At 42.4% G+C, this 72,089-nt stretch overlaps 4 protein-coding genes across 6 annotated transcripts in view; all 4 read left to right on the top strand.

Moving 5' to 3' along the window:
- The first annotated feature begins 4,891 nt into the window (after positions 1-4,891).
- On the top strand, positions 4,892-8,242 carry LOC118384363 (dynein axonemal light chain 4). Of its 2 annotated transcripts, none has more exons than XM_035770830.2 (4): positions 4,892-5,092; positions 5,656-5,755; positions 5,872-5,955; positions 6,557-8,242. In XM_035770830.2, the coding sequence occupies exons 2-4, from the start codon at positions 5,684-5,686 to the stop codon at positions 6,719-6,721; spliced, it is 321 nt and encodes a 106-aa protein (XP_035626723.1). In that variant the 5' UTR covers positions 4,892-5,092; positions 5,656-5,683; the 3' UTR covers positions 6,722-8,242. The 2 variants fall into 2 exon arrangements, with proteins under 2 accessions (XP_035626723.1, XP_035626722.1); XM_035770829.2 differs by having other exon boundaries at positions 4,899-5,092; positions 5,672-5,755.
- Positions 8,243-28,576: 20,334 nt separating this feature from the next.
- Positions 28,577-37,543, top strand: LOC118384360 (membrane-spanning 4-domains subfamily A member 4A-like). Of its 2 annotated transcripts, XR_008136437.1 has the most exons (8): positions 28,577-28,796; positions 28,894-29,010; positions 29,455-29,511; positions 29,811-29,945; positions 30,231-30,353; positions 31,915-32,004; positions 33,283-34,110; positions 37,086-37,543. XR_008136437.1 is itself a non-coding variant. In XM_035770825.1 (7 exons), the coding sequence occupies exons 1-7, from the start codon at positions 28,626-28,628 to the stop codon at positions 37,179-37,181; spliced, it is 789 nt and encodes a 262-aa protein (XP_035626718.1). In that variant the 5' UTR covers positions 28,579-28,625; the 3' UTR covers positions 37,182-37,543. The 2 variants fall into 2 exon arrangements, 1 of the variants encoding a protein (XP_035626718.1); XM_035770825.1 differs by lacking the exon at positions 33,283-34,110 and having other exon boundaries at positions 28,579-28,796.
- An 8,883-nt stretch (positions 37,544-46,426) lies between these two features.
- Positions 46,427-59,245, top strand: LOC118384361 (membrane-spanning 4-domains subfamily A member 4A-like). Its single transcript, XM_052518562.1, has 7 exons — positions 46,427-46,708; positions 46,813-46,929; positions 47,365-47,421; positions 47,717-47,878; positions 48,178-48,300; positions 54,550-54,639; positions 58,760-59,245. Exons 1-7 carry the CDS (start codon positions 46,538-46,540, stop codon positions 58,853-58,855), a joined length of 816 nt encoding a protein of 271 aa, XP_052374522.1. The 5' UTR covers positions 46,427-46,537; the 3' UTR covers positions 58,856-59,245.
- Positions 59,246-66,296: 7,051 nt separating this feature from the next.
- LOC118384362 (membrane-spanning 4-domains subfamily A member 4A-like) overlaps positions 66,297-72,089 on the top strand; it is an 11,901-nt gene continuing 6,108 nt past the window's right edge. Inside the window, exons 1-5 of the mRNA XM_052518560.1 lie at positions 66,297-66,613; positions 66,713-66,829; positions 67,237-67,293; positions 67,589-67,771; positions 68,088-68,210. Coding sequence (XP_052374520.1) covers positions 66,365-66,613; positions 66,713-66,829; positions 67,237-67,293; positions 67,589-67,771; positions 68,088-68,210 — 729 coding nt within the window. The 5' untranslated portion in view covers positions 66,297-66,364. The remainder of the gene's footprint in view (positions 66,614-66,712; positions 66,830-67,236; positions 67,294-67,588; positions 67,772-68,087; positions 68,211-72,089) is intronic.

The following is a 72,089-nucleotide window of genomic DNA, read 5'->3' as shown; positions in this document are numbered from 1 at the left end:
TGTCAATTAATAACCTTCTACATCTCCCCCAGTTTCAAAATTATTGATCATAATGTCAGCCTTAGATGGTGGCTATAACAAATGAATAGGAAATTATATGAAATGATTTTCACTGTGCATGTTCTACATGTGATTGCATGTATTTGGACTTTGTGTGCAGATTAGCTACTATGTGTGTGTTAGGCTATTTAGTGACCATCCTGTTACTCACTGACACACAAACCCTCACGCTGCTGCCAATCACATCCTGTTCTGTCCAGGACACACGCCACAGGCTCAATTTAAAACATCACTGCTCTAAACACACTGAATTGTAAACACACACACGCACACACACACACACACACACACACACACACACACACACACACACACACACACACACACACACACACACACACACACACACACACACACACACACACACACACACACACACACACACACACACACACACACTTGTATCTATACACCATACCACTAACCTACCACCCCATCCCACTACCATGTAACCCTGCACCTACAGTATACACCATACCACTAAACTACCACCCCATCCCACTACCATGTAACCCTGCACCTACAGTATACACCATACCACTAAACTACCACCCCATCCCACTACCATGTAACCCTGCACCTACAGTATACACCATACCACTAACCTACCACCCCATCCCACTACCATGTAACCCTGCACCTACAGTATACACCATACCACTAACCTACCACCCCATCCCACTACCATGTAACCCTGCACCTACAGTATACACCATACCACTAAACTACCACCCCATCCCACTACCATGTAACCCTGCACCTACAGTATACACCATACCACTAACCTACCACCCCATCCCACTACCATGTAACCCTGTACCTATACACTAGACCACTAAACTACCACCCCATCCCACAACCATGTAACCCTGCACATAATATACACCATACCAACACCCTACCACCCCAACCCACTACCATGTAACCCTGCACCTATACACCATACCACTAACCTACCACCCCATCCCATCCCATCCCACTACCATGTAACCCTGCACCTATACAGAATACCAAAACCCCAGCACCCCACTACTTTGGCCCTAAACGATCCTACACCAGATTGTCAGCCATAATATTTCTCTGCTGCTGCAACTACCACATCTATCTTCTGTGATTTCCGCTCCATCAGTGCAGTTGATCACCATGGCTATAAATTCAAAAAATCCAACCTCACTATAATTAATCTTCTCTGGCGTTCTCTCTTCAGTCCTACGCACTTGGGGGCTACCAGTCGACTCACTCACCCTCACTGCTTCAGCATAGAAAACTTTCTTCCCCACTCAAATTCTAACAAATCTCAACCTGTCTCTCTCTCACAGGGCAATTCGGACGCCCACAGTTGACACGCAGTGCAGTCCCTACCACCAAATGTACACTCCCTCTGACTATGCTCTCCTGCACATTTCTCCAGGCGTGAGATCTCACAGATCTACACGCTACTGCAACATGTCCGAATCCTTGGCACCTAAAGCACAGTAACGGGTTCGGAACATAGCTCCTCACAGAATAGCAAATATAACCTAACCTGAACTTATCAGGTAGAAACTCTGTGTCATAGCTCAACAAGGAAGACAGGGTATTCTTAGTCTCATCATTACCACCGGGTCTACATCACATTTAAAGGTGGGTGTCACAAACACTAGGAATATTCCTTTTCACTTGATCCACCTCTACACTCCACATTGCCCCACTGAGCACCCTGTTTAGCGGCACCCTGCTCTGGAGCTGCTCCGGAGAGCAAAGCAGGCCACAGTTTGAGCCCCGAGCTGTGTGACTCGAAGCACCCTCTTCCACTGGGAGGCAGATACACAAAAATCTCAACAATTCCACTTCTCAAAACTTTCACAGATGTAACCATTTCCAGTTTGTCTTTTACCCAACTTGACACAACATACGAGTCGGACAAAAAGTAGGAATCCACTCTTTCCAAAAATCTACCGGTCCAAAATCAACTTTGGTAAGACTCTCAGGGCAAAACGCTGGAAGTCTTTAAAACACCTGTTGCTGCAGGTAGACCCACTACATCCTGAACTGGCTCAACTTCAGAGCGCTCACCACTGCCGACTGACTCCATTACTAGATCATCAAGGTTCTCAAGAGAGCATGAAGACTTGTAATACTACTAGCCACCTAGCAATTTTATGACGTTGGCTTTAGCTAGCCCAGATAGGTTCTCAATCTCCCAACCTCATAACTAGCTACCAAGAAGCCATTTTTAGGCTATCAATCAAATTAGAGTAGCTGGCTTGACTAACTATTTTAGCTGGCATGCCTGCTGGAAAGGTTAGTTGACTTTAGAAAAGTAAGAAATTACTAAATCTACTGAATAAGATTTACATTCCTTCAGTATTTTACCAAGATTTTGGCAGAGATGCAGCTAAGCATATTTAGTTTCTTGAAATAAATAACCACCAGTCAGGAGGATACAGACACCTCCAAAGGTATGCTTAAATATGCAGAAAAATAAACATGTTTTTTTGACATAGAATTAAGCATAATGGAAATGTTTTAAAGTTTGGTTACTAGCTAGCTTCCTGTCACGCTGTTGGCATTAGTTGCTGGGACAGCTAATATCTGTCCAGTTATCCTGCTGACCAAGGCAGGGTCTGAGGAGCTGCTTGGTGTAGCAGCTAGCCTAGCCTCAAGTTCCTGAGGTTCAACGACAAGGTAGCTGCTATGGAAACAGCCAAGAAACTTGAGAGGAACATACAGTGCAGTGCGTCTTTATCAACAATGACTATCCTGAAGCTGTGTGCCAGAAGAGGGATGAACTGATCCCAGCCATGAAAGCTGCCAGAGCACATGGGGACATTGCTTACATACACTATCAATCAATCAAATGTATTTATAAAGACCTTTTTACATCAGCAGATGTCACAAAGTGCTATACAGAAACCCAGCCTAAAACCCCAAACAGCAAGCAAGGCAGATGTAGAAGCACGGTGGCTAGGAAAAACTCCCTAAAAAGGCAGGAACCTAGGAAGAAGCCAAGAGAGGAACCAGGCCCTGAGGGGTTGGTTGCCAGTCCTCTTCTGGCTGTGTCGGATGGAGACTTTAGGAGTACATGGCCATTTAAGGACAGATTGTTCTTCAAGATGTTCAAACATTCATAGATGACCAGCAGGATCAAATAATAATCTGTGGTTTTAGAGGGAGCAACAGGGCTGTATCTCAGGAGTAAATTGCAGTTGGCTTTTCATAGTTGAGCATTCAGAGGTCGAGACAGCAGGTGTGGCAGAGAGAGATTTGAAAACAGCCGGTCCGGGATAATGTAGCGCATCCGGTGAACAGGTCAGGGTTCCCTAGCCGCAGGCAGAACAGTTGAAACTGAAGCATACTATACTAAAAATCACACAGGACACCAGATAAGACAAGATAATTACATTAGATATAAGAGACTGACCCTAGCCCCCCAGCACATAGACTATTGCAGCATAGATACGGGAGACTGAGACAGGGGTTGGTTCGGGGGACACTGTGGCCTCGTCCCACGATACCCCCCCCCCCCCAAAAGAAATTGTGCTTGAACAAATACAATGGTATTTCTCTGTAAAAAACAACAACAACAGACTTTCAGCATGCTTAATGAGAAGGGCACTCAACATGTACTGCACTGACACAAATGACTGAGGATTGGTTGAAAGAAATTGATAATAAGAAGATTGTGGAAGCTGTCCAGTTAGACTTCAGTGCAGCCTTTGATATATATATTTTTAATGTGTTATGGCTTTTCAACCTCGGCCATATTGTGGATTCATACAGTGGGGCAAAAAAGTATTTAGTCAGCCACCAATTGTGCAAGTTCTCCCACTTAAAAAGATGAGAGAGGCCTGTAATTTTAATCATAAGTACACTTCAACTATGACAGACAAAATGAGAAAGAAAAATCCAGAAAATCACATTGTAGGATTTTTTATGAATTTATTTGCAAATTATTGTGAGACGCAACAACTGCATGAACTTTACAAAAAGCATGTGACCAAAGATCATGAAGTTATGACTGCAGTCGACTGCAAATGTCTTCAGTTGCTCTTCACCAACTTCATCCTGCAGCCCTCGCATGCATTGGGCAAAGCTCTATTGTCAACCAATCATTAGGGTGTTTTTGTTTGACCCACGAGAACATGACCAAAGATGTGATTGAAACAGGAACCAACTTTGCTGCGATTCATGTATGCAGTGAATATGTACAATTGAATGTGATATTTGAGGCTCTCTCTCACCAATTGCTAGTACAACATACGCACATATATTTACAGTTTGTGAGTGATATGGGTGTTGAAGACATGTCTATTTCGACATTACAAAGAAAAACGTTTGTAACCAATGGCAACACTGCCATGTTACACTGAGCCTTTGTTGCAAATAAGGTAACGAAGGCAGCTCTGAAGAAGGAGGAGGTAGATGTGGTGGTCCTGTTAGGGGGGGGTGGAATGTAGGAGCATCATTAGTGGAGGGGTTGACCCAGGAGTGGCAACATGAGTGGGAGAGAGTGCAGCAGGGAAAGTATTTTTTTCTCTATCCAGAATTCTGTGAGGAGGGTCATAGGTATACCTGGGGAGTGAAAGGAGGGATGGGGTTCTGTTGACAAGGCTATGTTTGGGTCATTGTTAGTGGGTAAACCCCCAGATTGGAAGTGTGAGTTCTGGGGAGGTAGAGACAGTGAAGCATGTCCTGTTGCAGGCGGTATGCTGAGGATAGGATCACTTTTTCTCTGTTAGTTGGCTGAGTTATAAACACATTTTCGCGTGTAACGATTTTGGGCTCAAATGAGAGGTAGAGCGAAATAGCAAGGAAGCTTCTGTCGTTTCTCCATTCCACCGGCCTGCTACGGGTGTGAGGCTATTACATATTTGAATATGTAATTCGCACTCCGACCTGAGAATGGTAGCAATACGCAAGACAGAGTCTAGTCTGCCGGAAACGCACAAGGAGAAGAAGGAGAGCGGGACGAAAGAAGCGGTTGCTATGGCCGACATGTTTCCATGTCAACAATAAATGGACCAAGCTTCTCCTGATAAACTAGCCAGAGGTAAGTAGCTAGCTAGGTTATCTAGCTAGCTATTTAGTTAACTTGCTAGGCATAATCAAGTACATTTCAAAGACGAATGGCTCATAACGGCGTGCAATGGTTGCAACTAAGAGAACGTTAGTGAGAGGGCAAGACAACAACCCACACAAGATAACTAGCTAACGTTACAGTTTGCTAGTTTGGCAGAATACTTTAGTAAGGCAGATACTTTAGTAAGATGTCTAGTTAGGTAGCTACCTGTTAAAGTTGGCTGTCATAGCTAACGTTACACGTATAAAGACTACCATTACTAGCTAGCTAGCTAACGTTAGCTAGTCAACCCTGTGGACACCTTTCACCCATTTTTGATAATTGCCTAAATATGCTTGACAATGTCATGCACGTCACTTTCCTGGCCATAAGTGAACTACCCTGCAGTCACTACATTCCTTGGTTGTGCTGTCATGGATAGAAGAAGACGAAGTGAGGAGGACTAGGAGTGTCTCTTAAGTTCAGCCTTTTCTCATAGCTAGTACTTGACAAACATTGTGGCCCGAAGGCTAATGCTTCCATTCAAATGTGAGTGTGTTTTCTCTGTAGAAGGAGAGGGGAATGGCAGAGACAACAGAGAGCAAGAAGGAGGAGGCTGATTACAAGAGGCTCCACAGCTTCCCACTCATCAGGGTGAGACAGAGTCTTGCTGCTGTGACACATATGTGGATCACAAGTACAGACTTTGTGACTGGGTTTCGTGGAGCAAATGGTGAGTGTTGTAATGTATTGTTCTGATTTATTCACAGCACACAGACATGCCAGAGGAGATGAGAGTGGAAACGATGGAACTGTGTGTCACAGCCTGTGAGAAGTTTGCCACCAACAATGAGGTCAGGACTCTGTCTGTCTGTCTGTCCGTCCGTCCGTCCACACACTGTTCAACAAGATTATTACAGCACACTCACTATTGCTTTAATCCACCCACTCAGCCCGTCAGGCATTGTGTCAGCCTGCCTCACCACTCATGCCAGCAACCCTGTGTGTCCATCTGGACACTGGTTGTCTCTCTCTCCTCCTCCCCTCTGTATTTTACCCCCTCCATCACTTCCTCTCCTCCCTCAAAGGCCCGATTCCAAACGGATCCCTCGTTCCTGTCCTCAGGTGCTTGTTATGGATAAGTGTTCTACCCCCAGTGGGCTGGATGGAGTTTCAGCCATATTGCTAACTCCTTTCATTTACTCTCAAATTCACACGGGTGTTTTGACAAGGGCTTAGGGATAGGAGCCAGGGATTTGGTTTGGAATCAGACCAGACGGTCCAGTTATTATTGGCCGGATCCCATAACTTTAAACATCTGTGCGTTTAACTCTGAATTTTCGCTAACATCGTGAATTGATGAAAAATAGTATATTTGCATGAAAATGTACATTTACAGCTTCAGATTTGGTTTCTGTATGTTCTCTAACCTCTCTCTCGCTCTCTCCATTTCAGAATGCGGCGAAGATGATCAAGGAGTCGATGGATAAAAAGTTTGGCAGCTCGTGGCACGTGGTGATCGGGGAGGGCTTTGGCTTCGAGGTGACACACGAGGTGAAGAACCTGCTCTACATGTTCTTTGGAGGCAGCCTGGCCGTGTGTGTGTGGAAGTGCGCTTAGCACACACACAGGCGCTCACACAAAGCACACACAGGCTACACACACACACCCCTCCCATCCAGTCTGTCTCTACCTAACGAGTGTGTGTATATATTTATATACACATCCTGGATGATTCACCCATCTCTGAGCTATGCAGTCATTTTTTTTGTCATTTACTGATCGTGTATGTGTGGTGGTAATGGAGGGTGTGTGTGTGTGTGTGTGTGTGTGTGTGTGTGTGTGTGTGTGTGTGTGTGTGTGTACACGTGTTTGCGAGCGTGTGTGATGTCCCTTACGTCATTGATTGATTAGGCTAAGTCACTCTTTATATATTGTATTCAATATCAGCATGTCACACTCTTGACTTGTGTGTGCACATACAGTATGAAAATGACCAAGTCTTATCTGTATACAGATGTGATAGTTTCTACAGAACAGTGAGTTCACTGCATGAAGGAGTCTGGTGTCTCTCCTACTATCCTACTGATGGAATTCAGTGGGGCTGAAACACTTGCACTCTCTTTCCCTATTACTTTCTGCTCAACTTCTTTAACTCGAGGCAGCATGCGTGTTATCATCATCTCCTCATGCTCACCTTTGGAGAAGAAAAAAAAAATGCATTCAGCTCCATGTCTTTCCTCCACACCGCCTGTACGTTGGCACACTGTCGTCTCGGTGGGCTGCCATGCCATCTGCTGAAAAACATCCTTACACAAGCACACACCCTCTCTCAGTCGCTCTTATTGCTCTCAATTCACACACTCTGTTTCTCTAATCCTCTCTCTAGATTCTTGTTGCTCTCAATTCACACTCTCTGTTCTCCAATCCTCTCTCTAGATTCTTGTAGCTCTCAATTCACACTCTCTGTTCTCCAATCCTCTCTCTAGATTCTTGTTGCTCTCAATTCACACTCTCTGTTCTCCAATCCTCTCTCTAGATTGTTGTTGCTCTCAATTCACACAATCTCTGTTCTCCAATCCTCTCTAGATATATTATATATTTTATCTCCGTCTTTAGTAGTATAGCTTTAGTCTTCACCTTTCAGACATGAGTCCCCTAAGCCACCCTTGTCTGTGTTTCTACTCCTCCTATAACTGATAAGATAGCACAGGGACTTTTATATCCTCTCAATGTACAGTAAATACTTGAATTTGAATGTGAAGATGGAATCTGATTTTGTATAGGATCGTCATGGGCTTTTTATGAAAGAACTTATTGTTGAAATAGTCATTTTCTGTCACACCACTGTCATAAGAATGTCATGGATAGGTGTCGTTGTTCTGAATTTGTATCACAACTGATGATATTACATGAGCTATTCTGCCTCTCTAGGCCTAGGCATTGCATTTCAATGAATATCAACCTAGGCATGCAGTCTCATTGCCACATAGAAACCTTTATGTTGCCAACTGTGGATGTCACCAGGTACCATAACACTGATGCGTTGTATTGTTGTTTTCACTTCAACACTGTGTGTTTGCATAAATTCATTGAACATGAAATTATTCCTGAAAGTGATTAAAAAAATTGAGTTTTTTTCAAATCTTCCGATTTTGGGTGTTGTTTGTTGAAAGTGAATGACAGTATGTTGACCGGGGATTTATATATACAGTATGTATCTAGTGTCTAATGGGACGAATGGGACGCAATGGGACGAAATGGGGAGGGACCTAACTGAATTTGTCCAGTAAGAAACACTTGTTTTGTTTTTCCGTTGCAAAACGTTTGGTTATGCTATGCGCTGTTGAATACACCCCTTTGTGGACTAGGGAAAAGGGAGGCAGCAGGAAGTCTAGGAAAGGCAAAAACCCTGCAGAGATCCCTTGTAATTAGCCACCATGCTAACACTACAACCAAGGGGCAACCCCCCACCCCCCTTTCAAATGCAACAACCAACAAAGTAATCTGCCCTTTGATGTAGTAGTTTCATATTAGAGAAGTCAATTTACTGCTAGGCCCTTGGTGGTCCTTATTGTCTATAGGACAAGCTCTAAAGTAAATGCATCTATATAGCAAGGCACTTAACCCTAATTGCTCCTGTAAGTCCCTCTGGATTAAAGCATCTGCTAAATCACTCCCTTAGTGTGAGTGAACCTAAGAGCGTCCTATCTCCCTGGGGGTGAGTGAACCTAAGAGCGTCCTATCTCCCCGGGGGTGAGTGAACCTAAGAGCGTCCTATCTCCCCGGGGGTGAGTGAACCTAAGAGCGTCCTATCTCCCCGGGGGTGAGTGAACCTAAGAGCGTCCTATCTCCCCGGGGGTGAGTGAACCTAAGAGCGTCCTATCTCCCCGGGGGTGAGTGAACCTAAGAGCGTCCTATCTCCCCGGGGGTGAGTGAACCTAAGAGCGTCCTATCTCCCTGGGGGTGAGTGAACCTAAGAGCGTCCTATCTCCCTGGGGGTGAGTGAACCTAAGAGCGTCCTATCTCCCTGGGGGTGAGTGAACCTAAGAGCGTCCTATCTCCCTGGGGGTGAGTGAACCTAAGAGCGTCCTATCTCCCCGGGGGTGAGTGAACCTAAGAGCGTCCTATCTCCCCGGGGGTGAGTGAACCTAAGAGCGTCCTATCTCTCCGGGGGTGAGTGAACCTAAGAGCGTCCTATCTCCCCGGGGGTGAGTGAACCTAAGAGCGTCCTATCTCCCCGGGGGTGAGTGAACCTAAGAGCGTCCTATCTCCCCGGGGGTGAGTGAACCTAAGAGCGTCCTATTTCCAAGACTAGAGAATGAATGATATACTGCTCCATATTCCGCCTCACACTGTTATTGAGTGCAAGCAGTAAGAGTGGTTTTAAATCTTAGCTTTCTTTTCCTCTTCTAAATCATCCCAAATTCCCAGAACCCTCTCGTCTCTCCCTGAGTCATCCTTTTCCCTCATGTATTCCTTTTTATTTGTTGCTCTGTCTGCCTTAGTCTCATTTCTCTCTCCATTTTTTCAGCTGGAGCAAAATAATATTGCTTTTCCTTCTACTTCTCTCTTTTCTGTTCAGGTCTTCTCTCTGCTTCCTCTAATTTGCTCCCTTGCCTCTCTCCATCTCTATCCCCCCACATGAAAAAAAATACCATAGTATACTATGGCATAAATATTACAGTATTCACTATAGTGTTTTTGTGGACATTTTGTGGACATTACTACAGTGTTTTTTTTGCAGATAATATTGTTATATGTACTATAGTATTCTCTGCAGAACTATAGTATACTACAGAATTCTATAGTAAGCACTACACATGATTGAGGGATACTACATGATTGAGGGATACTACATTTTGTATATAGTATTCTAAAGTATACAGTTTACTACACTGAACAAAAATATAACTGCAAAATATAAAATGTTGGTCCCATGTTTTATGAGCTGAAATAAAAGATTCCAGAAATGTTCCATATGCACAAAAACGTATTTCTCTTGAATTTTGTGAACAAATTTGTTTACATCCCTATTAGTAAACATTTATCATTTGCCAAGATAATCCATCCACCTGACAGGTGTGGTATATCAAGAAGCTGATTAAACAGCATGATCATTACACAGGTGCACCTTGTGCTGGGGACAATAAAGGCAACTCTAAAATGTGCAGTTTTGTAACACAACGCAATGCCACAGATGTCTTAAGTTTTACAATTGGCATGCTGACTGCAGGAATGTCCACCAGAGCTGTTGCCAGAGAATGCAATGTTAGTTTCTCTACCATAAGCTGCCTTCAACGTTGTTTTAGAGATTTTGGCAGTACGTCCAACTGGCCTCACAACTGAAGACCACGTGTAACCACGCCTGTCCAGGACCTCCACATCCGGCTTCTTCACCTGCGGGATCGTCTGAAGGGGGGTGTGGGGGGTGCTGAGGAGTATTTATGTCTGTAATAAAACCTTTTTGTGTGGAAAAACTCATTTTGATTGGCTGGGCCTGGTCCCCTGTGGGTGGGCCTGGCTACCAAGTGGGTGGGCCCATTGCCCTCCCAGGCCCACCAATGACTTCACCACTGCTCAGTCATGTGAAATCCATAGATTAGGGCCTAATGGATTTATTTCAATTGATTTATCTCCTTATATGAACTGTAACTCAGTAATATATTTGAAGTTGTTGCATGTTGCGTTTATATTTTTGTTCAGTATACAGTTGAAGTCGGAAGTATACAAGGTTGGAGTCATTAAAACTCGTTTTTAAACCACTCCACAAATTTATTGTTAACAAACTATAGTTTTGTCAAGTCGTTTAGGACATCTACTGTGTGCAAGACAAGTAATTTTTCCAACAATTGTTTGCAGACAGATTATTTCACAGAATATTGACTGTATCACAATTCCAGTGGGTCACAGAAGTTTTCATACACTAAGTTGACTGTGCCTTTAAACAGCTTGGAAATTTTCAGAAAATGACATCATGGCTTTAGAAACTTCTGATAGGCTAATTGACATCATTTGAGTCAATTGGAGGTGTACCTGTGGATGTATTTCAAGGCCTACCTTCAAACTCAGTGCCTCTTTGCTTGACATCATGGGAAAATCCAATGAAATCAGCCAAGACCTCAGAAAAAATTGTAGACCTCCACAAGTCTGGTTCATCGATAGTAGCAATTTCCAAACGGCTGAAGGTACCAAGTTCATCTGTACAAACAACAGTACGCAAGTCTAAACACCATGGGACCACGCAGCTGTCATACCGCTCAGGAAGGAGACGCGTTCTGTCTCCTAGAGATGAACATACTTTGGTGCAAAAAAGTGCAAGTCAATCCCAGAACAACAGCAAAGGACCTTGTGAAGATGCTGGAGGAAACAGGTACAAAAGTATCTATATCCACACTGAAAGGCCGCTAAGCAAGGAAGATGCCACTGCTCCAAAACCGCCATAAGAAAGACTACGGTTTGCAACTGCACATGGGGACAAAGACTGTACTTTTTGGAGAAATGTCCTGTGGTCTGATGAAACAAAAATAGAACTGTTTGGCCATAATGGCCATCGTTATATTTGGAGGAAAAAGGGGGTTGCTTGCAAGCCGAAGAACACCATCCCAACCCTGAAGCACAGGGGTGGCAGCATCATGTTGTGGGGATGCTTTGCTGCAGGAGGGACTGGTGCACTTCACAAAATAGATGGCATCATGAGGGAGAAAAGTTATGCGGATGTATTGAAGCAATATCTCAAGACATCAGTCAGGAAGTTAAAGCTTGGTCGCAAATGGGTCTTCCAAATGGACAATAACCCCCAAGCATACTTCCAAAGTTGTGGCAAAATGGCTTAAGGGCAAAAAGTCAAGGTATTGGAGTGGCCATCACAAGGCCCTGACCTCAATCTTATAGAGAATTTGTGGGCAGAACTGAAAAAGTGTGTGCGAGCAAGGAGGTCTACAAACCTGACTCAGTTCTACTCAGTTTTCACCAGCTCTGTCAGGGCCAAAATTCACCCAACTTATTGTGGGAAGCTTGTGGGGGGCTACCTTAAATGTTTGACCCAAGTTAAACAATTTGAAGGCAATGCCACCAAATACTAATTTACTGTATGTTAACTTCTGACCCACTGGGAATGTGATGAAATAAATATAAACTGAAATAAATCATTCTCTCTACTATTATTATGATATTTCACTTTCTTAAAATAAAGTGGTGATCCTAACTGACAGGGAATTTTTACTAGGATTAAAATTCAGGAATTGTAAATAAGAGTTTAAATGTATTTGGCTATGGTGTATGTAAACTTCCGACTTCAACTGTATATAATTATATTGTAAGTACTGTAGTATTATATAATAAACTATCGTTTTTTTCATGTTGGGGCCTCCCCCTCCTATTTTCCCTCTACTTCCTCCATGCTCTCCCTCTCACCACCAACACACACACAGTCTGACACACACACTCTCTCTCTTTCTCTATAGCCAGTGACAGATTGTCCCAGTGGGAGACAGGGAGGATGAGCACTATCCTACAAGCTGTTGCCTTGGAACAGAGAGGGAGAGAGGGATGGATTTGTAGAGAAAATGAGTCAGGGAGTTAAAGAAAAAAGGAATTATGAGGGTGGGATAAGGATGACAGTCCTTTTGGAATGCCGTTATGCAGGATTACACAAGGATTATTTAACTGTGTGGCTATGTGTATGGAATCTCTGGATCCGTCATGTCAATACAAATGAACACGTTTCCAGCACTATGTCTTGGTATTCCACATGTCCCCTCTTGCTGTTCATCTCGCTGTTCATCTCGCTGTTCATCTCTCTCTCTCTCTCTCTCTCTCTCTCTCTCTCTCTCTCTCTCTCTCTCTCTCTCTCTCTCTCTCTCTCTCTCTCTCTCTCTCTCTCTCTCTCTCTCTCTCTCTCTCTCTCTATATATATATATATATATATATATATATTAAATATTCATTGGTAGCCAGTGAGTGACTGAACCACCAGCGCAACCCACAGTGACTGCCATCAAAGAGCTCTACCCTCATCTCTCTGCTGGCCCCGCCATCACTTCACCCACCATCTGTAACATGAAACACTCTTCCTTCCTCTCTCTGTCTCAACACTGTATAAGTAAGTCTGCCTAGTCTCTGAGGTACAACACATTAGTAGATCAGGTCAACGTTGTTCTTGTACCATGCCTTTCTTTCTAGTCCAAATTTACACCTTACAGATTAATCTTCTGGTTGGTTTGAAGTAACAGACTCTCCAATTATGGTGAGAGTTCTGGATCGTTTCCAAGCAACCTACATTAAGCTTTAACTGCTCTGAGGGAAACAGGACGGGCTTTGAAGCTTTGATCTGTGTGTCTGTCTTTCTCTCTGTGTGTGTGTCTGTCTTTCTGTGTGTGTGTGTGTGTGTGTGCATGTATGTGCATGTGAGTTAGTGCGTGTGTGTATGCGCGCACGTTTTTGCATGTGTGTCAGAGAGAGAGAGAGTGTGAGAGAGAGAGAGAGAGACACAGAGAATACAGACAACGTTATTTTAACATATCATCATTATAAGTGCATTTTACAAGTACCCACACCAATACATAAACAATAAAGCAACACATTTATGCTGGCCCTTTTTGTTTCAACACTTTCCGTACAAAATGCCTCAGGTTAAAAATAATCTATGAACATCTATAGGGAGCAGCCTATAAGTACCATGATATGCATTATTCATGTCATTTCTCTCACAGCTATGGTGTTTCACTATCAATGACTTTGTACAGCATACTGGGGAATACATTGGACCCACCAGGAAATAATCAGGGACGGAGGGAAGGAATTAAAGGGATAGATGTAGATAAAGAATGCATTTATCAGCAGGTAAGAGTGCTGGAGGGAGGGTAAAAGGAAAGGGGGAGTGTGGACATTGAGGAGAGATGGATGAAGCTGAGAGGAGAGGGGGAGTTCAAATATTTGATCTGGTCTGTGCTCATGGGTGCTTTGTAAAGCCAGAAGAGACGCACCACTACACTATGTGCGCGTGCCTGTGTCTGGAGGGAGGGCCCTGGTGGTCAAAAGGAGTGCACTAAATAGGGAATAGGGTGCCACTTGGCACGCACACTAAGTAGACGGAGGGCTGGGGGCTGTAGACTAATGAGGCTGCAAATAGAGAATGGGAGCCAGTCAATAGAGAATGAGAGCCAGTGGGTGAGAGTGTGTGTCATGTGTAATAAATCATCTACAATTCAATCCAATTGCACATTAAAATATGTATTTCTATTGCAAGTGTCTGGTGTTCTTAAAAAAAAAAAGGGGTAAAGTGTATGAATGTCCCTTCCTCACTGTAACATCCATCCAGGGCACTCTAACCTGGCTCCTTCCTCTGTTATGTTTGAACTCGTCACGTCCGTCGTAACGAGGAGCAGCAGCGTGAGATGAATACGTTCTTCTTTGTTTAAATGAAGAACACTGAACGAACTAACAAAATGACCGTGAAGCTATACACACACACACACACACACACACACACACACACACACACACACACACACACACACACACACACACACACACACACACACACACACACACACACACACACACACACACACACACACACACACACACACACACACACACACACACACACACACACACACGCTGCCGTGCTACTACACATAGACAATAACCCACAAAACCAAAATGGAAATGGCAACCTAAATAGGATCCCCAATCAGAGACAACGATAAACAGCCGTCTCTGATTGGGAACCAATTCAGGCCACCATAGACCTACATTTACCTAGACAATACCAAAACCCCATAGATATACAAAAAACCCTAGACAAGCCAAAAACACACATCACACCCTGACCTAACCAAAATAATAAAGAAAACAAAGATAGCGTAGGTCAGGGCGTGACAGAACTAGCGTGACCACAGATAACAGGATCAATATCAGCAGTCTGTCAGGGAGAGAAAGGGAAAAATGGACAAAATGAAAATATACTACAAATGTCATTTTGAGGAGCCAGAGAGAGGGGGAGGAGAGAGTCTTCCAACTTCTTGGCACATTGTGAAAAAACAAAGTTAGTAATGCATTAGCCAGCTGCTGCTTCATACTGTGAATGTTGGAGCGGTGGGCCTTGAATAAAACATTGATTATCTTTAGCGGTGCTTTGATGGAGAGAAGAGATTAGTAGAGGTGTTTTTGGAGCACCAGGAATCACTGTGGCTGGATAGCTGGATGGCGCCAGGTCACTGTCTGTCTGTCTCTTTCTGAAGCACCAAGAATACTGTCTGGCTGTTTCTGTCTGGCTGGTCTGCTGCATACTTGTCTGTCTCTTTTTTTTACCCCTTTTTTCTCCCCAATTGGTAGTAGTTACAGTCTTGTCTCATCGCTGCAACTCCCGCACAGACTCGGGAGCCAGCCACACCAATGTGTCAGAGGAAACACCGTACACCTGGCGACCTGGTCAGCGAGCATTGTGCCCAGCCCGCCACAGGAGTCACTAGTGCGCGATGAGACAAGGATATCCCTGCCAGCCAAACCCTCCCTAATGACGCGTAGCCAATTGTGCGTCGCCCCATGGGCCTCCCGGTCACGGACGGCTGCGACAGAGCCTGGGCCCGAACCCAGAATCTCTGGTGGCACAGCTAGCACTGCGATGCAGTGCCTTAGACCACTGCGCCACCCGGGAGGCCTTGTCTGCCTCTTTCTGAAGCACCAGGAATCCTGGCTGGCTGTCTTGATAGCTGGCTGGCTGGCTGGCTGGCTGTCTTTTCTGTCTGTGTGTCCACCTGCTTGCCAGGCTATGTCTCTGTTATATTTCCCCTGGTTTCCTTTATGCCTGTTAATCTGTCATGACTCTTGACTCAACAACTGCCTTCTTCAGAGATTCTTTACCAAAATGGCCACCCACATAGACCACAAGGCGGAGGCCTCATTCAACATGGTCAAGGAGAAGAAGAAGGACAAAAAGCTGATTGGAAGCAAAATGGCCATCAAAGTGAGCCAACAGGTCCACAGTCGCCCCAAGCTCGAGGCCCTCTTCAACCACCCGTTGTACAACCTGCCACACCCACATCTGCTGGAAGACGATTGGCTGCTGAAGTTGAAGCCAAAGAATAAGGGGGAGGACAGCGAGGAGGAAGATGAGGAGGATGACAGTGACAAAAGTAGTGACGATAGTGAGTGGTAAGTGAGAGAAAGAGGAGTGGAAAACCACTGATAACAACAAAGTATATAATTCTGTCCTGACATAGTACTTTTCTCATACATTTGTGATACTCATTGCTTAATTGGCCAGTTTTCCCATCCATCTTCCCCTGCTCTTTACTGATAGACAGAGTGACAGCGAGGAGGATGGCTATGACCGAGCTAATTGGACGTGAAGTGCGTAGACCCAATCCGCCTGGCTAAGGTACCACCTTGGGATCTCTCGCTGGGAGCTGTATGACAGGAATCACCCTAGTGTTGCCGAGGTGACTCAACAGATGGCCACACAACGCATCCTCAGCGCAGGTGAAAGGGTTGAGCAGGGGTGTGAACATGTAGCTAAGATTAGGATTAAGACTAAGGTTAGGGTGTGGACATGGTGAAGCGAAGGTTAGGGTTCGGGTTATGGCTAGGGTTTAATGTTGAGCTGGGGTGTGGACAGGAAGCTAGGGTTAGGGCTGTGCTGGGTGAGGCTAGCGTTAGCGCAATGACTGGAAGTCTATGGGTATCTGCTAGGATACTAGCAAGCAAGTTAGTATTAGCTCATAAAATTACCTCCTAACTTCGTTGATTTGGACACAGAGACTTAAAAATGGTATCCAGGAGTTCACCTGACTCTGGGAAAGTCCATAAAGGGCCTCATTCCCAAAATCCTGAAGTAGCCCTTTTGCTTATACTGCTTTTTTTTGTGTAAACTCAGTCACAAATATTGTAATTCAAACATGACTGTCTGCAGTACAGTAGCCTGTGGCACCACTGTAGCTTGTTTTTAAACAAACTACTGTAGCTGCTCCAAGTCAGTTGGGTTAAATGAATGAGCCTTAAAATGGTGGTGGTACTCTTATCTTTCAACCCCAAGAGGAAGCCCTAAATCCACAAACAAGATGACTGTGTTACTAAGCAGAGTTGAGATCAACTGTATCAATCAAACATGAACTGGACATGAAGTAACATAAACGCATCTTGCAACAATTTCAAAGATTTTACAGAGTTACAGTTCATATAAGGAAATCAGTCCCTTTAAATAAATACATTTGGCCCTAATCTATGGATTTCACTAGACTGGGAGTACAGATATGCGTCTGTTCAAAAAAGGTAGGGGCTTGGATCAGAAAACCAGTCAGTATCTGGTATGATCACCCTTTGCCTCATGCAGCGTGACACACCTCCTTCGGATAGAGTTAATCAGTATGTTGATTGTGGCTTGTGGCATGTTGTCCCACTCCTCTTCAATGGCTGCGCGAAGTTGCTGGATATTGGGCTGGAACTGGAACACGCTGTCGTACATGTCGATCCTAAGCATCCCCAAACATGCTCAATGGTGAGTATGCAGGCCATGGAAGAACTGTGACATTTTCAACTTCGAGGAATTGTGTACAGATCCTTCTGACATGGTGCATTATCATGCTGAAACATGAGGTGATGGTGGCGGATGAATGGCACGACAATGGGCCACAGGATCTCGTCACGGTATGTCTGTGCATTCGAATTGCCATCAATAAAATGCTGTTGTTTCTGTTGTCCATAGCGTATGCCTGCCCATACCATAACCCCACCACCATGATAACATCAGCAAACTGCTCACCCACACAACGCCATACAATGCCATCTTGTCCGGTACATTTGAAACCGGGATTAATCTGTGAAGAGCACACTTGTCCAGCGTGCCAGTGGCCATTGAGGGTCACCATTTGCCCAATTAAGTTTGTTACGACGCTGAACTGAATGGCCTTATATTGTCCCCAGCACAAGGTGCAGCTGTGTAATGATCATGCTGTTTAATCAGCTTCTTGATATGCCACACCTGCCACAGGGATGTACACAGGGATGTAAACAAATGTGTGCGTAACATTTGAGCTAAATAAGCTTTTTTTTCTGTATGTAACATTTCTGGGATCTTTTATTACAGCTCATGAAACATGGGACCAACACTTTACATGTTGCATTTATATTTTTGTTCAATGTACATTGCCGTCCCTGAATTATACAGACCACTAACCATAACTTCATGTCCACACCCCGGCTCAACCCTAAGCCTGGCCATAACACCAATCCTAAACCCAGCTTCGTGTCCGCGGACCCATTCAACCCTAACACTAGTTAGCATTGGCTCGCGAAACTACCTCTAACTTCCTTCAGGAGTGCTAACTTCCATGAGGAGCACTAGCGAGACGTCTCACGCACACACACACACACACACACACACACACACACACACACACACACACACACACACACACACACACACACACACACAAAGATACACAAAAGAGTTGGCATTACAGTGAATGAAGAGATTACCCTGGGAGGCTGTAAAACATTTTCTGATGGCCCTCAAATCCTGTCTGTTATGAGAATGTTCAGAAGCCTTAGTTGGGATCTATTTGTTTATCTTTCACATGTAAACAGGGAAGTAGCATGCACTCTAAAAAATGCTAGGTTGTTTGGTTGAACTAAGTGCTGTGTTGAAGGCGTTGGGTTGTTTTCTTTAAAAACGGCTGGGGTATTGATGCTGGGTGATGAGTTATTGATGTTGAGTTATCGAGATATGACTCAGTAGGTGAGCTCAGAAGACTAGAGGCGTGGCTTAGCAGGGGCATGGCTTTCAGATACATTTACTGTTACAGGTGGCCAAAAATAATTGCCTGAAACCCACGTCTCTAGTAGGCCACTACTCCTGAAAATAACCTATGGAACTGCTATGTCATTCCAACGAATGGTAAAAAACAAAACAATTGATGGTAAAATAAACCCACGTTTGTATAATCCATATTCACACAACCCACCCCAACTGGGTCAAAATAACCCACAGTGTGTGTGTGTGTGTGTGTGTGTGTGTCTTCTCTCGGGGTGTATAATAATTAAACACACAATCTGAAGAAACAAACAAAAGCCAAAAGCAATTCTTAAACACTAACCATTCAAGACTGTTAGGATCAAATCTAAAACCACTGAAAAAGATTCTAAGTCATAAACTTTAAAATTCACAAAGTTATTATACCAAACCAGAATGCCAGAAAATTAATGAGAGGGAAGAAACAATCTGAGTAGAGACTTGAAAGCCAGATAATCGAACGTCATAAATAAATCTCCAGCTCCTCTGATCTCTTGTTCTGAGGTCAGTCAATATAATCCTGCACTGATCATAAAAAATCCCACTCACACACCCACGCAAATACACACACCCACGCAAATACACACACGCAAATACACACACACGCAAATACACACACACACACACACACACACACACACACACACACACACACGCAAATACACACACACACACACACACACACACACACACACACACACACACACACACACACACACACACACACACACACACACACACACACACACACACACACACACACACACACACACACACACTTTGAATACTATATGGAGATTGTGTTGAGCATAAAAGTTTACTCAATAATCAGCTTGTGTGTGGGCTGGCCCATAGCCACGTTTCATATACTCCTCCTCATCTTCCTCTTACTTCTCCTATCTAAAGTCCCCGAGATTCTAGAATCACCACCACTGATACCAGACAGTTTTTGATGTTCAGCCACATTCTGTACTTTACAAAATGGTGACCCCCTGTGGAGAACTGGGGTAGCTGCATTTATTTAAAATCCACTGGAAATACTCCACTATTACCAAAATAGCACCATCAGTGCAGTCAATGACAAGTAATTATGGTGTATTTTCCTTTGAACATTGTGGAGACCCTGTGACTTTCCTGTGTTTTAAAATATGTGTTGTGTCTGTGTGTTCTAAGGGTCTGCATGCTGGTGTGTGATTATTATGGTGATGTTGGTGCGTTGTCTGTTATGTGTGTTTCAGTGCAGAGTGGGGGCCCCCAGCTCAAGCTGATCATGTCATTCCCCACCTACGGACAGGCCATGAGGTAAAAATCCACGAAAATCCATATGATATATGATACAATATATGAGATGTATTTATTTGACCAGGTGAGTCTCATTGAGATTAAACATCTATTTTGCAAGAGAGACCTGGCCGTAAAAAGCAGCACACAAAGTTTCCACATTTACAACATAAAACACAAAGCACTACAGTTTAAAAAACGTAATCACATTTAACAGGCACATTGGTTTTAGGAGGAGTGTTTCAACTAGGGGTCAAAATGTTGACATCACCCTAAATAATTGTCCGCCATAGTTTTCCCCCCGAGCTTTAAAATCGCTTAAGGAGACGAGCTCCTGTAGATTCACGTCGTTCTGTAGCTCATTCCAAGTAGAGGGGGCAGAGTCCTGGACTGCTTTTATACCTACTGTAGCTCTCTAACAGGCAATAGGCACCGTCAAGGAGATACTGTCCTGTGAGCATAGGCAATAATTGTCATTCATCTGTTGGACAATTTAGGTACACAGGTTAAATGAGTGCTATCTTTGCATGGCCTTGTAAAAAAAAAAAAAAAAAACGTACCAATGACTTAGTCCCTGAAGAGCTGAGGACGGTGCAGCCCGTGTAGCTCCATTGGTAGACGATGGCGCTTGCATCGCGCGGGGTTGTGGATTCAATTCCCACGCCAGACTAGCATGAAAAGGTATGCACTCGCTGATTACTGCAAGTCGCTCTGGACAAGAGTGTCTGAGAAATGACCAAAAAAAAAGTTCAACATTTCAGGGATGAGTGAGGGATTTGAGGAAGTTTGTCAACAAACCTCCGCTGTGTCCAGCATACGCAATGACGCCACAGGGGCAAACATGTACACGGTATCACCATAGTCGATCACAGGCAAGAACGTGGCGGAAACAAGCCTCTTTCTCGCTTCAGAACATGACTTATTTTGAAAATGAAACCCCAACTTGAGCTTGAGCTTTTTCACAAGACCCTCTGTGTTGGGGTTTAAATGTGAGACACTCATCTCACAAGAAACAAGTACTTGTAAGTTGATACCCTTTCTATTTGCTTGTGCCTGTATAGTGACTATACATGGAAGAGTCTAACAGGCTATGCATGGTCAATCCGACATCTGCAGTGACCATACAGCATTTACTGCGATACGGCCTCTGCAGAAGTGAAGGCATTTGTACTTCTTGTGCTTCGTTGAGCTGTTGTCAAGGCAGTTGTCAAGGAAGTGAGTTTGTGTTTATACTGGACCTCCCACCCCCACCTACCATCAACCAATCATGTTTATGCGGAGCTATATGTAGCCCTCCGCATTGTTAGAAAATGTGGGCATGGAGATGCCGTACGGAACTCAATTTGGCCTCTGCATGTCTCCGGAGGCTCCGCAATTGCATCACGCCCTTCATACGGTGCCTCCAACTACATTTTGGATCAAGCATAAAATGGCTTTAAGAGTTTCATCTTAGATTTCGTGAAAACCATCAACTGTCTTATCAGCATTTAAGGGCGACCTGGACAATAGTAATGGCACATTGCAGTTCATAAAATAACATTATCATATACAATACAATATGATATACAATACGATATACTATGGTATGATATGATTTTCAATGCGATATGATACTATACAACAATACATGTTTATTGTGTCAGTCACAGTAATCTTATTTTGGAGGGGGGATAAAATCACATTGTCCTGTGTTTGTTCTATGCAGGCAGGAGGGAGATGCAGAGACAGACTTCAACCTGTTCTACTTCTCTCACTTTGAGAGACACAATGCAGAGATTGCTGTAATGAACACGATGGGAGACAGAGTGCTGGTTTCAAGCGCAGGGCACAGCAGGTGTTAAATTGGAAAGGACCACAGGAGGAGGCTGGTAGCTGGGTCCAGGGGCAGGCAGAAGGTCATGCACTGGGGGTCCAAAAGGTCAACAGTACAGGCAGAGAAAAGGCTAGTAACGTCATTCGGGAGATCAGGCAATAGGTTGATAACCGGAAATCCGAGCTGAAGTACAGGCAGGGAATCGGCAAAAGGCGTCGTTAGCAAGGCAGTCAAAAAACGATCATAGACAGGAGGATTACATTACAGGAAACCCAGCACTTCGAATAGAAGTGTGTCCCAAAACAAACAATACCTCACAATGATGGGGTGCACAGAACTGAACGAAATAGTGTGTGATAATGACATACGGGTGTGTGAACAGATGATAAGGATTCAGGTGATTGGGATCTGGAGAGTGAGCTGCGTTTAGGGGATCTATGTGTTTGAGAGTGTGAGTTGGAAGCAGACGCTACAATGGCTGCCTTCCAGCTTGACAGGGGAAAACAATAAAATATAGACCTGTGTGTCAAAAGAAAGAGAAGGAAATAACTATTATTAAAGGCTTCCCACTGATTTCTCTCTCTCTTTCTCTATCTCTGTGTTTGTGTGTGTGTCTTCTCTCTGGGTTTCTGTCGAATCCCTCCAGTGGTAGGTAGACTCATCAACGTAACCATGGAGATCAGAGATATCACCACAAACCACAAACTCTCCAGAACCTTCTTCACCTCTCCTGGTGTGTGGCGGTTGGTCCAATCAGCTTTCATAATTCAATCTAACTCTCTCTGGTGTGTCCAATCAGCACAGATAGCAACTAAATGTCCCTCCTTATTATGCTTGTGTGTGGATAGTGGCATGCACTATGTACTAGTCCAACGTTTCCTAAATGGTTGGTTGGGTTGCACTGGTGGGCTACAGTTTACTTTACGTTTCGTTCTGGGTTTATGACTGGTCACAAGAAAAAGCTCCAAATGCTTTGAGATGGGTTTACGACCCCAAATGTTTGGCAACAACTGTCCACTGTAGGCGTATTACTTGCATTTTGTCAGTTTACAGTACTATTGACCCCTCGTCAACCCCTTGTCTCTTTCAGCCGCGTCCTCAGAACATGCGCAGACCAGCTGGCTGATGTGTTTACGGACAAATTCAATCAATCCTTATCCCAGTCTGCTGTTCCCACATGCTTCAAGAGGGCCGCCATTGTTCCTGTTCTCAAGAAAGCTAAGGTAACTGAGCTAAACGACTACAGCCCCGTAGCACTCACTTCCGTCATCATGAAGTGCTTTGAGAGACTAGTCAAGGACCATATCACCTCCGCCCTGCCTGACACCCTAGACCCACTCCAATTTGCTTACCACCCCAATAGGTCCACAGACGACGCAATCGCAATCACACTGCCCTAACCCATCTGGACAAGAGGAATACCTATGTGAGAATGCTGTTCATCGACTACACCTCAGCATTTAACACCATAGTACCCTCCAAACTCTGGGTCTCGACCCCACGCTGGTGAGGGTAGGTAACAACATTTCCACCCCGCTGATCCTCAACACTGGGGCCCCACAAGGGTGCGTTCTGAGCCCTCTCCTGTACTCCCTGTTCACCCACGACTGCGTGGCCATGCACGCCTCCAACTCAATCATCAAGTTTGCAGACGACACTACAGTGGTAGGCTTGATTACCAACAACGACAAGATGGCCTACAGGGAGGAGGTGAGGGCCCTCGGAGTGTGGTGTCAGGAAAATAACCTCACACTCAACGTCAACAAAACAAAGGAGATGATCGTGGACTTCAGGAAACAGCAGAGGGAGCACCCCCTATCCACATCGACGGGACAGTAGTTGAGAGGGTAAAAGTTTAAGTTCCTCGGCGTACACATCACGGACAAACTGAATTGGTTCACCCACACAGACAGCGTGGTGAAGAAGGCTGAAGAAATTGGGTTAGTCACCAAAAGCACTCACAAACTTTTACTGATGCACAATCGAAAGCATCCTGTCGTGCTGAATCCCCGCCTGGTACAGCAACTGCTCCGCCCACAACCGTAAGGCTCTCCAGAGGGTAGTGAGTTCTGCACAACGCATCACCGGGGGCAAACTACCTGCCCTCCAGGACACCTACACCACCCGATGTCACAGGAAGGCCATAAAGATCATCAAGGACAACAACCACCCTAGCCACTGCCTGTTCACCCCGCTATCATCCAGAAGGCAAGGTCAGTACAGGTGCATCAAAGCAGGGACCAAGAGACTGAAAAACAGCTTCTATCTCAAGGCCATCAGACTGTTAAACAGCCACCACTAACATTGAGTGGCTGCTGCCATACATGTAAAAAATGTATCACTAGCCACTTTAAACAATGCCACTTAATAATGTTTACATACCCTACATTACTTATCTCATATGTATATACTGTACTCGATACCATCTACTGTATCTTGCCTATGCCGTTCTGTACCATCACTCATTCATATATCTTTATGTACATATTCTTCATCCCTTTACAGTTGTGTGTATAAGGTAGTTGTTGTTAGATTACTTGTTGGTTATTACTGCATTGTCGGAACTAGAAGCACAAGCATTTCGCTACACTCGCATTAACATCTGCTAACCATGTGTATGTGACAAATAAAATTTGATTTGATTGGATTTGATTTTGAGCTTCGACTACTATTACTACTTCAGTAATTCCTGTATACTTGAATCGGTAACGATTCAACACACTATCTTGATTTTTCTCTTATTCTTTTGTGAACAAAAAATAAATAAATGTGAATCACTGAAGCAATACATACCATAAGAATGACAAAACATTTCCCCACACAACCATATTAGAAATGTGCCAAGGTTTAAATCCATTGATGATGTGGAACAGGTTTTGAATAGACAGAAAGCAATAAAGGATTATTTTGCTTTAATTCCTACTAAGGTAATATGGACAGACATCACTACGAGACTTTTGGTAATTTTAAGAATGACACTTTACTGCTGCACCAAGTCAACGGGAGGACGTGAGTACCATATGTCACGCCCTGGTCGAAGTATTTTGTGTTTATCTTCATGTATTGGGTCAGGCCAGGGTGTGGCATGGGGTTTTTGTAATTGTGGTGTGTTTTGTCTTGGGGTTTTGGTGTTGGTATTGGGATTGTAGCTTAGTGGGGTATCTAGCAAAGTCTATGGCTGTCTGGAGTGGTTCTCAATCAGAGGCAGGTGTTTATCGTTGTCTCTGATTGGGAACCATATTTAGGCAGCCATATTCTTTGAGTTTGTCGTGGGTGATTGTCCTTATTGTCTTTGTTCCTGTCGCTGTGTTAGTTGACACAAGTATAGGCTGTTTCGGTTTTCGTTACGTTTATTGTTTTGTAGTGTTTGTATTGATTCGTGTTTACGGTGTTCATTAAACATGGATCGCAATCTACACGCTGCATTTTGGTCCGACTCTCCTTCACCACAAGAGAACCGTTACACCATTACCTTCCATCTATACTTTATAATGTGACACACACTGTAACATTCAAATATTGATTGTGCAAACTTAATAACAAAAAAGCTCATATGGATCGAAACCACCACAAACATTATAACATTCGGTTATGATCCGTTTACTTCCCATAGTCAAATTCAGCATGGGTCTACAATATTGCTACATTATTCAAGTGTTGGAACCCAGAGAAAATACAATTCTGAGTGTATCTTTTACTAAGATGCTCTGTTTAAGAATAAAGCAACAAAGTTTATAAAGTTACTCCCTCGCTTCATCTATTGCATAGTTACAGTTCCATGGGTATAACAGTGGCATCAAACATTAACAAGCCGCGTCGTATAACTATCTCAGAACAGATGTTAGCCGCTGCTTCCATCCACCACCAACCACAGTCTAATCTTCTTTTCTAGCTTGCTTTATTTTTAATGGGTGGTCTTATTTTAATGTTTATAGTGGCTGATGAGCACCGAGACATTTTATCTCTTCATTTTCTTCATAGTTTGAAAATGATTTGCTCGGAGATAGTCAACATGATTCATAATAACTTTTCGGCTGGCGAGAAGATGTGGTAAACAATGAAGTTAACGCACATCAGTCCCAATCACTGGAGAAAAGACTTTGACTTATCTGTGGCCAATGACCTTGAGCCTTCTTAGACGGGCACTGCCAATTTAACTCTATGGCATCACCCAAGGGGCAGAAGCTGCCTGGTCATCAGTGAGCACTCCCAGTAGATGCTGCGGTGTTGTGAGTGACATCACTCTGAGCCAATCCCTCGCCACCAGAGCAGATCAACAACGCCTACGCTCTGGACACCCACCTCATTCTTCTCTCTGCAGATTTCTCAAAACACAATACAAAGACACGTCTACAAAAATCCCCTGCTACTATTTACAAGAACGATCTGTCAAAGTCAATGGGCTGGGGGAGCTTTACAGACAGATCTTTGAGATGAGGAAGGGAGTTTTGTTTGTGCAGGGTTGTGCTTATAGACAGTAAATGTATTGTTGAGTATGAGAGTGATTAAGAGGTACCATTTCCCTTTCATCTCCCATACACAATCATTCCTTCTGTGTAAGAACTGTCCTCCTAAGACATTTCACATCTTCTTTAGCCCTCCAGACCATTCACTTTGTTGACTGATCTTTCCTCTTAAAAGCAGCTCCCAATGTCCCTCATCCTCCATAAACAATACACTAGTCTGTCTCTAAACACTTAGGTCCCAAACGGTTGACACCTTTAACAAAAAAAGGCATCTTGCCCTACATCCCTTCCACAAAAAAGTGTAAAATAGTTACACCACAACCATGTCTTTCCAGGAGACGTGAAGTACCAGCAAATTCTCTACAAGAGGTCCAAACAGTTGGTGGTTAACGACCACAGCCTTTCCTCGTTGGGGCAGGAAGTCCATATAACGCTTGGGGTTGGAGCCAGCTACCTGCAAGATCTCTCCTCAATTAACGTAAACTCACTCAGTTTTGTACATCGCGCTGGTCCGTAAAAAACGTAATACTTCCAGATCAACTGTAATATCAATACCAATGTAAAGCACAATTTCTCCCCTTTCCAACAAAATCAATGACGAGACCTTCATGCTGCCCATCTCTGCATAATTCAAGAAGACAATGAGCTCCGTAGGGTCTTTTTAAGAATGGCGGGTGGGGAAGCTAAACCTATTGCGTGATAGTGAGAAGGAGAGATGTCGTGTGGGGAAACTGCTTTTGTCACTCGATCTGTCCAACTTATCTCCTTATTGCCTCTAAAATGTAAATAAAACACTATAAAGAGCTTATATAATGTGTCATTTACATATATTTGAAGGTTTGTGTCGAATTTGAATTGGGTTTTTTGGGAGGTGCTAAAGTGATCTTCAGAAGTAAACAGCGGCTTTTGAGAGTCATGACAGCGTGCAGTGATGACGCAAAAAAAATGACTAGGTATCTCCCCCTTACCCCCATCACTGTCCCTTTCTTGTTTTTAAACGGTGAGATAAGTGGTGGATACCTGGTGGAGAGAGGCTGTGAGACAGAATTAGTTGCTTTCTGAGTGCAGTACGTTACGCCTTGACACGTCACGATGTAACGTACAGCGTCAGAAGGGTCAGTTAAAAAAAAAAAACTTTTCTCCAATAGTATAGAGCCATTACCATGTCAATCAACGCTTGATTAGAAACATAGTTCACACCCCAGGTTTTGGGGTCAACACAGTCACTACAGTCCCATTGTTTTCTTTGCAGCCTCGTTTGAATGTCACAGTTGCACACATTTGTATGGAATGGGGTTAGCCTACATTACCACTCCCCTCACCCCTCCATGCCGTCTGCCACAATATTGATATAAGCTGTACAGGGCTCTGTAGCATCAAACGGATGTTAGACATTCAGATAAATCCAAATAATGTTTATTTGTCAAAATCTAAAATACAAGGACGTGTACAATATATGATGCTAACTAAAAAGGAGAACTGGATATTCAACAAGAATGGTATATGGTAAAAGTAACATACAGTTCAATGTGTCTCGGGTGTAGTAAAAGGCAGAGAACTTGGTAGCTACGCATTGTTACTAGAGATAATGTGATTTAACCAAAGAATTTCGGTATCCAATATTGGGAGTTGCAGAATAGGTACTATTTGGTATAGCACAGAGCACGTTCGACCAACCTTAGCGATGCCGTCTTCGTCCTCAATTGGTGGAAACAGGAGTCTGAAAATGTCTCTGTCCAGTTGCAGGGGATGTGTTTGAATTTAGAAAATGCTCCGTTATTAAAATAAAAACATTTTTGCTCCATGAAGTAATCCAACAGTGTACGCCAACATCTTATCTATTTCTAGTCTTCTCTCACCCTAAAGTGCCGCATGTCATTATGGCACACACACACGCAGGTACACACACACACACACACACACACACACACACACACACACACACACACACACACACACACACACACACACACACACACACACACACACACACACACAGCCTATATTCAATGGTGAGAGTTCAAAGTTTCATGACTAGCTTACACACTTGCTATTCATAACAGTCACATGTCATTTCTTATCAGGAAGTCCCAGGTAAAGTATAAAGCATGACACACAACAACCAGTCAGATCCCAAATTACACAAACATCCTTCCCTCCTCTGTGAAGATGTCCAGCTCTCAAACAACCACCACTAATGGGGCGGTGGTCATCACCCATGTCTACCCCTATGGGAACGGGATGGGGGTCGCGGGGGTCGCTTCTACCCCTCACTGTTTGGGACAGACGGTCTCCTCAGTGCTGGAAAGTTTCCGGGCAGGGCATCCAAAAGCACTTGGGGTAAGAATTTTTAATTAAAATGACAATTTTGGTTGAATGTAATGGAAGAACAGAAAAAAATCAATTTCCTGCTTTGCGCTTTGTTTTTCTCTCACAGACCGTACAGATCATGATTGGTTTGATGATGCTGTTGACAGGAATTGTGATGGCTATGGCACCGTCGTTGGATAACATTGGTGTAGTCAGTGGAATATTTGTCTGGGGATCGATCATTGTGAGTGAGCTGCTTGAGCTGCTCTAACAATCCTCCCTCACATTTTCCTGTCTGCCTGAAACAAAACGTCCTCAGAGTTAAATCGTGTCACTTTAAAAAATAAATGTATTTCATTTGAAGTAATGCTTTATAAATAATGACTTGTCTTAACGAACAATTTGTCTTAACCAATGACCTTTCTCAACATATATGAATTTGGCTAGGCCTATGCCATGTATTCCCTCATGCATTTCATTTTGTATTGACTTCTATGTGGGAGTAATTAAACTTGAATTTGAACTTTGGTCATACTGCAGAAATATGTGTGTCCCAAATGGCACACTATTCCCTATATAATGCACTATGTAGGAAATAGGGATACAGTAGTCATATGGTGCACAATGTAGGGAATAGGGAGCCATTTAGGATGCCGCCTTGAATAATCTCTTTCTTGTTCCTTCTCAGTATGTAGTTGCAGGCTCTCTCACTGTTGCCGCTGACAACAAACTGGACAAATGTCTGGTCAGTATCAATATTTTTTCCCCCGATAAAGTTTAGGCTTTTGATTTATAAAGTTCCACTCCATTTGAAGACATAGAATCTACTGTACGATACACCCTCATGTTTTCGTTCATCTGTTTGTTTTCCTCCCAAAACACAAGCAGTGCCACTGGCATTAACTGTGGATTGCCCGCTTAAAGAAATCGTAATGACAATGATAAGGAATAACAACATACTGAATTCGGTATTGCGTTTAATTCTTCAGAAATTTCCTTCCACAACCAGCCATGTCCCTGTCCTCTTTCTGCTCTGTCCCTTAGGTGAATGGCTCCCTGGGAATGAATGTTGTCGCCACGGTTACTGCTCTGACTGGCATCATCCTCCATTCTTTAGACAGTGCTGGGATCATGTTGTACTACTGTAACAGTACATACCAGTTATGTCAACAGTACTGGGTATATACCAAATGCTTATTCATTTTTTAAAACTTTCATTGGTCAGGAGATATTTGTAAATGTATATTGTACTGTTGAATATTTTTTATTAGGCTAATTTAAATTATGCATTTAAACATGTGACATTAGCAACATGAAAGCAATAGTAAGGTAGATAACTGCAGTAAAGTTTACAGGTCATTTTAGTCCACATTGAAACTGAAAGTTCACAAAGTGCTCATAATTGCTCCAAAATGGCAATTGTAGCCTAGTTCACTGCTGTTTCCTGTTCTTCTCTGTCTATAGATCAGGTCCCAGGGAATATCAGGTGTTTTGGCTGTTTTCTCCTTGCTGGAGTTCATAGTGTCCATCTGTGTCTCGTCATTCGCCTGCAGAGCTGTCTGCCTGTGCTGCCGTTCCACCCCTGAGGTGAGTCTATAGACTTAGATTTCTGTCCATTTTTATTTTTTTTTACAAAATGTTGTAAATCTCAAGGTTATTTACATTACCCAAGTTCTCTGATATTATGAGTTAAGTACGTATTTCACAAGTGGAATTTCATTCCAAAAAGTCTCACTTTGGGGTCACTAGCCATTCCCGCCTGTGGGGCTACCGTGCATAAGAGCGCCGTGGAAAGTGTGACGTAGAGCGTCAGGCAGTGTTGCGAAAGGCTCATGAAGAAACTGAGAGCAAGACTTCTTAACCCACTGCCAATAGGACAGCTATGAGACAGGTATGTCTTGTTCCTGCTCTGTGTAGAGTATGGTGTGCTGTAATGGCTATACCTGAAGCTCAGAGAGGATGTTCCCTAGTTCTCCGAAACGAGCTAAGGAAACTACACCATGTGGAGTGATGGCCACCCAAAGCCAGAAAGGGCTAAGGGGCATTCGCTGTGGACCCTATAAATCGTATCCTGTATAAAGGGGAGTTAGGATTTAGAATCCCTTTACTAGAACATGTGGGAAGATCGCACCTGTTAGGGCTAGACGTTCCGGTAGCGGAACTCCTCGACAACATCCGGTGAAATGGCAGAGCGCCAAATTCAAATGAAATTACTATAAATATTAGACTTTCATGAAATCACAAGTGCAATACATCAAATTAAAGCTTAACTTGCTGTTAATCCAGCCGCCGTGTCAGATTTCAAAAAGGCTTTACGGCGAAAGCAAACCATGCGAATATCTGAGGACAGCGCCCCATCATACAAATGCATAACAAGTCATTTTCATCCAGGGAGTTGCGACACGAAACTCAGAAATAGCGATATAAAAAATGCCTTATCTTTGATGATCTTCTTCTATTGGCACTCCAAAATGTCCCAGTTACATCACAAATGATCCTTTTGTTCGATAATGTCTGTCTTTATATCCATAAAAACTCTGTTTAGCTGGCATGCTTCAGTCAAAAATCCACTCAGTTACCCTCCGTCAAGATGCATACATAATGAATCCCAAACGTTACTAATAAACTTTTCCAAACAAGTCAAACAACATTTATAATCAAACCTTAGGTATCCTATTACGCAAATAAACAATCAAATTTAAGACGGAGAATCGTTATTGTCTTTACCGGAGATAAACAAAAGAATGCGCACTCGTCCATGTGCAATTAAACACTTTGGTCATGTGGAGAAAATCAAGAACCAGTCGAATAGAGCTCTTCAATGAGGAAGCGAACATGGACAGTGAGTGGGAGAGTTTCACTTTTATACAGGGTAAAGTTTTGAGACTTTCGGAACAAAATCTCACAGAATAAGTCATTGAAACAGATCTACATATACATGTAAGTCTTACTATACTGTAAAAGATAAATATTAAACTAAGTCAAGTATGTTCTGGCAACTGTAAGAGCACTGAGTTTCCTGTCCATGGCATCTCAAATAGCAGGAGGAGAACAATCAAGCTGAATGAAACTGTTACTATCATGTTTACATGAATACACTGTATTTTTGTTTAAGCAAAGACTTGAAATGGACATGTCTGTCTTTTAGCAAGTGTCCTCCATTGGGTATCAAATACCGGTACCTCATGGCAGCGTGACTCCAAGCAACGCACCTTACCCTCCTCAGAACAACTACGAGGTATGACATCTTGGCCGGTTGAATTTCAGGGTTGCCATGTGAAATAGGTGGCTCGACATGAATATTTTATTTTTTTTACATAAAAATAAGATCTCACCGGTGTCCTAGTAACTGAGTTTCTTGAGTCATTTAAAACATCCACTGTGTGTCCCAAGTGGCACCCTATTCCTGATATAGTGCACTCCTTTTGACCAGGGCCTATGTAATGAATCAGGTGTCATTTGGGATGCCACGAAAGAGATTCTGCAATGATTAAATATTATGTACTACAATTTTGACTCAACCTGTAGGCTAAACCCAGTAATCAGTTTACATTGTAGATACTGTAGCATGTATTATGTAGCTTTATTGTACACAGCAAAATCAATGGTATACATTTAACTTTGAAAGTCTGAAAGTGTAAAATGTACACTAATTTCAGTCAACATATGAGTCCCACTGAACCATGCATATTCCTCCTCGAGCCGATACCGCTAAGGGCCCTCAAGGAACTACACTGGACATCTTGCAAACTGGAAATCACATATCCTGAGGCAATATTTATTGTAGCTGGGGACTTTAACAAAGCAAATATTAGGGAAACGCTACAGAAATTATAAACAGCACATTTGAAATAACATGTTTGAAAGTGTTAGAATTTTAACTCTGTTGCAGTGTTCCCCATTTAACTCTGAACGTGTCAAATATACACTATTTTCAGAAAACATGAGTCCCACCGTACTAGTGTTAAAATAAACATTTGGACAGATTGAACTATGTTGCCGTGTTCCCCATTTAACTCTTAAAGTGTTCAAAGGAAATTGATTGTGGTGTTTGCATAGCTCTACCGTAGAGTAATATGCAACACGTACAGTGTAAAACATAACACTTGATTTAGAGTAAACTGGACTCAATTTCCTTATTGCTGAAGCTGTTACACTTTCTCAGATCAAGAAATTAACACCTGTAATGTTACAGTCAATTATTTTGGGGTGTTGTTTTAGCACTATATGGTGTTATGCTTAATTTTCATATTTTCCAGGGGGCCCTTTCCTTTGAGTAAAATGTATTTGTTAGTGACAGTGACATTCCTGCAGCATAGAAGGTCCCCAAGAACACACACACACACACACACACGGAAAGTATTCAAACTCCTTCCCTTGTTCCACATTGCTACGTTAAAGCCTTATCATAAAATGGATTGCATACATTTATTTCCTCATTGATCTACACACCATACCCCATCATAACAAAGCAAAAACAGGTTTTTATAATTGTTTTCAATTTTTTTTTTTTAAGTATTCAGATGCATCCTGTATCCATTGATCATCCTTGAGAGGCTTCTACAACTTGATTGGAGTCCACCTGTGGTAAATTCAATTGATTGGACATGATTTGGAAAGGCACACACCTGTCCCACAGTTGACAGTGTATGTCAGAGCAAAAACCAAGCCATGAGGTGGAAGTAATTGTCCGTAGAGCTCCAAGACAGGATTATGTCAAGGCACAGATCTGGAGAAGGGTACCAAAACATTCCTGCAGCATTGAAGGTCCCCATGAACACAGTGTCCTTCATCATTCTTAAATGGAAGAAGTTTGGAATCACCAAGACTCTTCCTAGAGCTGACCGCCTGGCCAAACTGAGTAATCGGGGGAGAAGGGCCTTGGTCGGGGAGGTGACCAAGAACCCGATGGTCACTCTGACAGAGCTCCAGAGTTCCTCTGTGGAGGACAACCATCTCTGCAGCACGCCATCAACCAGGCCTTTATGGCTAGACGGAAGTCACTCCTCAGTAAAAGGCACATGACAGCCCGCTTGGAGTTTGCCAAAAGGCACCTAAAGGACTCCGACAATGAGAAACAAGATTCTCTGGTCTGATGAAACCAAGATTGAACTCTTTGGCCTGAATGCCAAGCATCACATCTGGAAGAAACCTGGCATCATCCCTACGGTGAAGCATGGTGGTGGCAGCATCATGCTGTAGGGATGTTTTTCAACTTCAGGGACTAGGAGAATAGTCAGGATCAAGGGAAAGATGAACGGAGTGAACAGCGACACTACCAATTCAACCTGACAGAGCTTGAGAGGATCTGCAGAAAAGAATGGGAGAAACTCCCCAAATACAGGTGTGCCCAGAGTTGATAGAAATGATATAGTAGATATAATAGCAGAAAAAGCTATGTTAAATAATTGTGTGGATATACAGGTGCAGTTGGGTAGAAGGGAAATTAAAACATTGGGTTAGATTGCTTGCAGAGACAGTGGGATGAAAGTAGTAAGGGCAGACATTTTTATAGTAAGGACATCTGTATGGGAGATAGTGTCATATAATGGGAACAGAAGGGAGGAGTTTATGTGGTGTAGGATGAGATTCAGGCATTCGGGATTGAATTCCTCTTTGAAATTGATAGGCAAACATGGTACTGGAATGTGTAATGGCTGTATGGTGATTATTATTTTGTGAAATGATGATGATGTGGAAAGTGAGAGGTTGTTTGACAGGGTCAGAGAGGTTGGACAGGAATGGGTTTTATTTTGGGGGTGGGGGGATGGGAGTAAATGAGGTTTGTATGTAGGGAATTATTTTCTTAGAAATTTGAGGTTAGTTAATAAGAGAATATAGTGGTACTCACACTCCAGTACTGTAGGTGGTATGCACCTTTCAGTTGATTGTTTTGCATGATGTCCACTTTGATGGTTAATTAGCATTTCCGAATCGGACTAATTAGAGCCGAATATATTTATAAAAGTCACCTTGGCTTTGAGAGATTTACACAGTTATCAAAATGTCACACCATGGTAAGTCTACACGACAAACAGACCTTACTTGAAGTGTTTCTAAAATCCCCTATGTGAAAAATGAATGGTGTAAAAACGATTGGAACCATTTCCCTGTTTGACCTCTAGGTTTTATGACTCATACTGTGGTAATCTATTGACAGGCATGACTCAGGCCTGTACTCTACACCAGTGTGACATAACCAACCAGAGCTGCAATAGGGCTATACCAAATAAACCATTGCCATATATGGATCTGTGCCATTCACTTTGAACTGGACTGTAGCTGCATCTGTTTTGACATCAAAGCGAGAGCTACATGTAGCCACGTGTGCACATTTGTTCATATCCTTTGCTAGTTAGTGAATTATTAGCCCAGTTATAGATACTTTGTACTGTAGTCAGCAATGGGGAAGTGAATGCTTCTTAGAAGAGATCAAAACATGTGCATTTCAAGCCGTCTTTGAAAAGCGAGTCTTAAAGGGGCAGTGTTGTATTTAGAGACAGTCTTGAATAAGTTAAGGAGACAACAATAGGCAGGAAAAAATAATTGTATTTTGTAAAGTGGTTTCTTGCATCAAACAACAACAAAATGTTCAGTCACCTCCTTGTCTGAAGGACAAATGGATAAACAGGTTCATGTCAAGCCCTGCACGTTTTTTTTCAAAAGTCTTATGGAATGTAGACCTACACGGAACACCACACATTGGCTGCTACTACAGGCTGAATGATAGAACAGCTATTTCCATAGGTAAAATGTTATGGGATGCATTTTCTCCAATGTTTTTTTTTAATGTTAGGCCACTCTGGTAGGCCTACATTATGATCAAGTAGCCACACTAGCCTACTTGACCACTGTTAGAACTGTAACTTAAAGCAGGTACAGCCTCAGTGTTCACAGTAAACATGCGCCAGAAGTTGCACAGAAGTTCTATACAGCAGACCTGAAATTTGTCATTGCCGATTTGAGGGAGCATTGCTGGACATTGTACTTGCAAATATAGTTCAGATGTTGTACTGGTAGTTTCATCTGACTGGTAGCTTAGCAGGTAGAGTAGGGCTATAGAGCTTTCAGGGACATGAGGGCATGAGGTTGAATTCTGGTAAAGGCACACTTTTTATTTTATGTGAAGGCACACTTTTTGCAAATTTTTGTAAAAAAAAATGTGTTTATTTAGTATACAGTAGTATAAGATTCTTTCTTAAGCATCCTAAATAATGCTATAGATTCCATTTGTTTTAATTGTCAACTTGTAGGCAAAAAAATGGAAGCATGATGCGAATCTGGTTTCCAACTGATTTGTAAGCTACTAAAGCCAACCATTTACTGCTGCGTCACAGAGTTGTGCTGAAAATAGTGGGGGGGTGGGGGGGGGAAACATCTGTTAATCAAACGCTGCTATTTATTGTTGAGCAGCAGATGTCACTAATGTGAACCGATAACGAATCTCTGAGTAAAGAACCGTTTTTCTGCACAGTTTGGTGAAAACTCTGAAGCCTTCAGAAATTCTTGATTTCCCATCACTATTAATTATTGGCATAGTAAGTGGCCTAGATTTACCTTAACGCAGTGGCGTTAGGAAACTCGTGGTTTAAAGGCCACATCAGGCCTGCAAGTCACATTATACTGATTATGTGTAATTCCTATTGGAATCCAGCCAGAGTTAGGATATCCAACAGTTATATTTTTTATTCACCCTCAACCTACATTCAGAATGACTGTCAGAATTAGGAAACCTGATTAAAAAAAAAACACTACCTAAATAAATTAAACCAGAACAACCATTTGAGTAATTGTCCAATAAATATAACTAACTGATTGGATTAGTTCAGAAAAATGTATGTTATTTATCTTTGTGTAGCATACGATTAATCAATCAATCAATGCACATGCAAAAACACATGAAAATGAATCCTAAAAACCCATCCTGCATTAGAGCATTCTTGGAAATATGATAATGATGGGTGTGATTTTGATGGAACTATTTTACTCTCCACAGTGTAAAACAATAACTCTGGTTATTAACTCCAACACTGGAGGTTATTTTACACCACCGAGTGTTAATATCACTCTTACAGAGTGATTGTCAACACTACAAATGTTACACTGAAAAATCAATACTGGCCAATTTGTTGTGTAGTATGTCTATCATCTCAAATGGCATCCTATTCCCTATACTGCACTATATTTTTGACCAGTGCAGTATAGGGGATAGGGTGCAGGCTCTGGTCAAAAGTAGTGCAGTATATAGAGGAGGGGGTGCAATTTGGGACATAACCATACTCAAGGTCATGTGATGTCCCTGTGTTGTTTTCATTACAGACTGGGAACTACCCAAATGGTCCTGTGGGAGACGGTATGGGTACAGGGTTTCAACAGAACCACCTGCCTCCTCAATACACTGCTGTCATCCCTTGAAAATCGGGCCTCCGTGAATACATTGTTCTTTTTCTTGTTGAAATTGTGTTCTTATGTAGACCTATGTTTCTGATGCAAGCCAGGCAATGGTTAGCAGCACCACATCACTGATCTGACAGTTAAATACTGTTCTTGTATTGTAATGTTATTTATGATCTTTTGGCTACTATATGGTTAATATTTTAATGTTTTTTTCTGTGTCTCATAATTGTCTATAGAAAAATAGTAGCCTTCATTTATCAACCAAATCAAATCAACCACAGTGTATAATCTGTCAATGTTTGTAAATGACATGTACCTATAATGATGACATGTATTGCAAATACATATGACTGAATAAATGGGGAAAAAATGACAAAGAATCGAGTTTGGAGTCACTTTTGTCTTCTAAATTATTTAAAGTAAATAAATTGATATTTTCAGAAGAGTGGTTGAAGGGTCTGAAAACATCTTGATAAGGAGGGAGTGTTGGATGTTTGCATTGGGCATTAAATCCTTTCTGTATTGAGTTTGTGCAATATTAAGCCTGGAGCTGAAGCTAGTGCAATAGGCCTTTTGGATAAATCTATTTAAATTCAAATCACCTTTTGACAGCACTTTTTTATTTGAACGAAAGTTTCCATACATTGTAAGAAGTGCTCAGAACAGTGACTTTTTGGACCTGAATGCCAAAACAGTCAAGAGATTAAGGTGCTCAAAGTGTATCCATTTTGCATTCCCCACCATACCATGAGAAATGCATGTCTTCATCACTGGACAAGTTAAATGTTTGAGATTGATATAATTTAAAATCTTGTTAACGGGGTTATCAAAAAAAAAAAATCCCAATTATGTAAAAAAAAAAATGTTATCCTCAATTATCTAAAATGGCATAAACTCTGAATTTTTTCACATACTGTTTGTTGTGGCTTAGACCCTATTTTACATCAACTAAGATTTTGGGCTTGTGCACGACATCAGTTGAGACATATCAGACTCTTGAATACAGGGTGAGTGTCATGTTTTGGCTGATAAATGTATACTAAAATGGGAATAAAGTACACTGTACAAATATATATATATATATATATGTATATTGTTGAAGTTGGAAGTTTACATACACCTGAGCCAAATACATTTAAACTCAGTTTTTCACAATTCCTGACATTTAATCCCAGTAAACATTCCCTGTCTTAGGTCAGTTAGGATCACCACTTTATTTTAAGATAGTGAAATATCAGAATAATAGTAGAGAGAATGATTTATTTCAGCTTTTATTTATTTCATCACATTCCCAGTGGGTCAGAAGTTTACATACACTCAAATAGTATTTGGTAACATTGCATTCAAATTGTTTAACTTGGGTCACACGTTTCAGGTAGCCTCCCACAATAAATTGGGTGAATTTGGCCCATTCCTCCTGACAGAGCTGGTGTAACTGAGTCAGGTTTGTAGGCCTACTTGCTCGCACACAAATGTTCTATAGGATTGAGATCAGGGCTTTGTGATGGCCACTCCAATACTTTGACTTTGTTGTCCTTAAGCCATTTTGCAACAACTTTGGAAGTATGCTGGGGGTCATTTTCCATTTGGAAGACCCATTTGCGACCAAGCTTTAACTTCCTGACTGATGTCTTGAGATGTTGCTTCAATATATCCACGTAATTCTTCTCCCTCGTGATGCCATCTATTTTTGAAGTGCACCAATCCCTCCTGCAGCAAAGCACCCCCACAACGTGATGCTGCCACCCCCGTGCTTCACGGTTGGGATGGTGTTCTTCGGCTTGCAAGCCTCCCCCTTTTTCCTCCAAACATAACGATGGTCATTATGGCCAAATAGTTATATTTTTGTTTCATCAGACCAGAGGATATTTCTCCAAAAAGTACTATCTTAGTGAAATGTGTTTTTTATAGGCCCCGCCCCACACAAATGGCTGAAATTAGTGGCTACTTTTGACTGACAATCTGAGTTCAATCTGATGTTGAATTCAAACAATAGCCCAAACCAATGAAGCGACATACAGATTGTACAATATTAGGAGGATAGAGATATATATATATATATATATATATATATATAATAACTGAGAAAGAGGACAAGTACGTTAGAGTGTCTAGTTTGAGAAACATATGCTTTGCAAGTCCTGGCAGCGACATTAAACAGTTGCCGCAAAACACCAGTCTCAACGTCAACAGTGAAGAGGCGACTCCTGGATGCTTTTGTTGGGAAACTTTTGAACGGTAGTGTACTTGAGCTTGTGCCCTTAAAAGGGAACCTCAGCAATTTATTTAAATAAATGACCAGAATGATGAGTTCCAGACCTTTCTAAAACTATGCAAAATTACTCTTTATTGTTTATGGCCATCTCATGAAAAATAATAAAGTTTTGGTATGTCTATTTAGGCGGAAATCAAAATGTTGCCCTATTCAAACCCATTTAAAATACTGAAACTATACTGAAACTATACTGAAACTATACTGAAAAGGTTATGATTTATGTTCAGTTTTAGTGGGGATTTCAAGCTTTTTTTCCTAATGGAGTTTAAGCTTCTGAAACTGGCGGGTCACTCTAACTTAAAGGTCGACTAAGCGTGATGATTTTGCAGCACCGCAGACTTAGATGAGCGCGATGCAAGAAGTTGTTCCTCACACAGTCACACAGAGTTTCCGAGCATGTGCACAGGTGCGCTTCACGCTGCTACAACGTGGTAGCAACCGAATCACGAGTGGCAAAGTTTAGTCTCGCCTTCAACGCTACTGGTTGTTGCGGAAATGTACCCAATACAACTCAGTGGAGGTTGCTGAGGGGGAGGATGACTCATAATAATTTCCCGGAACGGAGCAAATGGAATAGCATCAAAAACATAGAGACCATTCCACCTATTCCGCTCCAGCCATTACCACAAACCCTTCCTCACCAATTAAGGTGCCACCAACTGTAAAAAAATATATATTTAAAAAAGGAAAAGCTGATAAAATTATAAAAATGTTGGTTTTCCCAAGTTGAGATGTTTCTCCACTGACCTTTTACCCACTTTCAACCAAAATATTACAACAAATCTGTTTTTGAAATTGACAAAACTTATGAATATGGATAATGGTCACGGTTGTTGTATGGAGGAGACCAAGGCGCAGCGTGGTACATACTTCTTTAATGAAAGAAATAAATAAATAAATAAATATATGCCATTTAGCAGACGCTTTTATCCAAAGCGACTTACACTGAACAAACTATACAATACGTAATATTGCTAGTGCAGACAGGCAACTAAACATAGAATAAGAACCCATAAACTACCCAAGGAATATGGCTACCTAAATATGGTCCCCAATCAGAGACAACGATAAACAGCTGCCTCTGATTGAGAACCAATCCAGGCAACCATAGACATATAAACACATAGACTACCGAAACCCCTAGACATACAAAAACCCCTAGACAATACAAAACCTAAACAAACCAACCTCGTCACACCCTGACTAACCAAAATAATAAAGAAAACAAAGATAACTAAGGTCAGGTTCCGGACTGTGGCCCGTCGCTGGAGGTTCCGGACTGTGGCCAGTCGCTGGAGGTTCCGGGCTGTGGCCAGTCGCTGGAGGTTCCGGGCTGTGGCCCGTCGCTGGAGGTTCCGGACTGTGGCCCGTCGCTGGAGGTTCCGGACTGTGGCCCGTCGCTGGAGGTTCCGGACTGTGGCCCGTCGCTGGAGGTTCCGGACTGTGGCCCGTCGCTGGAGGTTCCGGACTGTGGAGGCCGGACTGTGGCTCGCTGGAGGTTCCGGACTGTGGCTGCTGGAGGGCCCGTCGCTGGAGGTTCCGGACTGTGGCCCGTCGCTGGAGGTTCCGGACTGTGGCTGTGGAGGTTCCCTGTCGCTGGAGGTTCCGGACTGTGGCCCGTAGCCCGCTGGAGGTTTGTGGCCCGTCGCCGGACTGTGGCCCGTCGCTGGAGGTTCCGGACTGTGGCCCGCCGCTGGAGGTTCCGGACGTGGCCCGTCGCTGGAGGTTCCGGACTGTGGCCCGCTGGAGGTTCCGGACTGTGGCTTCGCTGGAGGTTCTGTGGAGGCCGGACTGTGGTCGTTGGAGGTTCCGGACTGTGGCCCGTCATTGGAGGTTCCGGTCTGTGAACTGTCGCCGGAAGCTCTGGTCTGTGAACTGTCGCCAGACGCTCTGGACTGGGTACTGTCGCCGGACGCTCTGGACTGGGTACTGTCGCCGGACGCTCTGGACTGGGTACTGTCGCCGGACGCTCTGGACTGCCGAGGCAGCACTGCAGGAACATGGCGTACTGGACCCTGGAGGCGTACTGGAGGCCTGGTGCATGGTGCCGGCACTGGTGGTACCGGGCTGGTGACATGCACCTCAGGGCGAGTGCGGGGAGGAGGAACAGGACATACTGGAATCTGGAAGCACACTGAAGGCCTGGTGCGTGGTGCTGGCACTGGTGGTACCGGACTGGGGACACGCAGCTCAGGGCGAGTGCGAGGAGCAGGAACAGGACGTACTGGACTGTGGAGGTGCACTGGGAGTCTGGAGTGTAGAGCTGACACAACCCGTCCTGGCTGGATGTTTATTCTCGCCCCCTGCAAATGCAGGGCTCTGGCACATATCCTGGTCCAAGGAGGTATACTGGAGACCAGGAGCGCTGAGCCAGCACCCTCTTTCCTGGCTGGATGCCCATTCTAGCCCGGCCAACGCAAGGAGCTGGAATAGAGCACACCTTGCTAGAATAGCGCACTGGAGACAACGTGCGCTCCACTGCATAACACGGTACCTGACCAGTAACACGCTCCCCACAGTAAGCACGAGGAGTTGGCTCAGGTCGCCGACCTGACTCATGAAATCTCCTCGTGTCCCCCCCCAAAACATCTTGGGGCTGCCTCTCAGGCTTCAGTGCTAGCCGTGTACCCTCATATCGTCGCCGTTCCTCCCATGCTATCTAGCTCCATCAAACTCTGCTTCGCCTTTTCACGCTGCTTGGTCCTTTTATGGTGGGTTCTTCTGTCACAGTTGTTGTATGGAGGAGACCAAGGTGCAGCGTGGGAAGCGTACACACTTCTTTAATGAACTGAACAAACTATACAAAACAACAAAACGAACCGTGAATCTAATATGGCTAGTGCAGATAGGCAACTAAACATAGAATAAGAACCCACAAACTACCCAATGTGGCTACCTAAATATGGTCTCCAATCAGAGACAACGATAAACCGCCGCCTTTGATTGAGAACAAATCCAGGCAACAGTAGACATATAAACACCTAGACAATACAAAAACCCAGACCTAACCAAAATAATAAAGAAAACAAAGATAACTACGGTCAGGGCGTGACAATAATATAGCTAGTCTGACCATACTGTCAATGTTAAGCAAGTTAGCTAACTTTAATATGAATATGAATTGTTCAGATTTCAAAAGCACTTGAACACAATCATGTCGGATGACCCCATCCCAAATCAGGAAGGCCCAGAAAATTGTTAAAGACTCCAGCCACCCAAAATGTAGGTGTTTCAACCTAGCTCAGTGCTTTCTGTGGTGGTGAGGCAGCCAGCAGGAATATACGGAGCGTAGGTGTTGGTAATATTCTCTAGTTGTGCCGTGATTAGCTCAGTGTTCTGTCACTCATGGGGGCACAACATCACTGCCAAGTCTAAGGGTAGAGATTGAAAATTCAAGCCCCATGGATTCTACCATGGAGTTACATTAGAAGTGCCCATCCAAGAAGGCTCAAGGTCATTGGCCACAGATAAAAGGATGTCAAATCACGTTATATGTATAATAGCATTGATTGGACTGATCATGTCAACATCATACTTTCAAAATCTTAGCTAGCAGTCATCATCATGAATCAAGTCGACAATCTACTGGCAAAAATAATTATTCCTTGTAATATAAAGAGAAATAATGAAGAGAAATTATAGCTAAAACGTATCGGTGCTCATCGGCAATTGGATATAAACATTACACAACAAGTTGGAAATCACAAATTGAACAATGAGTAGTTTGGAAGGAATCAGTGGCTATCTGCAAACATTGCAAAGCAATCTCTAGCCTGTTATTCAGTGGAGTGGCTCTGTGGAACCAAATCTGGGATTAAGGGTTTCTTTTCCAAGTTTAAAATAATAAACATTCAACATTGGCCATGCTGTCAATGAAGCATGATTTGTGCCGCGCTCAAAACAACAGTTAACTCGGAACTGCGAAAATTTGACTTCAGTGAGTTCAAGACAACTGGGAACCAGGGGGGGGGGGGAAAAAACGAGCTCCGGCTGGTAAAATACGTTTTGAACGGTCATCCAACTCAGAATTTGAACTGATTCCAGAGGACGACCCAAAACAACGCCGCCGGAGGAGAGGGAGCTGGAGCAGTCTTCTAGTCAGACTTAGGTGGTGCACACACCATCCACCGCTTCCGAGTATGTTACTTGCTAATATCCAGCCTTTAGATAACAAAGTTGACAAGATCAGGGCAAGAGTTGCTTTCCAGAGAACATCAGGGATTGTAACATGCTCTATCGGGATATCTTGTTGGAGTCGGTACAGCCATCTGGATTCTCAGTGCATCGCGCCGACAGGAATAAACATCTCTCCCGGAAGAAGAAGGGCGGGGGTGTATGTTTCATGATTAACGAATCATGGTGTAATTGTAACAACATACAGGAACTCCAGTCCTTTTGTTCACCTGACCTAGAATTCCTCACAATCAAATGCCGACCGTATAATCTCCCAAAATAATTATTTTCGGTTATTGTCACAGCTGTGTATGTCCCCCCTCAAGCTGAAACCACGACGACCCTCAAGGAACTTCACTGAACTTTATGCAAACTGGAAACCATTTATCCTGAGGCTGCATTTATTGTAGCTGGGGATTTTAGCAAAGCCAATTCTAACAGTATATTGACTGTAGCACTCTGGACCACTGGACCACTGATAATCTAACTTCCGGGATGCATACAAGGCCTTCCCCCGCCCTCCTTTTGGAAAATCTGACCACTACTCCATTTTGCTCCGCCCTTCCTATAGGCATGAACTCAAACAGGAAGCACCCGTGCTAAGGACTATTCAACGCTGATCTGACCAATCGGAATCCACACTTCAAGATTGTTTCGATCACGAGGACTGGGATTTTCTCCGGGTAGATTCCTAGAATAATATTGACGTGTTCACTGAGACGGTTACTGATTTAATCAAGAAGTGTATAGGAGATGTTGTACCCACTATTACTATTAAAACCTACCCTAACCAGAAAACGTTGATAAATGGCAGCATTTGCACAAAACTGAAAGCACGAAGCAACACACTTAACCATGGCAAGGTGACAGGGAATATGGCAGAATACAAACAGAGTAGTTGTTCCCTCCGCAAGGCAACCAAATGGCTCAGACATGAGACATATGTGGCAGTGTTTACAGTCGGACTACAAAAGGAAAACCAACCACGTCGCGGACACCGACGTCTTGCTGCCAGTCAAGCTAAACATGTTCTTTGCCACGCTTCGAAAGTAAAAAACAGCGCCACCGACGAGGCCAGCAACCAAGGACTGTGGGTTCTCCTTCTCCGTGGCTGACGTAAGACATTTAAACGTATTAACCCTCTCAAGGCTCTAGGCCCAGGTGGCATCCCTAGCTGCATCCTCAGAGCATTCGCAAACCAGCTGGCTGGTGTGTTTACAGACATATTCAATCTCTCCCTATCCCAGTCTGCTGTCCCCACATGCTTCAAGATGGCCACCATTGTTCCTGTACCCAAGAATGCAATGGTAACTGAACTAAATGACTTTCACCCCATAGCACACACTTCTTTGAGAGACTAGTCAAGGATCATATCACCTCCACCTTACCTGTCACCCTAGACCCACTTAAATTTGCTTACTGCCTCAATAGGTCCACAGACAATGTAATCGCCATCACACTGCACACTGCCCTATCCCATCTGGACAAGAGGAATACCTATGTAAGAATGTTGTTAATTGACTATAGCTCAGCATTCAACACCATAGTTCCCTCCAAGCTCATAATTACGCTTGAGGCCCTGGGTCTCAACTCCTCCCTGGGCAATTGGGTCCTGGACTTCCCGACGGGCCGCCCCCAGGTTGTCAGTCGTCCCCAACACCAGGGCCCCACAAGGGTGCGTGCTCAGCCCACTCCTGTACTCCCTGTTCACCCATAACTGCGTGGTCATCGTCAAGTTTGCAGACCAACAACGACGAGACAGCCTGCAGGGAGGAGGTGAGGGCTCTCGTAGTGTGGTGTAGGGAAAATAACCTCAACAAAATAACAGCAGAGGGAAACTTAGGAGGATGAAGAAATTTGGCTTATCAATTAAAACCCTCACAAACAGCCCTCCAGGACACCTACAGCACCCGATGTCACAAGAAGGCCAAAAAGATTGTCTACAGCAGTTGATACTCGTGACTGTATTTTCCTTCCTTTTTTTTTAGACCAGATACAGTGCGTTTGGAAAGTATTCAGACTCCTTCACTTTTTACACATTCTGCTCCTGTTTCCATTGATCATCCTTGAGATGTTTCTTCAACATTTAAAACACAAAACTCTAAAAACCTTGGAAGAAAGAGAAGAGGAAGAGACAGGAGGAGAGGAAGAGAGGGGAGAAGAGGATGAGAGGGGAGAATAGGAAGAAAGACGAAGAGAGGGAGAGAGGAAGATGAGAGAGAGGGGGAGAAGAGGAAGAGAGGGGTGCAGGAATAGACATGAAGAGCTTATGTTTACATGATATCTCAACATTTATATACACTCCACTTTACTAAGCTCTTTTTTTGTTTGTCTTATCTATCGTCCGTTCGCCAACAATTCAACATTCAACATAAACAGTTACGGTTATTTCATCTTCTTCTTCTATAATTCAGGATGTCTCCCCACAGAGGGGCAAAGTATTTGGTTAAATGACTTTATTATACTACACCTTGAAGATTGTTACTTATAAAGCACAGAACAAAATAAATGTGTACACTTCCATGCTATGTCGCATGAAAAAGAAACTCATGCAACTTTCATGGAAGTGTATGAGTTTCTTTTATAGCCCGTGTTCTATAGGCAAGGAGCTTCAAGCCCATGATGGGAAGTTATGACAATAAAGAAGGAACTAAAGGTCGCTCAGCAATGAGGAAGTAATTCAAATAAACAGATGATGCAGCAACCACAGACACACACAGCCTACCACCTACTCATTTTTAATGGCGAGTGTTCAAAGTCTAATTAGTGGCTGATGCACACACCTATTATGCATTACATTCCCAGGTAAATTATTATCTGGAAGTCCCAGGTAGAGTTCAAACTTTGCAGGAGGCTCAACAATACACAGCTGACCAGCCATATCACCTCTTACTGTACTACAAACATCCTTCTGTCCTCTGTGAAGATGTCCAGCTCTCAAACAACCACCACTAACGGGGCGGTGGTCATCACCCATGTCTACCCCTATGGGAACGGGATGGGGGTCGCGGGGGTCGCATCTGCTCCTCACTGTCTGGGACAGACGGTCTCCTCAGTGCTGGGAAGTTTCCGGGCAGGGCATCCAAAAGCGCTGGGAGTAAGAATTTATGTTTTATATCATTTGAAAATGATTTTTCATTTTTGGTTGAATGTATTGGAAGAAGAGAAAAATATATTTCGTGCCTTGTTTTTCTCTCTCAGACGATACAGATCATGATTGGTTTGATAATGCTGTTGACAGGAATCGTGATGACTGCAGGACCACAAGTAGACAATATTGGAGTACTTAGTGGAATATTTGTCTGGGGATCTATCATTGTGAGTGAGCTGCTCTGTCTAATAATAATTTCTTGCATTTCCTGTCTGTCGTGATGCAAACAAAACATCATAATAATTGAATCATGTCATATTTTGAAACGAAATGCATTAAAAACAATACCGTATGTGCAATTAAAAATATATATATATATAATCTTTAATGTATAATTAATGACTTAACAAATGACTTTTATCAATGTATATCTATTTGGCTCGGCCTGTGCCGTTCATACACTCATGCATTTCAGTTTCTGTTGACTTCTATATGGGAGGAATTAAACTTGATTTTGAACTTTGGTCACACTGTAGAAATATTTTTGTCCCACATGGTACCCTACTCCCTATATAGTGCACTACTTTTGTAGTGTACTATGTAGAGAATAGGGTGCCATTTGGTACGTAGACTTGTATAATATTTTCCTTGTTCCACCTCAGTATGTAGTTGCAGGCTCTCTAACTGTTGCTGCTGACAACAAACTGAACAAATGTCTGGTCAGTATCAACTATTTTTGCCTCAATAAAGTTTAGGCTTTTGATTTATAAAGTTCCACTTTATTTCAAAACATAGAATCTACTTCACATATAGGCCCTCATGTTTTCATTCAACCTGTTATTTTTCCTCCCACAACACAAGCAGTGGGGTGGGCACTGGCGATTCAGCAACTGCAAATTGCCCCTTTAATAAAGACTTGCAATCACGATTGTCAACACACTGTATTTCATATTGCATTTCATTCTTCACAACCAATCATTCATTCCTATGTCCTCTTTCTGCTCTGTCCCTTAGGTAAAAGGCTCCCTTGGAATGAATGTTGTCGCCACGGTTACTGCTCTTACTGGCACCATTCTGCATTCTTTAGACAGTGCTGGGATCTTGTTCCGCTACTACTGTGACTATCCAGGCTATCCTTCATACAACACTCCATCCTATGTCTGTCAACAGTATTGGGTATATACCAAATGCTTATTCCTTTGGTCAGGAGATATTTGTAAATTGGTAAAGGGGAATTTATCATCTATAATTGTATTACTAGACTATTGTACGTACTGTTTAATGTTTTTTATTAGTTTAAATTATACCCCATTTGTAACATATGTGACATCTCGAACATGCAAGAAATAGTGAATTAGATGCTATTGAGTTAAATTATACTTCTTGTTAGCCCACACTAATTAATTGTACATAATTGCTCCAAAATTGCAGTGTAGCCTAGTTCACTGCTGTTTCCTGTTCCTCTCTGTCTATAGGTCAGGTCCCAGGGAATATCAGGTGTTTTGGCTGTTTTCTCCATGCTGGAGTTCATAGTGTCCATCTGTGTCTCGTCATTCGCCTGCAGAGCTGTCTGCCTGTGTTGCCGTTCCACCCCTGAGGTGAGTCTTTGGACATAGATTTCTAGTTCCGTATACAGTGTGGTCCGAACTTATTGACACCCTTGATAAAAAGAGCAAAAGCGACTGTTTCAAATAAAATAATACAATACTGAGATACATTGTATGCGCCCAAAAATGTGTATTAATACAATTGCTCAGAGAAAGAGTTTAATCTTAACAAGTAATATTTTTTTACATTTCAAACAGGTATGGGTCAATATTAATGACACCCCTGTTTTCAATAAATCACTGTGCAAGGATAACAGCACTGACACATTTTCTAAAATGTTTTATGATTTGGAGACCCCTTTGGCAGGGATCTTAGACCATTCATCCGTACAGAATCCATCCAGATCATTGATATCCTTCGTCTGCACTTATTTTATGCGGTTGTTTCCTGCTTAATGTATTCTTATTTCAACACCAGACCCACCACTGGTGTGTGTGGCGAAAGAGCTCTATGTTCATGTCATCTGACCAAATCACAGTGTTCAATCCAAGTGCCAATGCTGTTTAGTTAAACTCCAGGCGTTTACATTTGTTGGATGACATGAAAATAGCTCATTGACCACACACACACCAGTGGTGAGTTTGGCATCGAAATGAGAACGCAACAGCAGAAAATAACACCATACATACTGTAAAATATGGTAGTGGATCTTTGATGTTATGGGGCTAATTAACTTCCACTGGTCCTGGGCCCCTTGTTAAGGTCAAATGCATCATGAACTTTACCCAGTGTAAGAGCCAATTTGGGCGTATCTTACATTATGGTATTTTTTGAGCAATTACACTACCGACCACTAGGGGAAGACAAATGGTGGTGGTTATCACACCAGGTGATTTATAAAGACACAGGTGTTTGAACATATGGCGTGTGTGTGGATGGTGAGAGAGCTCACGGTTCTTGCTGTTGTTAAGATAATTTCCCGCCAACACAGAGGCCATGAGCTCAAGCCTAGGAAGGCTTTCTGATTCATGGGAGCAACTCTCTCGTTTCCCAGCATGAACAGTAAGATGCACAGTACCAGTCAAAAGTTTGGACACCGACTCATTTCAGGTTTTTTCTTTTCTTTTTACTATTTTCTACATTGTATGAAATAACACATTTGGAATCATGTAATAACCAAAAAAAGTGTTCAACCAATCAAAATATATATAATATTTTAAGATTCTTTGAAGTAGCCACCCTTTGCCTTGATGACAGCTTTGCACACGCTTGGCATTCTCTCAGCCAGCTTCATGAGGTAGTCAACTGAAATGAATTTCAATTAACAGGTGTGCCTTGTTAAAAGTTAATTTGTGGAATTTCTTTCCTTCTTAATGTGTTTGAGACAACCTGTTGTGTCGTGACAAGGTAGGGTTGGTATACAGAAGATAGTCCAATTTGGTAAAAGACCAAGTCCATATTATGGCAAGAACAGCTCAAATAAGCAAAGAGAACCGACAGTCCATCATTACTTTAAGACATGAAGGCCAGTCAATGCGGAACATTTCTAGAACTTTGAAAGTTTCTTCAAGCGCAGTCACAAAAACCATCAAGCGCTACGATGAAACTGGCTCTCATATCCTCTGCCGCATCGTAGCACAGTTCATTAGAGTTACCAGCCACACAAATTGCAGCCAAAATAAATGCTTCAGAGTTCAAGTAACAGACACATCTCAACATAAACTGCTAAGAGGAGACTGTGAGAATAAGGCCTTCATGGTCAAATTGCCGCAAAGAAACCACTACTAAAGGACACAAATACTAAGAAGAGACTTGCTTGGGCCAAGAAACATGAGCAAAGGACATTAGACAGGTGGAAATGTGTCCTTTGGTCTGATGAGTCCAAATGTTAGATTTTTGGTTGCAACCGCTGTGTCTTTGTGAGACACTGTCTGTGATTTACTTAGAATTCAAGGCACACTTAACCAGCATGGCTACCACAGCATTCTGCAGCGATACGGCATCCCATCTGGTTTGTGCTTAGTGGGACTATCATTTGGATTTCAACAGGAAAATGATCCAACACACCTCCAGGCTGTGTAAGGGCTATTAGTCCAAGAAGGAGAGTGATGGAGTGCTGCATTACATTTACATTTACATTTAAGTCATTTAGCAGACGCTCTTATCCAGAGCGACTTACAAATTGGTGCATTCACCTTATGACATCCAGTGGAACAGCCACTTTACAATAGTGCATCTAAATCTTTTAAGGGGGGTGAGAAGGATTACTTTATCCTATCCTAGGTATTCCTTAAAGAGGTGGGGTTTCAGGTGTCTCCGGAAGGTGGTGATTGACTCCGCTGTCCTGGCGTCGTGAGGGAGTGTGTTCCACCATTGGGGAGCCAGAGCAGCAAACAGTTTTGACTGGGCTGAGCGGGAACTGTACTTCCTCAGTGGTAGGGAGGCGAGCAGGCCAGAGGTGGATGAACGCAGTGCCCTTGTTTGGGTATAGGGCCTGATCAGAGCCTGGAGGTACTGAGGTGCCGTTCCCCTCACAGCTCCGTAGGCAAGCACCATGGTCTTGTAGCGGATGCGAGCTTCAACTGGAAGCCAGTGGAGAGAGCGGAGGAGCGGGGTGACGTGAGAGAACTTGGGAAGGTTGAACACCAGACGGGCTGCGGCGTTCTGGATGAGTTGTAGGGGTTTAATGGCACAGGCAGGGAGCCCAGCCAACAGCGAGTTGCAGTAATCCAGACGGGAGATGACAAGTGCCTGGATTAGGACCTGCGCCGCTTCCTGTGTGAGGCAGGGTCGTACTCTGCGGATGTTGTAGAGCATGAACCTACAGGAACGGGCCACCGCCTTGATGTTAGTTGAGAACGACAGGGTGTTGTCCAGGATCACGCCAAGGTTCTTAGCGCTCTGGGAGGAGGACACAATGGAGTTGTCAACCGTGATGGCGAGATCATGGAACGGGCAGTCCTTCCCCCGGGAGGAAGAGCAGCTCCGTCTTGCCGAGGTTCAACTTGAGGTGGTGATCCGTCATCCACACTGATATGTCTGCCAGACATGCAGAGATGTGATTCGCCACCTGGTCATCAGAAGGGGGAAAGGAGAAGATTAATTGTGTGTCGTCTGCATAGCAATGATAGGAGAGACCATGTGAGGTTATGACAGAGCCAAGTGACTTGGTGTATAGCGAGAATAGGAGAGGGCCTAGAACAGAGCCCTGGGGGACACCAGTGGTGAGAGCGCGTGGTGAGGAGATAGATTCTCGCCACGCCACCTGGTAGGAGCGACCTGTCAGGTAGGACGCAATCCAAGCGTGGGCCGCGCCGGAGATGCCCAACTCGGAGAGGGTGGAGAGGAGGATCTGATGGTTCACAGTATCGAAGGCAGCCGATAGGTCTAGAAGGATGAGAGCAGAGGAGAGAGAGTTAGCTTTAGCAGTGCGGAGCGCCTCCGTGATACAGAGAAGAGCCGTCTCAGTTGAATGACTAGTCTTGAAACCTGCATCAGATGACCTGGCTCCCACAGTCACCCGACCTCACCCCAATTGAGATGGTTTGGGAGTTGTTGGACCGCAGAGTGAAGGAAAAGCAGCCTACAAGTGCTCAGCACTCAGCTCCTTCAAGACTGTTTGAAAAGCATTCCAGGTGAAGCTGGTTGAGAGTATGCCAAGAGTGTGCAATACAGTCATCGAAGTAAATGGTGGCTACTTTGAAGAAACTAAAATCTAAAACATATTTTGATTTGTTTAACACTTTTTTGGTTACCACATGATTCCATATGTGTTATTTCATAGTTTTGATGTTTTCACTATTATTCTACAATGTAGAAAATAGTAAAAAATAAAGAAAAACCCTTGATTAAGTAGGTGTGTCCAAACTTTTGACTGGTACTGTACTTGTTTCTTTATAAAAAAAAAACATTAAGTAAGATACAGTTCCATAACCATGCTGAATGTCAACTGATGCAATTCTGCATGCTCTAACTTTCCAAAGTCTTCGGGCTTGATGCACCTCTTCACCTTGAGCTATGCCACTTTTGCCAAATTCGCCATCCATAATTACCATTGCTGTGAGGGAGATTGGGGTATGTCGTTTTCCCAGATGTTGTAGCAACAGTTTTGGAGATGGAATAAACGTAAAAGAAAGCATAAGGGGTCGTATATTGAGCTGGTCACCGAGAGGGTCGTGGCTGATGGGAAAGGTGTTGGAAACCTAACGTGACAAGAAGGGTCTGGTCCGGTCTGTGAGACTTAAAACCAGAACAGAAGAACTGGACAGACCTGTTACCAAGATCTTGCTACTCCAAGAGGGTACAGAGGGACCTGTGAAGAACTTTGACCCACAGAAGAAATGAAGGAAGATTCAGTCACATTTCACTTTATTGGGTAATTGTTGTTCGCCATTAGGGCCGGTGTGTTGGAGACAATTTGGGTGTAGCTTATGGTGTTATTCAGGTTATTATACTCCCGACCACTAGGGGCAGACAAATGGTGGTGGTAAACACACATCAGGTGATCTATAAAGACACAGGTGTTTGAAAGTATGGTGTGTGTGTGTGTGTGTGTGTGTGTGTGTGTGTGTGTGTGTGTGTGTGTGTGTGTGTGTGTGTGTGTGTGTGTGTGTGTGTGTGTGTGTGTGTGTGTGTGTGTGTGTGTGTGTGTATGGTGAGAGAGCTTACAGCTTCTACCGCAATCAAATCAATGCAAGAAAAAGCAATGAATGCCAAACAAGATACACAGGATTACTACAGTCATTCAAGGTAACCACCATTGCTAAGTTTGAGGCGCGTAAAGAACAAGTCTATTTGCTACCATTCACTCACCTGGTGACATTGGCTCTAAAGAAATCTTAGATTTTCCCAAGCAAAATGTCATGACACCCAGTACCAGGACATTTTAGAAAAAGGCTCAGTGTCGTTATCCTCGCAAGGTGAGATGTTGAAAGGTATTGGAAACAGGGGTGTCAATCATGTTAACCACTACCTTTTTGAGAGAAAAAAGTATCTCTTTCACTTTGCAATTGTATTACTATAAATAATATAATTTTTCCATTGTTTTGAGCATACATTATATCTCAGTATTTTTATACAGTCATTTTTACTCATCTATATCAAGTGTGTCAATAATTTCAGACCCCATTGTAAGTCTTACTATATTGAAAACATTATAAAAATAAAGCAAAGTTAAGTGCACACAAAAAGTATGTGGACAACTTCTAGTTGAACATCTCATTCCAAAATTACGGGCATTAATATGAAGTTGGTCCCTGCTTTGCTGCTATAACAGCCTCCACTATTCCTGGAAGGCTTTCCACTAGATGCTGGAACATTGCTGCGGGGACTTGCTTCCATTCAGCCACGAGCATTAGTGAGGTCGGGCACTGCTGTTGGGCGAATATGCCTGGCTCACAGTCCGAGTACTATTTCATCCCAAAGGTGTTCGATGGGGATGAGGTCAGGGCTCTGTGTAGGCCAGTCAAGTTCTTCCACACCGATCTCGACAAGCCATTTCTGTATGGATTTTGCTTTGTGCATGGGGGCATTGTCTTGCTGAAACAGGAAAGGGCCTTGGCCAAACTGTTGCCAACAAGTCGGAAGCACAGAATCTTCTAGAATGTCATTGTATGCTCTAGCGTTAAGATTTCCCCAAACCATAGTAAACAGTCTAAGACCATTATTCCTCCTCCAACAAACTTTGCAGTTGGCACAATGCATTCGGGCGGGTACCGACCCTTAACATTGCGAATGGTGATCTTAGGCTTGTGTGAGGCTGCCTGGCCATAGAAACCATTTCATGAAGCTCGCGACGAACAGTTCTTGAGCTGATATTTCTTCCAGAGGCAGTTTGAAACACGTGGTTAGTGTTGCAACCGATGACAGTACTTGGCTTGTATGGCCTACCACTTCGTGGCTGAGCCGTTGTTGCTCATAGACGTTTCCTCTTCACAATAGCAGTACCTACAGTTGACCGGGGAAGCTCTTGGAGGGCAGAAATTTGATGAACAGACTTGTTGAAAAGATGGCATCCTATGAGGGTGCCACGTTGAAAGTCACTGAGCTCTTCAGTAAGGCCATTTCACTGCCAATGTTTGTCTATGGAGATTGCATGGCTGGGTGCTCGATTTTATACACCTGACAGCAAGGGGTATGGCTGAAATAGCCGAATCCACTCATTTGAAGGGGTGTCCACATACACTCTATATACAAAAGTATGTTCTGGCAACTGTAAGAGCACTGAGCAGTCATGACACCTGTATATTCAATAATGAATTACTAGAAATGGACTTAAAATTGACATGTCTGTCTTTTAGCAAGTGTTCATCATTGGGAATCAAATACCGGTACCTCATGGCAGCGTGACTCCAGGCAACGCACCTTACCCTCCTCAGATCAACTACGAGGTATGACATCTTTTGGAGGTTGAACTGCAGGGTCACCATATCGTTATCTAAAATTTGAATTAAAAAGATCTCACCAGTGTTGTAGTAACTGAGTTTCTGGGGTAATTTTTTACCTTTCCACTGCGAAAACTTTAATTTCAAATTGTGTAATCACCAAAACATTGGTCACTGCATGAGATTCTGTGGGTCCGTACTTGTGAACATTAGAAAACGTTTGAGTTGAAGTTAAAGCATCGTCCAATTCAAATAATTGACGTAGTTGCACGTGATAGAACCAATGTGTTTAAACCCTGTATGACTGACAGGGGTTGCTGTATTGAAGCCCCCGCACAGCCATCTTGGCACTCCTCCTCCAATGTAAAGAAGATTTTGTAAGCTCTCGAAATGCATTTATTAATGTCTACATTTTTGACATGTTTATTCTATTACAGACACCTTAATGCATACTTTCATATTATATTGTGTAAGCTAAACTTCAAAGCTCTCAATGGCTAATTTACAATCCAGGGTTTATATACATCATTCGAGCACTTTTCCATCACCTTAAACAGTCACAGATCCATCTGCTAATAAAAGTTACTAAAACACAACAATTTTCAACTGAGCGAATTGCCCCTAGTGATTTTTGACATTTGTGACTTTATAATTTTAACCAAACTTAACCTTAGCTCTTGAGAACCCAAGCCCATAGAGCCATAGCGTTCTCACTTGAACAATTGACCACAGCAGGGCCAACGTGTTAAACTTTCCCGATTCTCTGTCTTATCGTTAATAATCACTGCGTGCAATAGGGTTTTGGAAATTCTACTTTCATATCGCCCCAAAATGATTTTACAAATTCAAAAGACACACTTACTCTGCGCCGTTTTAACACAGATTCCCACGGAGGTGTTTTGCATTGCACGTTCTGAGCTAATGGAAACTCGTAAGGAAACAAAGAAACCTTTCACCTGTGTTTTTTCCTTCCCTATATCTGTCTTTCCCCCAGCTCTGTTTCCTGTTTTCACATTGTTTGTATGTTGTTTTGTTACCTGTGTGCTGACGCTGTTCCTGTCTTGTTCCTTGTCTGTTCCTCATTAAATGTTTGACACCACACCCCGTATCTGCTTCTCGACTCCAGCGTCGGTCCTTACATTATTATTAAAATATTTATGTGGTACTGACTCAAAACTAAATGAGAAGTCACACTTCTCCCACACAACCATTTTTTTAAAGTTATGATTTTTTTTCCCAGCATGCTCTATTGCATTTGGTTAAATATCTGTGTTTTTGCATGTACATTGAGTGATTTATTCATCTTGTGCTACACAAAGATGAATATCATAACACATTTTCTAATCTAATCCAATCATTTAGATTATTATTTTTTTGTTCCCATTACTGAAATGGTTGTACTAGTTTATTAAATGGCTTAAATTGTCTCTTAAACTAGGCAGTAGTTATTAATTCAGGTGGTTAGCTACTGTAAAGGTATGTCCCAAATGGCACCCTATTCCCAAAATATAGTGCTCTACTTATGACCTATACCCTATATAGTATACTGGGCCAAGGTCGTGCGCTATTAGCATACGTTTGGGTTGCACTCTGATACATATTCTACAATAAAGAGATGTTAACAAAAAAGCAACAGAACACATGCTCAGTATCTATGACTTAAACTGATTACTTACTGGGTTGAGCCTGTAGAGTGTCAATATTGCATGATCATCACATCCTTGCAATGATATTATATCGCTTTTAAGTTTTAAATTACGTTTTCAATGTTTATTTTGAATTTAGTGTCAGTTAGTTTTCAGAACTATATTGTTAGTTTTAATTTAGTTTATGTTGAATTAAAACATTTTATATTATATTATTCATTTTGTATTTTTAGTGTTAGGGACAGAATCAAATCTAATTTGATACATGCTTCGTAAACAACAGGTGTAGACTCACAGTGAAATGCTTATTTACGGGTCCTTCCCAGCAATGCAGAGAGAAAAATAGAAAAAGTTTAGAAAAATAATAAAATGAGGAATAAATACACAATGAGTAATGATAACATGGCTATATACACGGGGTACCAGTACCCTGCAAAGAGTTGATATTCAGGGGTACGAGGTAATTGAGGTACATATGTGCATATAGGTAGGGGTAAAGTAACTAGGCAACACAATAGATAATAAGAAGTAGCAGCGTATGTGATAAGTCAAAAGATTTTGTGAAAAGGGGGGTCAATGCAGATAGTTCGGGTAGCTATTTGGTTAACTATTTAGCAGTCTTATGGCTTGGGGGTTGAAGCCGTTCAGGGTCCTGTTGGTTCCAGACATGGTGCATCCGTACCGCTTGCCATGTGGTAACAGAGAGAACAGTTTATGACCTGGGTGTCTGCAGTCTGAATATATTGAAGGCCTTCTTCTACCACCAGCTGTTATAGAGATCCTTACAGGTCACTGATCTTCTACTTATTGGCTGTTTCATCGTTGTCATTGATCAGGCCTACCACCGTTGTGTCGGAGTTGTGCGTGGCCACGCAGTTGTGGGTGAACAGGGAGTACAGGAGGGGACTAAGTACACACCCCTGAGGGGCCCCGTGTTGAGAGTAAGCATGGTGGATGTGTTGTTCACTACTGTCACCACCTGGGGCGGCCCGTCTGGAATTCCAATATCAAGTTGCAGAGGGAGGTGTTCAGTCCCAGCGACCTGAGATTGTAGTGCACTATGGTGTTGAATAGAGATTGCGTCATCTATTGGGATGGTATGCAAATTGGAGTGGGTCTGGGATGATGGTGTTAATTTGAGGCATGGTCTGCTTTTCAAAGCATTTCATGGTTACAGATATGAGTGCTAAGGGGCAATATTCATTTAGACAGGTTATCTTGATGTTCTTGGGCACAGGGACTATGGTGGTCTGCTTCAAGGTATGTAGGTATTACAGACTGAGTCAGGGAGAGGTTGAAAATGTAATTGAAGACACTTGCCAGCTAGTCAACACATGCTCTGACTATGCACCCTTTCAATCCGTCTGAGAATCCATCTTTGAATGTTAACCTGTTTAAAAGGTCTTACTTACAGTTGTCTGGAATAGCTGGTGTTCTTATACATGGCTCAGTGTTTCTTGACTTGAAGCGAGCATAGAAGACATTTAGCTAATCTTGTAGGCTTGCGCCACTGGGCAGCTTGCAGCTGGGTTTCCCTTTGTTGTCCATGATAGTTTACAAACCCTGCAGAGCGTAAAAAGATTAAATCTCAGTCCTGTATTGATGGTTTGCCTGTTTGATGACTTGAGGAGGTGGTAGCGGGATTTCTTAAAAGCGTCCAGATTAGTGTCCCACTCCTTGAAAGCGGTAGCTGTAGCCTTTAGCTCAGTATGGATGTTGCCTGTAATCCATGGCTTCTGGTTGGTATATGTACGTACAGTCACTGTGGGGACAACGTTGTCAATGCACTTATTAATGAAGCCGGTAACTGATGTGATATACTCCTCAATTGTATCGATGAATTCCGGAACATATTCCAGTCTGTGTTAGCAAAATCGTTTTGTAGCTTAGCATCCGCTTCATCGGACCACTTTTGTATAAAGCTCTTCACTGGTACTTCCTGTTTGAGTTCTTGCTTGTAAGCAGGAATCGAAGGATAGAGTTATGGCCAGATATAGAACAGAGGTTAGGGGCGGTTTATTCGCTTGCCAACATAGTCTTGTCAGGATGCCGGCTCGTTTTGCTTCTCTTGTGCCGTCACTTCCTCTTTTGAGTCCCGGGGCCTAGTCTGGAGTAGGCAGAACGTCCAGAGCTGCCGACTTGTTGAAGTAGAAATTGCCATCCAATTCCAGGTTAGTGATCTTTGTTCTGATGTCCAGAAGCTGTTTTCGGGTCATAGGAAATGATGACGGAGACATTATGTATAGCAAAAGATACCATCAACATAAAGTAATAAAACACACAAAATAGCAGAATTGGTCAGTAGCCCGTAAAATGTCTGCTATCCACTGCAGTGCCATCTGGTACCCAGAAAGGATGGTGTGGGAGGATGCTAATCAGATTATGCTGGTTTGCAATGTGATCTTACAGAGTTACAATATCCAACAGTTTAACATTTTAAGGTAATATATGTCCTATTATGTACTGTGTTGTTTCTACAGACTGGGAACTACACAAAGGGTCCGGAGGGAGACGGTATGGGTACAGGGTTTCAACAGAACCACCTGCCTCCTCAATACACTGCTGTCATCCCTTGAGAATTGGGCTTCTGTGAATACATTGTTCTTTTTCTTGTCGAAATTGTGTTCTCTAGGCCTATTTTTCTGATACGAGCCAGGCAATGGTTAGCAGCACATTACTGATCTGAATAATTTGACGGTTAAATATTGATAGTGTATTGTAATGCAATGTTTCAGTATAATTTTCAGGTTACTATATGATTGATTTTATAACCTCATGTTTTTGTCATTTCTATCTTTCTTTAATTGATATAATTTAATCATAATTTCTTATATAAAAGTATAGCTGATTTATCAACTAAATTCAACCACTGCTATATGACAGAATATGATGATGCATCATTTTTAATAACACACAAATGCATATTTAACTTAATGTCTTGAAACAATAAAACTGACAGAATTTTGTTTTTTGTTTGAAGTCACTTTTATCTTCCATACAATGTAATTAATGACATTCATATTTCGGGTAAATATTGATCTTTAAACTATGCTACACCTAAATAAATGTGTATATTTTTGGAGAAGTGGTTGAAGGGTCTGAAAATGGATATTGGATGTTTACATTGGGCATTAGCCTATATTATTTCTATCTTGAGTGTGTGCAACATTAAAGTTCATGAACAGTCAAAACCATGTGTTTCATGAAATGTTATGATCTTTTAAGAAACCAAAGTATGATGACCAAAGTATGAAAAATGACAGTTGCTTCTACAGTGCTGTGAAAAAGCATTTGCCGCCTTTCTGATTTTCCTATTTTTGCATATTGTTATACCGAATGTTATCAGATCTTCAACCTAAGTCAACTATTAGATAAAGAGAATCTGACAACGCTGTGTACTACTCCCTTCACAGAACAGTGCAAACTGGTTCTAACCAGAATAGAAAGAGGAGTGGGAGGCCTGGGTGCACAACTGAGCAAGAGGACAAGTACATTAGCGTGTCTAGTTTGAGAAACAGACGTCTCACAAGTCCACAACTGGCAGCTTCATTAAATAGTTGCCGCAAAACACCAGCCTCAATGTCAACAGTGACGAGGCGACTCCGGGATGCTTTTGTAGGTAAACTTTTGAAGGGTAGGGTACTTGAGCTTGTTCCCTTAAAAGGGAATACATCTCAGCAATTTATTTTTTTAAATGACCAGAAAGGTGAGTTCCAGACCTTTCTAAAATTATGCAACATTATCAGTTTGTTTATGGCCATCTCATGAAAAAATAATAAGGTTTTGGTATGTCTATTTAGGCAGAAATCAAAATGTTGCCCTATCATTCAAACCATTTAAAATACTGAAACTATACTGGAACAATTATCATTGACTCCAAAACAAACGTCATGATTTATGTTCAGTTCTAGGTTTTTCTCTCCACATTTTGGGTAAAAATCGAATGGGGTTTTCAAGCTTTTTTTTCAAATGGAGTTTTCAAGCTTCTGAACCTGGCAGATCACACTAATTTCAAGTTTGACTACCCGTGATGTTGCAGCACCGTAGGTTGAGATGAGACGCAAGACGTTGTTCTCACAGTCACACAGAGTATCCGAGCATGTGCACAGGTGTCCTTCACGCTGCTTCAAAGTGGTAGCTTCCGGATCAAAAGAGTGGTGAAGTTTAGTCTCGCCTTCACTACTGGTAGTTGCGGAAATGTACCCAATACAACTCAGTGGAGGCTGCTGAGGGGGAGGATGACTCACAATAACTTCCCGGAACGGAGCAAATGGAATAGCATCAAAAACATAGAGACCATTCCACCTATTCCGCTCCAGCCATTACCACAAGCCCTTCCTCACCAATTAAGGTGCCACCAACCTCCTGTGCTATAACTGTTTACTTTGTGCATCTACGCCATCTCGCTGAATCTACCTTTAAACCTAACCTATGACCTGACCCATCGCCTTATGCTGCGTCAGAGATATCGGAACCTCCTAGAAATTCCGCTTGCATGACCCTCCAAGTCGGAATTACAAATGGCAAACTCTGATAAAATGATGAAATGTTGTTTTTCCCCGAGTTGAGATGTTTCTCCACTGATCTTTTACCCACTTTCAACCAAAAGATTACAACAAATACGTTTTTTGACATAGTGTCAATGTTAAGCAAGCTAACTGACATTATAATGAAGAATTGTTCAGACTTCAAAAGCACTTCAATACAATCATGTCGGACGACCCCATCCCAAATCAGGAAGGCCTGGAAAATTGTTAGACTCCAGCCACCTAAACGCAATGCTTTCTGTGGTGGTGAGGCAGCCATCGGGAAAAATACAGAGCTCAGGTTTTGGTAATGTTCTCCAGTTTGCACCGTGATTAGCTCAGTGTTCTGTCACTCATGGGGACACAACGTCACTGCCAAGGCTAAGGGTATAGTTTGAAAAGTCAAGCCCCTTGGGTTCTGCCATAGAGTTACACTAGAAGTGCCCATCCAAGAAGGCTCAAGGTCATTGGCCACTGATAAAAGGATGTCAAACTATGTTATATCTACAGTAGCATTAAATGGGCTGATCATGTAAAAATCATACTTTCAAAATCTTAGCTAGCAGTCATCATGAATCAAGTCGGCAATCTACTGGCAAATATTTTTAATCCTTGTCATATGAAGATAAATTATATCTTAAATTTATCGGTGCTCATCGGCCATTGGATATAAAAATTACACAACCAGTTGGAAATTGCAAATTGAACAATGAGTAGCTTGGAAGGAGTCCGTGGCTAACTGCAAGCATTGCAAAGCAATCTCTAGCCTGCTATTCAGTGGAGTGGCTGTGTGGAACCAAATCTGGGATTAAGGGTCTCTTTTCCAAGTTTAAAATAATAAACATTCAACATTGGCCATGCTGTCAATGAAGCGTGACGTGTGCCTCGCTCAAAACAACAGTTAACTCGGAACTGCAAAAACTTGACTTCAGTGGGTTCAGGATATCTGGGACCTCGGGGGAAAAACAGCATATTGACTGTAGCTCTGGCACTGGACCACTGCTAATCTAACTTCCGGGATGCATACAAGGCCAGCCCCCGCCCTCCTTTCGGCAAATCTGACCACAACTCCATTTTGCTTCTCCCTTCCTATAGGCATGAACTCAAACAGGAAGCGCCCAAGCTATGGACTATTCAACTGGTCTGACCAATCGGAATCCACGCTTCAAGATTGTTTCGATCACGCTGACGAGAATATGTTCCGGGTAGCTTCCTAGAATAATATTGACGTGTACACTGAGATGGTTACTGATTTCATCAAGAAGTGTGTAGGAGATGTTGTACACACGATGACTATTAAAACTTACCCTAACAAGAAAACATGGATAGATGGCAGCATTCGCGCAAAACTGAAAGCACGAAGCACCACATTTAACCATGGCAAGGTGACTGGGAATATAGCAGAATACAAACAGAGTAGTTGTTCCCTCCACAAGGCAACCAAACAGGTAAATCGTCAATATCGAGACAAAGTGGAGTCTCAATTCAACGGCTCAGACATGAGACGTATGTGGCAGTGTTTAGAGTCAATCACGGACTACAAAAAGGAAAATAAAATCTTGCTGCCAGACAAGCTAAACATGTTCTTTGCCCGCTTTGAAGATAACACAGCGCCACCGACTCGTCCAGCAAACAAGGACTGTGGGCTCATATGTACCTATGTAAGAATGCTGTTCATTGACTATAGCTCAGCATTCAACACCATAGTACCCTCCAAGATCATCATTACGCTTGAGACCCTGGGTCTCAACCCCGCCCTGTGCAATTGGGTCCTGGACTTCCCGACAGGCCGCCCCCAGGTGGTCAGTTGTTCTCAACACCAGGGCCCCACAAGGGTGCGTTCTCAGCCCACTCCTTTACTTAGATTTGTGTGTTTTAGGTATTTGTTGTGGAATTGATAGATATTACTTGTTAGATATTGCTGCACTGTTGGATATAGAAGCACAAGCATTTCGTTATAACATCTGCTAACCATGTGTATGTGACCAATACATTTGATTTGATTCTATTTTTGATTTGAATTGTAAATCCGTATCTCGGGCCTTTTTCTAGAGCTATGAGCTGAAGATCACTGACGTCATCATGAATCAACCTTGTTTTTTTCCAGAATTCCCAGTTGTCATGAAAGAACCATAAATCCAGAGAATGACAGACTTTGATGACAAAATTTGCCCGCAAGAAGGACCTCCGTGCCACATTGCTTTTCAAGTGAGCACAGCACAACAAGATGAGTCCAAAAATGGATTGTAATAAGTTGTAATATGCTGGGTAGAAATGTACAGTTGAAGTCGCAGGTTTACATACACTTAGGTTGGAGTCATAAAAACTCATTTTTCAAAACCTCCACAAATTTCTTGTTAACAAACTGTTTACAAACTACAGTTTGTTAAATGGTTAGTTGGTTAGGACATCTACATTGTGCATGACACAAGTAATTTTGCATACACCAAATTGACTGTGCCTTCAAACAGCTTGGAAAATTCCTGAAAATTATGTCATGGCTTTAGAGGCTTCTGATAGGCTAATTGAAATAATTTGAGTCAATTAGAGGTGTACCTGTGGATGTATTTCAAGGCCTACATTCAAACTCATTGCTTCTTTGCTTGACATCATTAGGAAAATCAAAAGAAATGAGCCAAGACCTCAGAAAAAAATTGTAGACCTCCACAAGACTGGTACATCCTTGGGAGCTATTTCCAAATGTCTGAAGGTACCACATTCATCTGTACAAACAATGGTACACAAGTTTAAACACCATGGGATCACGCAGCTGTCATACCACTCAGGAAGGAGAAGCGTTCTGAGATGAACGTACTTTGGTATGAAAAGTGCAACTCAATCCCAGAACAACAGTAAAGGACCTTGTGAAGATGCTGGAGGAAACAGGTACAAAAGTATCTATATCCACAGTAAAACGAGTCCTATATCGACATAACCTGAAAGTCCGCTTAGCAAGGAGGAAGACACTGCTCAAAAAACGCCATAAGAAAGCCAGTCTACGGTTTGCAACTGCACATGGGGACAAAGACCATACTTTTTGGAGAAATGTCCTCTGGTCTGATGAAACAAAAATTGAACTCTTTGGCCATTATGACCATCGTTATATTTGGAGGAAAAAGGGGGAGGCTTGCAAGCCGAAGAACACCATCCCAACCGTGAAGCACGGGGGTTGCAGCATCGTGTTGTGGGGGTGCTTTACTGCAGGAGTGACTGGTGCAAATGGGTCTTCCAAATGGACAATGACCCCAAGCACACTTCCAGAGTTGTGGCAAAATGGCTTAAGGACAACAAAGTCAACGTATTGGAGTGACCATCACAAAGCCCTGACCTCAATCCCATAGAAAATGTTTGGCCAGAACTGAACAGGTGTGTGTGAGCAAGGAGGCCTACAAACCTGACTCAGTTACACCAGCTCTGTGAGGAGGAATGGGCCAAAATTCACCCAACTTAATTTTTGGAAGCTTGTGGAAGGCTACCCGAAACATTTAACCCAAGTAAAACAATTTAAAGGCAATGCTACCAAATACGAATTTAGTGTATGTAAACTTCTGACCCACTGGGAATCTGATGAAAGAAGTAAACGCTGAAATAAATAATTCTCTCTGCTGTTATTCTGACATTTCACATTCTTAAAATAAAGTGGTGATCCTATCTGACCTAAGACAGGGAATTTTGAGTTTAAATGTATTTGGCTAAGGTGTATGTAAACTTCTGACTTCAACTGTATACTGTAGCTAAGAAAGTAGTAGTAAGTGTATGTTGTGTAGTAAGCTGTTAGTAGCCCATGTGTCTCACCCAAAGAATTTGATGAAACCGGCTGCCTGGACAGCTAACATTAGCTAGCTAACATAGCAACCACTAAAAAAAAATTAAGCACATGTTTCTTGACAAACAGGGATACTAGCTAATTATAGTCTGTTAAAAGTATATTTTGGTTAGCAGTTGTCAAACAGATAAAACGGTATCCATAAACCAAAAAATAAACTAATGTTAGATAACTGGCTATCTAGCTAGAACTTAGCTTACTGTTCTGACTAGGTGATGCATATGTAACCAAGAGCTTGTTTTTGAGATATGTCACCTATTGAATATTGTAAGAGCCTTCATTGTCTGCTTATATGCCCCCGTTATTCGTCCTACATTTCTGACCTGGTGTACAGGGAGAATAATGAAAGAACGGCCCATGTTCTGAATTCTGTTGTACATTTAAAAAGTGCTGAACAAATAGTTACAGTATATCGACGACTCACTCATTAATGTCTTAAAGGATATTATGGCTCGCCTCTTATCCGCTCATCATTCCCCTATGCAATAGTTTGTATATCTCAATTGTTATGTTGCTTATACAGGTCTATCTCATTGATATCGTATTCATCGTTTTAGGCAATGTTGGAATAATTTAATTGTTTTGCTTTACTTTGTGTACTATAATGAGCTGATGATGTGCTTTTCTTGATGAGGAGAAGATACTATATAATGTTTGCCAGTGACAGTCTCTTCCCAATCAAATATTTGTTTTCAACACTAAGTTCTGTAATAGCCCCAAGTAATTCCAGTTGATATTGTGAGGGATGTTTTGTTTGCACAATGCACTGTCTGTGCGTCAGTATATTGTCTACAAAAGTGGATTCTCATGATTGTATATTGCTTCCTTTTTAGACCAGATACAATGCATTTGGAAAGTATTCACTTCACTTTTTACACATTTTGTTACTTTACATCCTTATTCTAAAATTGACAAAATATTTGTTTTGCTCACCCCATAATAACAGTAGTGAAAGCTGTTTAAAAAAAAAACATTTTTGCTAATTTAGTATTAAACAGATATACCTTATATGCTTAAGTACTCAGACCCTTTTCTATGAGACTCGAAATTGAGCTCGGGTGCATCATGTTTCCATTGATCATCCTTGAGATGTTTCTAAAACTTTTAAAACACAAAACTCTAAAAACCATGGAAGAAAGAGGAGAGGATGAGAGGGGAGAACAGGAAGTGAGATGAGGAGAGGAAGATGAGAGTGAGAGGGGAGATGAGAGGAAGAGAGGGGTGCAGGAATAGACACGAAGACCTTATGTTCACATGATATCGCAGCATTTATATAGACTCCACTTTACAAAGCTTTGTTCTGTTTATCATGCTTATCTAATGCCTTTTCACCAATAATTTAACATTCACTAATATACCGTTTTTCTGGTTATTTCACCTACTTCTGCTTTAATTCAGGATGTATTAAAGTATTTGGTTAAATTAATTACTTTATTATATACGACACCTTGAAAATGGTTGCCTCTACAGCACATAACAAAATAAATGTATGAGTTTCTTTTATAGCCTGTGTTCAATAGACAAAAACTTCAAGCCCAAGATGGGAAGATAAGACAAGAAGGAACTAAGGGTCGCTCAGCAATGAGGAAGTTATTCAAATGAACAGATGATGCAGCAACCACAGACACACAGAGCCTACCACCTACTCATATTTAATGGGGTGAGTTTGAAGTCTAATAATTGGCTGATGCACACACCTATGTTGCAAGTCCCAGGTAGAGTACAAACTTTGCATGAGGCTCAACAATACACAGCTGACCAGCCATATCACCTCTTACTGTACTACAAACATCCTTCTGTCCTCTGTGAAGATGTCCAGCTCTCAAACAACCACCACTAACGGGGCGGTGGTCATCAACCATGTCTACCCCTATGAGAACGGGATGGGGGTTGCAGTGGTCGCATCTGCTCCTCACTGTTTGGAACAGACGGTCTCCTCAGTGTTGGGAAGTTTCCGGGCAGGGCATCCAAAAGCGCTGGGAGTAAGAATTTATGTTTTATATCATTTGAAAATGATTTTTCATTTTGGTTGAATGTATTGGAAGAAGAGAAAAAAATCCTGCTTTGTTTTTCTCTCACAGACCATACAGATCATGATTGGTTTGATAATGCTGTTGACAGGAATCGTGATGAATGCAGGACCACAAGTAGACAATATTGGAGTACTTAGTGGAATATTTGTCTGGGGATCTATCATTGTGAGTGAGCTGCTCTGTCTAATAATATTATTTTTCCATTTTCTGTCTGTCGTGATGCAAACAAAACTAATAATTGAATCATGTCATATTTTGAAAAGAAATGCATTAAAAACATTATAGTATGTGCATTTTTTAAAGTTTTTTTAATTAAATCTTTAATGTATAATGAATGACTTAACAAATTACTTTTATCAATGTATATGTACATGGCTAGTAGGCCTGTGCCGTTTATACACTCATGTATTTCAGTTTCTGTTGACTTCTATGTGGGAGGAATTAAACTTGAATTTGAATTTTGGTCCCACCCTACTCCCTATATAGTACAGTCATTTTGTAGTGTACTATGTAGAGAATAGTGTGCCATTTGGTACGTGGGCTTGTATAATATCTTCCTTGTTCCATCTCAGTATGTAGTTGCAGGCTCTCTAACTGTTGCTGCTGACAACAAACTGAACAAATGTCTGGTCAGTATCAACTATTTTTGCCTCAATAAAGTTTAGGCTTTTGATTTATAAAGTTCCACTCTTTTTCAAAACATAGAATCTACTTCACATATCGGCCCTCATGTTTTCATTCAACCTGTTATTTTTCCTCCCACAACACAAGCAGTGGGGTGGGCACTGGCGATTCAGCAACTGCGAACTGCCCCTTTAATAAAGACTTGCAATAATGATTGTCAACACACTGTATTTCATATTGCATTTCATTCTTCACAACCAATCATTCATTCCTATGTCCTCTTTCTGCTCTGTCCCTTAGGTAAAAGGCTCCCTTGGAATGAATGTTGTCGCCACGGTTACTGCTGTTACTGGCACCATTCTGCATTCTTTAGACAGTGCTGGGATCTTGTTCCGCTACTACTGTGACTATCCAGGCTATCCTTCATACAACACTCCATCCTATATCAACTACCCTCGATCCTATGTCTGTCAACAGTATTGGGTATATACCAAATGCTTATTCCTTTGGTCAGGAGATATTTGTAAAACGGTAAAGGGGAATGTATCATCTATAATTGTATTACTAGACTATTGTACGTACTGTTTAATGTTTTTTATTAGTTTAAATTATACCCCATTTGTAGCATATATGTGACATCTCAAACATGCAAGAAATAGTGAATTAGATGCTATTGAGTTCAATTATACTTCTTGTTAGCCCACACTGAAATGGGAGTCAGAGTTTAATTGTACATAATTGCTCCAAAATGGCGGTGTAGTCTAGTTCACTGCTGTTTCCTGTTCCTCTCTGTCTATAGATCAGGTCCCAGGGAATATCAGGTGTTTTGGCTGTTTTCTCCATGCTGGAGTTCATAGTGTCCATCTGTGTCTCGTCATTCGCCTGCAGAGCTGTCTGCCTGTGTTGCCGTTCCACCCCTGAGGTGAGTCTTTGGACATAGATTTCTAGTTCCGTATACAGTGTGGTCCGAAATGATTGACACCCTTGATAAAAATGAGCAAAAATGACTGTTTAAAATACATCGTATGCGCACAAAAATGTGTACTAATACAATTGCTCAGAGAAAGTTTTTGCTTAACAAGTAATATTTATTTTTCAAACAGGTATGGGTCAAAATTAATGACACAGCTGTTTTCAATACCTCACTGTGCAAGGATAACAGCACTGACTTTTTCTAAAATGTTTTATGATTTGGAGACCCCTTTGGCAGGGATCTTAGACCATTCATCCGTACAGAATCCATCCAGATCATTGATATCCTTCGTCTGCACTTATTTTATGCGGTTGTTTCCTGCTTAATGTATTCTTATTTCAACACCAGACCCACCACTGGTGTGTGTGGCGAAAGAGCTCTATGTTCATGTCATCTGACCAAATCACAGTGTTCAATCCAAGTGCCAATGCTGTTTAGTTAAACTCCAGGCGTTTACATTTGATGGATGACATGAAAATAGCTCATTGAACCCACACACACCAGTGGTGAGTTTGGCATCGAAATGAGAACGCAACAGAAAATAACACCATACATACTGTAAAATATGATAGTGGATCTTTGATGTTATGGGGATAATTTTCTTCCACTGGTCCTGGGCCCCTTGTTAAGGTCAAATGCATCATGAACTTTACCCAGTGTAAGAGCCAATTTGGGTGTATCTTATTTAATAGTATTATTTGGGCAATTACACTACCGACCACTAGGGGAAGACAAATGGTGGTGGTTATCACACCAGGTGATCTATAAAGACACAGGTGTTTGAACATATGGCGGGTGTGTGGATGGTGGGAGAGCTCACGGTTCTTGCTGTTGTTAAGATAATTTCCCGCCACCACAGAGGCCATGAGCTCAAGCCTAGGAAGGCTTTCTGATTCATGGGAGCAACTCTCTCGTTTCCCAGCATGAACAGTAAGATGCACAGTACCAGTCAAAAGTTTGGACACCGACTCATTTCATGGTTTTTCTTTTCTTTTTACTATTTTCTACAATGTATTAAATAACACATATGGAATCATGTAATAACCAAAAAGTGTTAAACAAATCTAAATATATTTTATATTTAATAATCTTCAAAGTAGCCACCCTTTGCCTTGATGACAGCTTTGCACGCCCGTGGCATTCTCTCATCCAGCTTCATGAGGTAGTCACCTGGAATGCATTTTAATTAACAGGTGTGCCTTGTTTAAAGTTAATTTGTGGAATTTATTTCCTTCTTAATGCATTTGAGCCAATCAGTTGTGTTGTGACAAGGTAGATAAAAGACCAAGTCCATATTATGGCAAGAACAGCTCAAAAACAGCTCAAAAAAGAAAAGAGAAACTACTGCCCATTATTACGTTAAGACATGAAGGGCAGTCAATGCGGAAAATGTCAAGAAATGTGAAAGTTTCTTCAAGTGCAGTCACAATCAAGCGCTATAATGAAACTGGCTCTTATGAGGACCGCTACAGGAAAGTTATCAGCCTCAGAAATTGCAGCCCAAATAAATGCTTCACAGAGTTCAGGTAACAGACACATCTCAACATCAACTGCTCAGTGGAGACTGCGTGAATGAGGTCTTCATGGTCATATTGCTGCAAAGAAACCACTACTAAAGGACACCAATAAGAAGAAGAGACTTGCTTGGGTCAAGAAATATGAGCAACGGACATTAGACAGGTGGAAATCTGTCCTTTGGTCTGTCCTTTGGTCCAAATATGAGATTTTTGGTTCCAACTGCTGTGTCTTTGTGAGACGCAGAGTAGGTAAACGGATGATCTCTGCATGTGTGATTCCCACCATGAAGCATGGAGGGGGTGTGATGGTGCTATTCTGGTGACACTGTCAGTGATTTATTTAGAATTCAAGGAACACTTAACCAGTATGGCTACCATAGCATTCTGCAGCAATACGCCATCCCATCTGGTTTGCTCTTAGTAGGACTATCATTTGTTTTTCAATAGGACAATGATCCAACACACCTCCAGGCTGCGTAAGGTCTATTAGACTAAGAAGGAGAGTGATGAAGTGCTGCATCAGATGACCTGACCTCCACAGTCACCTGACCTCACCCCAATTGAGATGGTTTGGGAGGAGTTAATCTGCAGAATGAAGGAAAAGCAGCCAACAAGTGCTCAGCATATGTGGGAACCTCTTCAAGATTGTTGGAAAAGCATTCCTGGTGAAGCTGGTTGAGAGTATGCCAATAGTGTGCAATGCTGTCATCAAAGCAAATGGTGGCTACTTTGAAGAATCTAAAATCTAAAACAAATATTGATGTTTCACACTTTTTTGGTTACTACATGATTCCATTTGTGTTATTTCATAGTTTTGATTATTCTACAATGTAGAAAATAGTCAAAGCCATCCATCCTTGCCATTGCTGTGAAAGAGATTGGGGTATGTCGTTTTCCCAGCTGTTGTAGCAACAGTTTTGGAGTAAGCGGATATAGAAAGCATAAGGGGTCGTATATTAAGCTGGTCACCGAGAGGGTCGTGGCTGATGGGAAAGTTGTTGGAAACCTAACGTGACAAGAAGGGTCAGGTCAGGTCTGTGAGACAGAAAACAGAACAGGAGAACTGGACAGACCTGTTACCAAGATCTGGCTTCTCCAAGCGGGTACAGAGGAACCTGGGAAGAACTCTGAACCACAGAAGAAGTGAAAGAGGATTCAGTCACATTTCACTTTATTGGGTAATTGCTGTTCACCATTAGGGGTCGGTGTGTTGGAGACAATTTGGAAGAAGCTTATGGTGTTATTCGGGCAATTACACTCCCGACCACTAGGGGCAGACAAATGGTGGTGGTAAACACACATCAGGTGATCTTTGGAGACAAAGGTGTTTGAACTAATGGTGTGTGTGGATGGTGAGAGAGCTTACAGTTTCTCCCTCAATAAAATCCACAAAAACTAATACAAGAAAATGCAATGAATGCCAAACAAGATACAAAGGATTACTACAGTCAAAATTCATTTATTCAAGGAAACCACTATTGCTAAGTGTGAGGCGCGTAAAGAGCTATGTCTATTTGCTACCAAACACCCACCTGATGACATTGGCTCCTTAGAAATCTTAGATTTTCCGAAGCAAATTGTCATGACACCAGCACCAGGACATTTTAGAAAGAGGCTCAGTGTCGTTATCCTCACAAGGTGAGATATTGACAGGTATTGGAAACAGTGGTGTCAATCATTTTTACCACTATCTTTTTGAAAGAAAAATCATCTCTTTCACTTTGCAATTGTATTAGTATAAAATAATAGAATTTCTCCATTGTTTTGAGCATACATTATAGCTCAGTGGTCATAATTCATCCCAAAGGTCTTCGATGAAGTTGAGGTCAGGGCTCTGTACAGGCCAGTCAAGTTCTTCCACACCGATCTCGACAAACCATTTCTGTATGGACTTCGCTATGTGCACGGGGGCTTGTCTTGCTGAAACAGAAAAGGCCTTGCCCAAACTGTTCCCACAAAGTCGGAAGCAAAGAATCGTCTAGAATGTCATTGTATGCTGTAGTGTTAAGATTTCCCTTCACTGGAAGTAAGGGGCCTAGCCTGCCCCAAACCATGAAAAACAGCCCCAGACCATTATTCCTCATCCACCAAACTTTACAGTGGGCACAATGCATTCGGGAAGGTACCGACCCTTAGCATTGTGCATGGTGATCTTAGGCTTGTGTGAGGCTGCTCAGCCATAGAAACCATTTCATGAAGCTCGCGACGAACAGTTCTTGTGCTGACATTTCTTCCAGAGCCAGTTTGGAACTCGTGGTTAGTGTTGCAACCGAAGACAGCACTTGGCTAGTATGGCCTACCACTTCGTGGC

The sequence above is a fragment of the Oncorhynchus keta genome, chromosome 5 (genome assembly GCF_023373465.1).
Source record: "Oncorhynchus keta strain PuntledgeMale-10-30-2019 chromosome 5, Oket_V2, whole genome shotgun sequence".
NCBI classification, from domain to species: Eukaryota; Metazoa; Chordata; class Actinopteri; order Salmoniformes; family Salmonidae; genus Oncorhynchus; species Oncorhynchus keta.
The sequence above is the reverse complement of the archived record's forward strand: the minus strand, read 5'-3'. Positions and strand labels throughout refer to the sequence as shown.

Bases quoted from the DNA above. Each gene is read 5' to 3' on its own strand.
- LOC118384363 (XM_035770830.2), top strand. From the start codon at position 5,684: ATGGCAGAGACAACAGAGAGCAAGAAGGAGGAGGCTGATTACAAGAGG. The intron at 5,756-5,871 runs GTGAGACAGAGT...ATTTATTCACAG, and splicing joins ACAGCTTCCCACTCATCAGG to CACACAGACATGCCAGAGGA. The intron at 5,956-6,556 runs GTCAGGACTCTG...TCTCCATTTCAG, and splicing joins AGTTTGCCACCAACAATGAG to AATGCGGCGAAGATGATCAA.
- LOC118384360 (XM_035770825.1), top strand. From the start codon at position 28,626: ATGTCCAGCTCTCAAACAACCACCACTAATGGGGCGGTGGTCATCACC. The intron at 29,011-29,454 runs GTGAGTGAGCTG...GTTCCTTCTCAG, and splicing joins TTGTCTGGGGATCGATCATT to TATGTAGTTGCAGGCTCTCT. The intron at 30,354-31,914 runs GTGAGTCTATAG...TCTGTCTTTTAG, and splicing joins GCTGCCGTTCCACCCCTGAG to CAAGTGTCCTCCATTGGGTA.
- LOC118384361 (XM_052518562.1), top strand. From the start codon at position 46,538: ATGTCCAGCTCTCAAACAACCACCACTAACGGGGCGGTGGTCATCACC. The intron at 46,709-46,812 runs GTAAGAATTTAT...TTTCTCTCTCAG, and splicing joins GGCATCCAAAAGCGCTGGGA to ACGATACAGATCATGATTGG. The intron at 48,301-54,549 runs GTGAGTCTTTGG...TCTGTCTTTTAG, and splicing joins GTTGCCGTTCCACCCCTGAG to CAAGTGTTCATCATTGGGAA.